At 45.1% G+C, this 72,089-nt stretch overlaps 1 protein-coding gene across 6 annotated transcripts; it reads right to left on the bottom strand.

Moving 5' to 3' along the window:
* Nucleotides 1-32,265: 32,265 nt before the first annotated feature.
* On the bottom strand, nt 32,266-61,115 carry LOC132401298 (zinc finger protein 239-like). Of its 6 annotated transcripts, none has more exons than XR_009514541.1 (4): nt 60,808-61,095; nt 58,915-58,953; nt 47,098-50,568; nt 41,266-43,528 (listed from the first exon to the last, which is right to left on the bottom strand). XR_009514541.1 is itself a non-coding variant. In XM_059983404.1 (2 exons), the coding sequence occupies exon 2, from the start codon at nt 50,202-50,204 to the stop codon at nt 49,149-49,151; it is 1,056 nt and encodes a 351-aa protein (XP_059839387.1). In that variant the 5' UTR covers nt 50,205-50,568; nt 60,808-61,095; the 3' UTR covers nt 46,039-49,148. The 6 variants fall into 6 exon arrangements, 1 of the variants encoding a protein (XP_059839387.1); XR_009514542.1 differs by having other exon boundaries at nt 61,061-61,076; XR_009514540.1 differs by lacking the exons at nt 41,266-43,528; nt 58,915-58,953 and adding an exon at nt 32,266-35,801.
* Between the last annotated feature and the right edge of the window lie 10,974 nt (nt 61,116-72,089).

Below are 72,089 nucleotides of genomic sequence, written 5' to 3'. Positions count from 1 at the left end.
ACTAAAAACACTTTCCTTGTAATGTTGCCAATAGTACTTCAACACAATTTAAACAGAATGATCATTTCTTTGCCCCTCAAATTAATTCTGTATGTTAACATCAACTTCAACCTCAATCATTGTAAGGGCAATTTTCCCATTTCATCTGGTACAGATGAAACGTGGGGCGACCTCACTGCACCACAACACAGTGTTAATGCCTGTGCTTGTATTACATCTGCCTGGCCCACTGAGTTCCTCCAGCAACTTGTGTGTGTTGCTTTGATTTTCAGCAACTGCAGAATTTCCTTTGTTTTGCAAATGGTGGAAATCGTGCCTAGGGACGGGCTGACCCACTGCAATTAGTTTCATTATATAAATTTGAATTTTAACCTTGTGTTGGGAGAGACGTGCAGAACGGCTTCCCGTGACTTCAGGAGATAAAGGTGGTAACTAGTTTCTACGTTTTGCCGAATATATGCTCGATCGGCAGTAAATTCTGTAACAAGTAGTCAGTTGATATAGGAGTGCACACTGCTTTCGGACTGTCCCTAAATCTGAGGTTGTCAGTGGATTCGGGGTGGGCACTGAATTTCGGACGTCAGTGTCTTTTGGGACGCATACTGATTGAAATGTGTCGGTGGATTTTGGGGTGCACGCTGCTTTCTGGTATGTATTCGAATTTGGGCATGTACAGTTGCAGTTGTGCACGGATTTAGATGCTTGTCAACGCATATGGAATGCAGCTGGATTTGGGAGAGCCCATATATTTGGGGATTTCGCAGATTTGGTGGTGTCGGCTGATTTGCTGAGGGGTGGGTGACGAATCTCAAAGTTGTTTCATTTATGCATACTGTAATAATCAAACCATTTTGAAGAATGAGCTTCGTCATGCTACTTACTTTCAGGTGGAGGCATCCATTTTGTGAAGTGTTGGAAATGATTCCTGCTCTTGGCATACGGAACATGCCTGTGGAGCTTTTAGCAGGTTAGGGATGCATACTGATTTGGGGATGTTCACAAATTTAGGACTGTGTTGTCGAGTTTCACACGAATTTCGGAGTGTGCACAGATTTCGGAGTCTTGGCAGATCTGGTGCTGCACATGGATATCGAGGTGTCGATAGATTTGTGGATGTGACGAAACTCTCGGTTGTTTCATTGATAGATATTTTAATAATAAACATTAAATTTCCTGTTGTTTTAATGTGGAGGCAGCTATTTTCTGAATTCTTTGAAATGATTCTTGCTCTGGAATAATCTACTGTTCATGTGTGGGTATCAACGGGGCAGTGTGCAGTGGGTAACAGCCGGGAGAGGCAAGGACAAGAGGCCCTTGCTAGAGAGTACCTCAGTGGCTGTTCCCCTTGTCTATAAGTACTCCAAGAGGTCCTACCTGGTGGAAGCAACAGTGGTCACGTGACTGGCACAGAATCTGGCCTTGTGGCTCAGAAGGGCGGGGAAAGGAAGACAGTGGCAGCAGTGACAGGTGATTCCTTGTCGTGGGCACACAAAGCTCACCAGTATCTACCTTGGTGTCTGACGTGTCTAATTATATATCCAGCTGAACTTTTATATATATCGCAAGTGCTGAACACCAGCTGTCCATCATATGGCTCCGCCTTTCAGTTTCAAAGGCAACTCACAGACTTTCTCTCTCTCCGTTGCTGAAATAGCACTCACGCATTTCGCTCCCTCTAACTCTTTTTAAAGGAACATTCCACTCAGAATAATCCTTCAGATCTCTTCACACCTCCCTCCTTTTGAGAAAAATTTTAATGAAGCAGCAAACTTTTTGTCTTAACTATGGATTAAAATGGGTCACCTTGCACTTTGTACTTGCAAATGGGTGTCAGGGACAACTTTTCCATCAACCGAAGCGTATTTTGTCCCAATTCATTCCGAACACCTGTTTTAATATGCTACTTTGACCTCTTTTTTCTTGAAATATCAAACTGGAACCAACTTTAGTGTAATTAATGAATAACTGCAGTCTGCGGTTGGAATCTCGTCGTCTCTGCATCTCTGAATGTCTAAACAGACTTGCATAACTGAGGCAGCAATTAAATTTTATAAATTCCATTGTCTTATTAAAACTATGCGTCTATTCAATTATTCAGCATATTTCAACATATTAATGACAAGAATTTTGTCTGCTTATGACCCTTTTAGAAGACAATCACAGTCCTTACATGAAGCAATTTTCCAGATCAACTCGAATTCAAAACCAGTGTACTAGAAATCTTGTGCTACATATGTTAACTTTCCATAGAAACGCAGTGTGGAAAGACTACTTATCAAATTGCTTCCGAGTTATACCGATCTGTCTCCAAAATACCACATGTAAACTCCCTATTTAAATGAACACTAATCATTTATTTCCACAGTGGTTAATTCTCTCTGAATTTGGTAAACTCGTATTCAGGAGGGAGAGCTTCACATTCCCAATACGTTGTCTTGGATTTCACCTCGGCAAATGAAACTAAAAAAAAAGAAAAAAAAACAGATTTAAAAGAAATGCGGAAAAGAGTACATGCTCTTCCTTCAGAAAATTTGCAAACAACTGAATATCTTAGAATAATCGTTGCAGCACAGTAACAGATCACTCCTACATAGATGCCAATTTTGCTAGCATCTACTTGCATGTAGAGTTTGATAAATGCCTCTAACGCAACTAGCTCTATCACCGCAGCTAACAGGGTGTACCAAGCACCCAGTACTGTGTAGAAACTGCTTTATTCTGACACCCACTGTTATGCTTACTTCTAATCACCTTAAAATAAAGCCCTCATATACTGGCCATTTTCGCAATTGGAAAAACTATCTGGATATACATTCTATCAATGCTTCTCATCATCTAGTATACCTTTATCTATTCGCACTTCATTCTCCTTTGCACCAAAGAAAAAACATTCTAGGTCGGTTAACTTTCCTTCAAAAGGTATTACTTCAGCTCCAGACAGCATCCTGGTATATCCCCCTGCACACCTCCGAAAGATTCCAAATCCTTCCTTTAATAAATTTCTACCAGTAGTAATAATATCGCCAATGCTTTTTTGTTTGCCCCGGTTTCCCATGCAAACTAAACTAATGATGCAACCTCCGGCGGAAATAATTCGATCCAATGGTCAAGCAGATGTCTTCATGCATTAATATATTTACCTTGCAAAGGGTCAGGAAATATCGTGCTTTCCGCTTACAGCGATGCCCGGAAATACGTCAACACTAGGATTTAACATGCTAAAGAAGAAAGGATTGAAATTATGAAACTAACTAACAGATAGGTACAGAAAAGTAAAACTGAAATGATTAACAGACATTCGTTACTTGGATGGACTAGGTGTATCTGGATGTGGCTGCCAAGCGGGCATGATATTAGCGCGGTTCGGATTCTTGACTATAAAGGCCAGTTGGGTGGAATTCAATTTCTGTAATCCCCGAATCTATGATTCAGTGAATATGCCATGCGTACTAATGTTTCACAATATTTGTTTCTATTCTCTGCCAAAGTGCAGTTTGCATCTCTCGTTCTCCGCACAGCAGCGCACTGAATCTAAATATATACATCATTCCATTCTTAGCTTTGCTCCGCACTCTGCCGGCATTAGCCCATAGGCACACGTGATGGTCCACAAATTATCCTTCGCAACATAAATGCGAGCTGTTGCTTGATAAATGGCGGATGATAGGAGATACTAACTACGGTAGTTGATATTGACTGACTGAGCGAACGACATAATCATTATAACCACAATGGCTGTTCTCTTGGTGCAGTATCATACTCGCAGTGTTTGTCAGGGAACTGCGACAGAGCAATTGAAAGTGAAACCCACTGTAATTCAAATGACACTGTCCCTATATACAACACTCGGTGCAAGAGTCTGAGCGCAAATGTGAATAATCATCAATAAATTAGCATAATAATAGACGTAGTTTGTCTGCATAATCGCAACTAAGACAACTAGCAAGAGATCTCATTTTGCCATTTCTACCTGGTACGGGGTAGATACAAATTCTTTGAGACAGGATAACAATCGCCGTTATATTAATCACAAAGCAATGAAAAGTTATTCCAACAGAGCCAAAACCGAACCGTTTGACTTGCTGAATTGTTGATATTAAAGAGACAGTTGGACCGATATAAAACACAACTTCTAATTTACCGATATAATATTGAGAGATCTGATTGTCCAAAATCCACTGGCAAATTCACCGAAAGAGCTGTCATGTTGATTTTGTTGTAGAGATCTGTTATTTTCTAAAGATACAAGCTGCGATATAGACATTATATACGGTAATCCTTCTTTCGTTTGCGAACATGACTATCGTACACGTGCCTCATGTAGATATAATCTAGGGGTGGGAGTTCCCAAACAAAATATCTGTCAGAAACAGAGTCAAAAATAAAATAACGTGGGACTGGAGACAACAAACCCTGTTCCGAAATGATTTATCAGAGATATAATAAAGGCACGGGACTTCCCAAACGCAGGGAGAGCGCTCGCTTAAATTATTGTTATTTTCTGTGGCGGATACAAACTCATTTGATTTTAATGCAATGTGCCTTAAATGTAGTCAGGAAATTTGCCTTCACACGTTGGACACCCTGGCATGTTAAAATTTGCAAAATAATAAAAGAAAAAATGCAGTGGATAATATATGAAAATAAAACATCTGAAAGAAAAGGCAACAAAATGTCAATGGAGAGAGCGGAAATGGATCCGTATGTTAGTGGGAGAAATATGAGTATTTTGCGTTAGTGCAGTTCTGTGGGGAACAATGGTATTGGATCTATATTTATAGATAGTTCTGTGGATCAGATTTCTTACATTAACTACGGATGACACCTCTACCCCCATATCGGTTTAGAGCTGCAGATGATCTTCGAGATACCGAAATCATCGAATCGTTTACGACGTTGTTTCTCATCCAGGTTGACCACTGTTGTGGCATCAAGCCATTATGACAGCAGAAAGGTGGGAGCATTCCCTTTCTGGGAAATGATTATTGAACTGAAAGAGCAAACTGAACGCCTTCTTTAACCTCAGAAACATCATGGGCTTCGCCTGCTGTTAATATTAATAATTATTCGAGAGTGATAGTCCACGTTGTAACAGTATTGAGACTAAGGATTATTTTACGGGAAACGCCCCAATACTGTGTCATCGAGAAAGAAAGTACAACGTTCTTCTTTGAAGGTACAAATAAACAGAATTAAAGATAATTGTTATTTCGTGTTTCCACCGAGGGAGCGATTTTAATTGCACGATGACGCAATGAACAGAAATGAAAACAAGCCTGAAGTGTTTGTTCAGTGGACTGTCATTGATGTGACTAACCACGTGGTATGATTAATTGACAGAATGCACTTTTTTCTCCTGTATAAGAGCTTGCAAAACAATCAACAGTAGATATCAGGATTATGACTATTTTCAACTGATCATCAGCTGACAAAGAAAATGGGTTACCCAGCAATTTATTGCTTCGCGAGAGTTTACTACCCTGTACTAGCAGCGATTGGCATCCCTGGTAAGTAACTGAAATTGGGTGCCACTGCATGCGTGTGCTCTGTTCTGGCAACATTCGTTCAGGCGGTTTCTCAACTGATGTGTGTTTTAAGGCTGTTCAGGTTTACGAGCACGTATTGTTCTGAATCTGATTCTGCATTAATATAGACAATCAAATCTTCACTAACATGGAAACAAAATCTTTCGCATCGTGCTCTCTGCGAGCTGCCCGGTTTTTCGACATCACAGAGTTTTTTTCTCTCCGCCTTAATGTCACATAAGCGATTTTTCCTTAATTATTTGTGGAAATGTCTTTGAAATTGCCATTGTAACCTGCGAGACCCTTTCCGTTTCACCGTGTCCTTCTTCTTTGGCCAGTTTTAATTTATGTAAGTTTAGATAAAATGAGCCCCATCCCACAGGATGAGGGAGGCGTTTCCGTTGTAATGTAGAATATTAAGATTTATTTGGCACCAGCGCATTGAAACAATCATTTAGCTCTTCCGTTCCTCCAGTCCAAAATCATAACACCTAACAAACAGTCTTCTTGACTCCATTTTATTCCCGCAATATATAAAACGTTCAGCATTTTGAGCTACAATCACAGTTATGTCCTGAAAACCGTATCGGTATGGCGCCCACTGGAAAACCTGCTGTCAACTGGAAATTTGCAGCTCAACTGTTACTCGGGTCCGTCGTTATCCAATCGAAGGAGCCCGTGCACACATTTCCATTCTCCGACTCCATTGCCTGGCTGACCCGGCAAAGGATCAGATATCCGAGACTCGATCCGATTCAACACATTTCTATGTATGCATGTCACGTAAAAATGATCGAGCTTTCTCCGCATGAAACTAAATCTTCTTTACTCCCTTGCAGTTAATTTAATGGCGATTGTGATCCTATCTCTGGGAAAATGCGGACTCTCTAAATGCATCGTCCGTTACCTGATGGGAATGGCAGCAGCCGATTTATTGGTTGTTATTTTTGCTGTTGTACTCGATCAGATCAGTAATATTTATATTTATACACTTCTTTTGATCATTACACCGGTTTGCTCAGTGACGCTTGTCTTGGGGCTCGCAACCATGGACTGTTCTGTCTGGCTCACGGTGGTTTTCACGTTCGATCGCTGCGTTGCAATCTGCAGTCAAAAGCTGCGAGAACGATACTGCACCGAGAGGACAGCGACTATTGTGATAGTGATTGTGGGTTTAGGAAGTTGTGCGAAGAATGTCCCATTATGCTTTGCGATAGAACCTTATGTTATCATTGGTAATATACCCTGGCGATGTATTTTGACAATGGATTTCCTTACTTCACCAGCGTGGAAAGCATACCAGTTGTTTAACACGATCACTACACCTTTATTGCCGATCGGTTTGATTCTGCTTTTTAATGCTTTAACAGTCAGTCATATTATCGCGGCAAACAGAGTTCGCCGGGGGCTCAGGAACAACAGAGAGAAAAAGAATGATGCAGAGGTGGAGAACAGGAGAAAGTCAATAATTTTGTTGTTTGCACTGTCAGCCAATTTCATATTGTTGTGGATGCCCCTTATTGTATATACTATGAACTGGCAAGTTCAGAATTACTCTTACACAAACAGGTATTTGAATACCCCGACTTATATCCTGCAACAGTTTGGGTTCATGTTGCAGTTTCTGTCCACCTGCACCAACACGTGTATCTACACTCTGTCACAGAGGAAATTCAGGAAGGAGCTGAAGGGTGGAGTCAAATATTTGGTTACGTTGAATGGTCGGTTCTGCAAGTAATGCTTAAATCGAATTGTGAGCTTTCATGGGAGTTCAAATGCATTTTATGTCATTTATATTTCTGCTAAATGAGTCTATATTCCTGCAGCCAGGTGAGCTGCAAAAGTAACAGTTAGCAAAATTAATTTCCATTATTTGTGACAACAAACAACAAAAAGGCAGCGATATGATCGCTGCTTTAGAATAAATTGTATTCAAATTGTATTCATCTTGACAGTAGAGGAGGCCATGGATAGACATATCAGAATGTGAATGGGACGTGGAATTAAAATGTGTGGCCACTGGGAGATCCTGCTTTCTCTGGCGGACCGAGCGTAGGTGTTCAGCGAAACGGTCTGCCATTCTGCGTCGGTCTCACCAATATATAAGAGGCCACACCAGGAGCACCGGGCGCAGTATACCACACCAGCCGACTCACAGGTGAAGTATCGGTTCACCTGGAAGGACCGTCTGGGGCCCTGAAAGGTGGTGAGGGAGGAGGTGTAAGGGCAGGTGTAGCACCTGCTGATCCCTCCCCACGCAACTCACTTGTCCACTCGTACCCATCCCCCAGCCCTCCACCGATCTCCCTCCTGGTATTTATCCTTGTAAGCGGAACAAGTGCTACACCTGCCCTTACACTTCCTCCCTCACCACCATTCAAAATGAATGGTGTCAAGATGAAGCCACACTCAGGTTGGAGGAACAACATATATACCGGCTGGGTAGCTTCCAACCTGATGGAATAAACATTGACTTCTCTAACTTCCGATAACGCCCCTCCTCCCCTTCTTACCCCATCCATGACTATATTTAGATGTTAGTTTTTTTTTATTCTCTCTCTCTCTGCCCATCACACTGCCTGTTCTCCATCTCCGTCTGGTGCTCCACCCTCCCCCTTTCTTTCTCCCGAGGCCTCCCGTCCCATGATCCTTTCCCTTCTCCTGCTCTGTATCACTTTCGCCAATCACCTTTCCAGCTCTTAGCTTCACCCCAGCCCCTCCGGTATTCTCATATCATTTCGCATTTCCCACTCTCCCCACTACTTTCAAATCTCTTAGCATCTTTCCTTTCGGTTAGTCCTGACGAAGGGTCTCGGCCTGAAACTTCGACAGCGCTTCTCCATATAAATGCTGCCTGGTCTGCTATGTTCCACCAGCATTTTGTGTGTGTTGTTTGAATTTCCAGCATCTGCAGATTTCTTCGTGGTTGTACTGAATGAATACTTCACCTCAGTATTCACTGCTGAAAAGGATCTTGTTGATTGCAGTGATGTTTTGCAGCAAACTGAAAAGCTTGAGCATGTAGATATTAAGAAAGCGGATGTGCTGAATTGGTGGAGATTGCTGAGCCTCTGCCGATGATCTTTGCATCGTCAGTTCGGACGGAAGAGGTTCTGGAGGATTGCGGGGTTGCCGATGTTGTTCCTTTATTCAAGAAAGGGAATAGAGATAGCCCACAAAATAGTAGACCAGTAAGTCTTATCTCAGTGGTTACTAAACTGATGGGGAAAATCCTGAGAGGCAAGATTTATGAACATTTGGAGAGGTATAATAGGAGGGGTATAATATGAATAGGAATAGTCTGCATCGCATTGTTAAGGGCAGTTCGTGCCTTACGAGACTGTTTGAATTTTTTTGAAGATGTGACTAAACACATTGATGAAGGAAGAGTAGTCGTTGTAGTGTATATGGATTTCAGCAAGGCATTTGATAAGGTGTACCCCATGCAAGGCTTATTGAGAAAGTAAGGAGGCATGGCTTCCAAGGGGACATTGCTTTGTGGATCCAAAGCTGGCTTGCCCACAAGAAGGCAATGAGTGGTTGTAGATGGGTCATATTCTGCATGGAGTTTTGTGCCCAATGGTGTATCCCAGGGATCTGTTCTGGGACCCTTACCCTTCGTGATTTTTGTCAATGACCTGGATGAGGACGGGAGGGATGTGTTGTTAAGTTTGCTGATGACCTAAGTGTTGATGGTGCTGTGGATATTGTGGAGGGGTGTCAGAGGATATAGTGGGTCATTGATAGGATGCAAAACTGTGCTGAGAAGTGGCAGGTGCAGTTAAACCTAGATAAGTGTGAGGTGGTTCATTTTTGAGGGCAAATGTGATGGCAGAATATAGTATTAATGGTAAGACTCTTGGCAGTGTGGAGGATCAGAGGGATTTGAGTTCCGAGACCATTGGCTGATCAAAGCAGCTGCGAAGGATGACTCTGTGGTTAAGATGGTGTACTGTTTATCAGCCTTCTTCAATCGTGAAATTGAATTTAGGACCCGAGAGGTGAAGTTGCACTTATTTATGCCCTGGTCAGGCCACACTTGGAGTACTGTGATCAGTTCTGGTCGCCTCACTATAGGAAAGATATGACAGCCATATAAAGGGTGTAGAGGAGATTTACAAGGATGTTACCTGGATTAGAAAGCATGCTTTATGAAAATAGGTTGAGTAAACTCGGTCTTCTGTCGTTGGAGCGATGGAGGATGAGAGGTGACCTGATGGAGGTGTATATGTTGATGAGAGGCATTGATTATTAGGATAGTCAGAGGTTTTTTCCTAGTACTGAAATGTTTTCCACAAGAGCGCACAGGTTTACGGTGCTGGGGAGTAGGTACAGAGGAGATGTCAGGGGTAAGTCTTTGACTCAAAGAGTGGTGAGTGTCTGGAATTGACTGCCTGCAAAGGTGGTGGAAACGGATAAGATAGATTCTTTTAAGAGTCTTTCAGATAGGTACATGGAGGTTAGTAAACTAGAGGGCTATAGGTAAGCCTAGTAATTTCTAAGGTAGGGACATGTTTAGCAGAACGTTGTGGGCCGTAAGGCCGTTATTGTGCTGTAGATGTTCTATGTCTCTGTGTCTCTTCCTATTTCACCATGTCCTCAGTTCTATCGCCATGCTTCCTCTGCACTGTCGACCTATCTACCCATTTCGTATCATCCAAAAAGTTTGCCACATTTCCATCAAACTCATTATATAAATCATGGACCAGCAACGTGAAAGCTGCGGTCCCAATACTGACCCCGTGATAAACATCACTACTCACTGGCCAGCCACCCAGAAAAGGTCCATTTTGTTCTCAATCGCAGTCTCCTGCCTGTCAGCCATTCTGTTATCCGTACCTGTATCTTTCTTATAACGCTATAGAACTTTATCTTGATAAGTAACCTCATGTGTTGTACCTTATTAAAAGCAGTTTGAAAGTCCAAGTAAAGGACATTCACAGCCTCTCATTTATCCACCCTGTTTGTTACTATCTGGAAGAAATCTAACAGATTCGTCAGGCAAGATTTCCCTTCGCAGAAAACATGCTGACTTTGAGGCATCTTATCATTAGACTACAAGTACCACGAAATACCATCGTTAAGAGTAGGTTCCAACGTTTTCTCAACCAATTTAGAATAACTAGCTGGAAATTTCGTTTCTTTTCAATTCACCCTTCCTAAAGGTTGATTTGATATTTGCAAAATTCCAGCCCTCCGGGAGCATGGCAGTATCCAGTAAATCTTGAAAGATCATTATAAATACATCCACTATTTTTTTAAAAACCCTCTCCCAGGGATCTAAGAAGTAGTACATCTGCTCCCGATGTATAATCCAATTACGGCCTTTGAGTTTGGTTGGCACTTTTCGTTTGTAATGGCAACGACGCTCTTGCCTGTCCCTGGAACACTGACAGTTTGTTTCTACAGCGACAAAATGTAAAGTACTCATTATGCTTATCACCCATTTCCTTGTACCACAGCATAATTTTCCAGTGGTCCAATATCAACTATCATCTCCGTTGTACACTTTATATAACTGTGAAAAAAGTCATTTGGTATCATGCCATATATTATTCAGGAGTCTGCACCATCATATTTCATCTTTTTCCTGCTTAAAACTTTCGTAGTGGATGTTTAAAGCTTTCCAACTTCTCAGTGATTTTTGTTCACTCTATACCCTTTCCTTGACTTCGATGCCGTCCTTAACTTCGTTTGTCAGCCACGGTTGCCTACCCTTAGCTTTTGAGAACTTCTTCCTCTGGGGGCCATATCTATCCCAAGCCTTGTGAACTATTCCAAGAAATTCAGCCATCTTTGATGTGCCATCATTTCAGACAATTTTCCTTTTCATTTCAGCTGCAGTATGAATTAAATCATATTATGATCACTGACTCCAAAGGGTACCTTTGCGTTGAGCTTCCCAATAAGACACCGAATTTACGACAGTCTTTCGGCGAGTAGGCTCAGACTCATGCTACTCCAAGAATCCATTTCTTAGGCGCAACAGATACCCTCTTTCACCAATTCAACCGATTCGACAAATCTCACTAGAACTCCACTCCTCCATTGACCATAGCAATACATTCCCCAGGTTGTAGATTATTGCAGATCAACTTCAAGCACAATGTTGCAACACAGTGGAATAACATATTCAAGAATGTATACCTTGGGTTAAGTATACCTATTGCTATGAAAAAAAGGTTTACAGGAACGGCAGATGAAATCGGAGAATGGATTTCATGGGTTTGAGGTATTCATGCTAGAAACATATTTGATAAAGCAGACGGACCCAGCAGATCAATTTTCCAGGTTAAGAGGTTACAGGCAGGATAGAGTTGGAGATAAGAGAGAAGAAATAGTTGTGTTTTTGATTGGGGAGACCTTCACGATCGTACTTGGAGAGGAAATTCTACAGGACTCGTTCAGTGAGACGCTGTGTGAAGAACGCGGACAAAATATGGGGATGCTCAGTTTGACAGAACCGAATTACAGTGGAAATTTGATGAACAAGTACACGGAACGACAGCAGATAGCTTGAAAATGATAGGTTTGCGAATGTTTGCGGTCACTTCCTTCATATTGAATCCAGCTGCCAACTTCGAGAGGTTATTCGCAGGAAAGGCTGTCTGAAAAATGGGACACTTCGAAAAATAAGAATGTGAAAGATCAGAGGCTTATTCTACGTTATACATCAATGATTTGGATGATGTTACTCGGAGGGGCGGAGCAAAGTCAAATGGCGGAAAACTGCGTTTAATTTGCTTGCAACTTCGTTACAGCTCCTTTTCTGCTTTTGATATATATTTGTTTTTCTCTGTAATGCTCGGGTGAAGACCCTGACAGCAGTTACACTTTGACTTTGGTTCTTTGCAGGAATGGGACCCGCTCCAAGAGCCTCACGACCGGCTGCTTTTGGACATCTCAACAATGCAGCTTTGAAGGCGAGACTGAAGAGTCGCGGGACAACACAGAACATGGGGAGTAACGGGTCAGGTGACGGGGTCAGGTGCTCTTTGTGTGTCTAAGGAGCTGCGCCTTTCTGAAGGCAACTCTCTGAGCTCTGAGATCTTTCACGTCGTCAATCAGCGAGTCGTTTGTTATGTCTCCGCTCTTGGAAACGGAGATACCTCATTTCCCCTTCTTAGGGAGAGAGACAGCCTGTGGTTTGTCGAATTATAGGGTGAACCAGTAGTTTTTTTTGGAGTACTGTAAACCTGTTTCTTTATTGATGCTTGTTGCAGGCTTGAGCGTTCGGTAGAAGGCACTGGTGGTTCGTGCTAATGACGGTGCTGATTGCCGCCGTGCTGCTGCTTTGCCTAGGAGGGGGAGATGGGGGGTGACTTTGGGGTTCTAACGTTTAACCTTCATTTATTCTTTCTTTGAGGCTTTCCTCTGATTTCGTTGAAGTTTGCGAAAATTAAAGAAGTTCGGGATGTATATTGTGTACTTTTCTCTGACATTAAATGCACCTATCGAATCATTTAGAAATGCAGAAAGCATGACATCATCAAATGTAATGAATTAAAGGAAATATATAACGAAGAACTGGAACATATTCACAGCACACAAAGTTACTGCCTGTGTTGAAGCATCTTAAAATAGCTAAACCTCTGGAGTCTAATTATCTGCATCCTGTGACATAAAGGAATGCATGGGAAGACATTGCTGATTCCCAGACACTGATATCTACATCATCTTTCGCCCTGGGGGAGATACTGAAAAATGGCTGAATGGCTAATATAGATTCCTTGTTTAAGAAAGGCTGCAACTACAAATCAGGGAACTACAGGCAAGTCAGCCCAACTTCAGTGGTGGGAAAGAGACTGAATAATATTCTGAGGGGCAGGACCTACCGGTATTTGGATATATATCTCCTTGATATTCAGGACGACTGATTTTGCCCCTTTCTATTTTTTTAGATCTTAATATAGCTACAGAAACTCTTGGGATTCTCATTCAACTTGTCTAGTGCAGCAACCTCTTTTCGCCCTCTTGAACTTGCAGTTTTGTAATTCATTGGATTGGAACAGTGTATACCTACATTGCACATCCTCATTTTTTTCTGTACCAGGTCTGAATATACCTCGATAACAAAAATGCGATGAACTTGTAAGCATTTGCTGCATAAACTACAGGTCCTCTACAAGTAATATTTTACGTTTGTAAGCACCCGCGCACGTAACCACCATCTCTTTGACAGGAACAACCTACCCTAATCCAAGCATACCAGATGCTTCTGAATCCTGAAAAGTTGGCATTAAATTTGCATGGAGTTATGATCACTTAACCCAGCGTGTTCCCCTAAGAACGTCACCTGCCTTGTATCATCCGTTAAGAGCAGCCCCAGTATCTCACTTTCTCTGGATGTGACCTCCAGATGTTGGTTAAGGAAACTTTCTTGAACACTCTTGACAAACTCTATGTTATCAAATCCTTTTAATGGTCAGGAATTTCTGAAAGTAATCGGAAAGTTAGAAATATTTATGTATTTATTGGAACACGCCTGTTGTCTCTCGACAAACGTGTTTCCAAATAGCAGTATTTCAGGACATTAGCCCCACCATGTTCACCAACCTGCTTATTTCTATTTTAGCTTGTAGCCTTGGCATCTTCCACCGTCATAGCCGCTCCAATCGTTAATTTGTCCCTCCAATTGACACCCACCTGCAACCTGTTTAAATAGCCAATCCGAGTAGCCCTAGCAAGGATATTGCTGTCCACTAGATCAGGTGCAAAGAATTCTGTTTGTACAGGCACCACGCCTCCCAGGAGTGCAGCCTAATGACGCCAAAACGCGGAAGCCTTCCGTCCTGCGCTATCTCCTCGGCGATTTGCGAATTGCACTATTTTCCCACTCCTCCCTCCAGCACGTGACGCAGATAATAATCGGAAGCCATCCGTCCTGCCGTGCTGCTAGAAGAATAAGAATTAAATGGACTTCCATTCTGGAAGTTTTGTATTTTAATTTTTCAGTTTAATTCCATGAACTTGCTTTGCAGGACCCGGTCACCCTTCCTGCTTTTGTCATTGATATCAAAGGGGACTACATCTTTTGGCTGCACATGCTTTTCCATAAGACTACGTTCTGAGAAGATTTAAGAAAACATAAGGGCATGTTATTCAAACTTTGCAAACGACACCGTTTCCAGGGAGAACAGAACCCAGTCAGGGATAAGATAAGAGAGACATTACGCTTGAAGCCACAGGAAGTGGGTGAGGAATGAAATAAGTTTGTTACATTTACTTTTTATTCTTCAAGGTGGACAGAAGGGATTCAAGCAGCATTTTTGATTAATGTTAGTAAGGTGAGCATATTGACATTAAGAAAGTGGAGCTGAGTTTCCCACAGTGGAGAAATGTCAAATACAAGCGGACATAGCTATAACTTTAAGGAAACCTGTAGGTCATTTTTTGTTTTAATTAGAGTGGCACGTACCCAGAAAGACCTCCTGGGTGTGGTAGTAGAAGGAGACGTGATAGTGGCTTTTATGTGGCATTTAGACAGGTGTGGCAGTTATTTTGTTACTATCTAGATAGGGATTAAAGGGATTTCTTTTTCTTCACAGCAGCCTTAAACTGCTCCTGCAGGGCTGCTAAATGACTAACAAACCTGAAAAGAAGTAAACCAAGCATAATCGCACGATGCTCTGTTTTTCTTTAGTTATACTCTTATAGTGCTGGTGCGTGGCTAAGTGGTTAAAGCATTCATCTAGTTATCTGAACGTCGCTAGTTCATGCCTTGGCTGAGGCTGCATGTGTATCCTTGAGCAAGGCACTTAACCAGACATTGCTCTGCGACGACACTGGGTCCTAATGCCATTCTTTTGGAGATTGGCTAACTGCCAGTCTTCCAAAAAAAAAATCCTTGCCCAGGCTTGCGCCCCAGAAACCTTCCAAGGTGCAAATCCTGAATGGTCCATCGGGACTAATGGAGGCCTACACACACATATCGTGTAACTGTCATTGCTTCAAGACTGTAGGCAGAAGTAGCACTCGAATAGATAAGGAAATAGTAACAATAGTAATTGTACTCTTTTCCTGTGCTGCGCATCTTGTGACAATAAAGACTTTCTAGACGATTTCCCTTCGTGTCCGAGTAATACCTTTTCCGCAACTATCTGGCGACGAGGTACGGATTCTCCCGGGATATATGTCGAAAGTGTGGGAAGAAGGGGCATTGGGCTGGGGAGTGTCGAAGCATCCCTTATAGAGAACCTACGCATCCCACCGAGTTAAATAAAAGGGAAGGTCCGCCCCTTCACTTATAATCACAATTTTCAGTCAGAATAGGGGGGGGGGGCCTAGGGGAGGTGGTGGTGCAGGGAACGGCTATTAAGCAAAGAGAGGAGGAATGGGCTAAGAATACTATACTTGAATGCGCGTAGTGTCAGAAATAAGACAGATGAGCTTGAAGCTCAGATGAAAATGGGGAACTACGATATTGTTGGGATAACGGAGACATGGCTGCAAGGGGATCAGGCCTGGGAATTGAGTGTACCAGGGTATACGTGCTATCGGAAAGACAGAAATATGGGAAGAGGGGGTGGGGTGGCCCTGTTGGTGAGGAATGAGATTCAGTCCTTAGCAAGAGGTGACTTGGGAACAGGGGAAGTAGAGTCTGTGTGGATTGAGCTGAGGAACAGTAAGGGTAAAAAGACCCTAATGGGTGTTGTGTACAGGCCCCCAAACAGTAGCGTGGATATTGGGTACAAGTTGATTAGGGAGGTAACATTGGCATGTGCTAAAGGTAATGCAGTCGTTATGGGAGATTTGAACATGCAGGTGAACTGGGAGAATCAGGTAGGTGCTGGACCCCAGGATAGGGAGTTGGTGGAGTGTCTAAGGGATGTATTTTTGGAACAGCTTGTGCTTGAGCCAACCAGGAACGAGGCTATTTTGGACTTGGTGATGTGTAATGAAGAGGAATTGATAAGTGATCTTGAAGTAAAGGAGCCATTAGGAAGTAGTGATCATAACATGATAAGTTTTTATCTACAATTTGAGAGGGATAAGGGCAGATCAGAGGTGTCAGTGTTGCAATTAAATAAAGGAGACTACGGAGCCATGGGGGAAGAGCTGGCCAAAGTTAAATGGGCGAATGCCCTGGCAGGAAAGACAGTGAATCAGCAGTGGCAGATATTCTTGGGCATAATACAAAAGATGCAAAAGCAGTTCATTCCAATGAGAAGGAAGGATTCAAAGAGGGGGAAGGGGCCACAGTGGTTGACAAAGGAAGTCAGAGATTGCATAGCATTAAAGAAAAGAAGTATGACAGGGCTAAGATGAGTGGGAATACAGATGATTGGGGAAGTTTTAAGGAACAGCAGATCTTAACTAAAAAAGCAATACGGAGAGAAAAAATCAGGTATGAGCCCAGTCTAGCCAGGAATATAAAAGGGGATAGCAAAAGCTTTTTTAGCTTTGTGAAGAGAAAGAAGATAGTTAAGAACAATGTTGGCCCCTTGAAGAATGAATTGGGAGAAATTGTTATGGGAAACAGGGAAATGGCAACAGAATTTAATGCGTACTTTAGATCTGTCTTCACCAGGGAGGACACAAGCAATCTCCCAGATGTATGGATGGGCCAGGGTCATAAGATATCAGAGGAATTGAGACAGATTGAGACATTAGGAAAGAAACTAGGAAAGATGAGTAGACTGGTGGGACTGTAGGCTAATACATCCCCGGGTCCAGATGGTCTGCATCCGAGGGTTCTAAAAGAGGTAGCTGAGGAAATTGCGGATGCATTGGTAATCATTTTCCAATGTTCCTTAGATTCAGGATCAGTTCCTGAAGATTGGATAGTGGCTAATGTTCTCCCACTTTTCAAGAAGGGAGGGAAGGTGAAAACAGAGAACTATCACCCTGTTAGCCTAACGTCAGTTGTGGGGAAGATGCTTGAGTCCATTATTAAGGACGAAATAGTGGCACATCTAGATGGCAGAAATAGGATTAGGCCGAGCCAGCATGGATTTACCAAGGGCAAATCATGCTTGACTAATCTGTTGGAGTTTTTTGAGGGTGCAACAAGGATGTTAGACGAGGGTAAGCCAGTGGATGTTGTGTACCTAGATTTTCAGAAGGCATTCGATAAGGTGCCACATAGGAGATTGGTGAGTAAAATCAGAGCTCATGGCATTGGGGGCAGAGTTTCAACATGGATAGAAAACTGGTTGGCAGATAGAAAGCAAAGGGTAGCAGTGAATGGGTGTTTCTCGGACTGGCTGGAGGTGACTACTGGGGTACCACAGGGCTCTGCTTTGGGACCACAGCTCTTTACGATTTAAGTCAACGATTTAGATGAGGGCATTGAAAACTATATCAGCAAGTTTGCTGACGATACTAAACTGGGTGGCAGTGTGACATGCGAAGAGGACGTTAGGAGAATACAGGGAGACTTGGATAGGCTGAGTGAGTGGGCAGATACTTGGCAGATGTCATTCAATGTGAATAAATGTGAAGTTATCCACTTTGGAAGCAGGAACAAGAGGGCAGAGTATTGTCTGAACGGTGTAGAGTTAGGTAAGGGGGAAATGCAAAGAGACCTAGGAGTCCTAGTTCACCAGTGAATGAAGGTGAATGAGCAAGTGCAACAGGCAGTGAAGAGGGCAAATGGAATGTTGGCCTTTGTTACAAGGGGAATTGAATACAAGAGCAAAGATGTCCTTTTGCATTTGTACAGGGCCCTGGTGAGACCACACCTGGAATATTGTGTACAGTTTTGGTCTCCAGGTTTAAGGAAGGACATTCTGGCAATTGAGGAAGTGCAGCGTAGATTCACTAGGTTGATTCCTGGGATGGCAGTGCTGTTTAAGGAAAGAGATTGGAGAGATTGGGCTTGTAGACGCTGGAATTGAGGAGATAGAGAGGGGATCTGATTGAGACGTTTAAGATAATTAAAGGATTTGATAGGATTGAGGCAGGAAATATGTTCCAGATGTTGGGAGAGTCCAGTACCAGAGGGCATGGATTGAGAATAAGAGGTCAATTATTTAAAACAGAGTTGAGGAAGAGCTTCTTCTCCCAGAGAGTTGTGGAGGTGTGGAATGCACTGCCTCGGAAGACGGTGGAGGCCAATTCTCTGGATGCTTTCAAGAAGGAGCTGGATAGATATCTGATGGATAGGGGAATCAAGGGATATGGGGACAAGGCAGAGTCTTGGTATTGATAGTGAATAATCAGCCATGATCTCAGAATGGCAGTGCAGACTCGAGGGGCCGAATGGTCTACTTCTGCACCTATTGTCTATTATATCACTTTCCCAAGACTCCGAATTGCAATCCATGGTAGCTCTTAGAAGAGGAGACACTCGTTCGCGAGCCTTGGTGGACACTGGCGCTACACTGTCCTCTGTAAACCCTCCCTGGGACTACCCCTAAGCCAAAACAGAGTAGTAACCGTGGGAGTTGACAATAGACAATAGATAATAGACAATAGGTGCAGAAGTAGATCATTCGGCCCTTCGAGCCTGCACCGCCATTTTGAGCTCATGGCTGATCATCTACTATCAAAACCCGGTTCCTGCCTTGTCCCCATATCCCTTGATTCCCCTATCCATAACATACCTATCTAGCTCCTTCTGGAAAGCATTCAGTGAATTGGGCTCCACTACCTTCCGAGGCAGTGCATTCCACACCCCCACAACTCTCTGGGAGAAGAAGTTTTTCCTTAACTCTGTCCTAAATGACCTGCCCCTTATTCTCAAACCATGCCCTCTGGTACTGGACTCTACCAGTATCTGGAACATATTTCCTGGCTCTATCTTGTCCAATCCCTTAATAATCTTATATGTTTCAATCAGATCCCCTCTCAATCACCTTAATTCCAGCGTGTACAAGCCCAGTCTTTCTAACCTCTCTGCGTAAGACAGTCCAGACATCCCAGAAATTAACCTCGTGAATCTACGCTGCACTTCCTCTACAGCCAGGATGTCCTTCCTTAACCCTGAAGACCAAAACTGTGCAGAATACTCCAGGTGTGGTCTCACCAGGGCTCTGTACAAATGCAAGAGGATTTTCTTGCTCTTGTACTCAATTCCCTTTGTAATAAAGGCCAACATTCCATTAGCCTTCTTCACTGCCTGCTGCACTTGCTCGTTCACCTTCAGTGACTGATGAACAAGGACTCCTAGATCTCTTTTTATTTCTCCCTTACCTAACTTTACACCGTTCAGATAATAATCTGCCTTCCTGTTCTTACTCCCAAAGTGGATAACCTCACACTTATTCACATTAAACGTCATCTGCCAAGTATCTGCACACTCATCCAGCCTATCCAAGTCACCCTGAATTCTGCTAAAATCCTCATCACATGTCACACTGCCACCCAGCTTAGTATCATCAGCAAACTTGCTGATGTTATCCTCAATGCCTGCATCTAAATCCTTGACGTAAATCGTAAACAGCTGTGGTCACAATACCGATCCCTGTGGCACCCCACTAGTCACCACCTGCCATTCCGAGAAACACCCATTCACCGCTCCCCTTTACTTTCTATCTGCCAACCAGTTTTCTATCCATGTCAATGTCTTCCCCCCAATGCCATGAGCTTTTCTTTTATCCACGAATCTCCTATGTGGGACCTTATCAAATACCTTCTGAAAATCGAGGTGCACGACATCCATTGGATCTCCCCTGTCTAACTTCCTGGTTACATCCTCGAAAAACTCCAACAGAGTAGCTGGCGTTCCCCTGTCGGAACCAGAACCCCAATCAAAAAAGGTCGCCTTGTCTCCGGGAGACAGTCGTATAGAAGAAACTCTGATAGTATCCAAATCTACTCCATTTCCCCCGTTGGGACGCCAGGCTCTTTGCAAACTAGGAGCCACTATTTACTGCACTCCTCAGGGCATGTATATGGATGTACCCTCACCCCAGGCACACCAGTTAACGTCCCTGCTCCTTACCTCTGACGCTAAATCCGAGCCAATATTATACTGTAACCCCTATACAGTTAGATACATTTAGGATGTGCGGTTATATCACTTTCCCAAGACCCATGGTAACCCTTAGAATAGGAGCCTTGGTGGAGACTGGTGCTACCCCGCCCTTGGACAAACAGGGCAGTAACTGTGGGTGTAGCTGGCATTCATTCCCCTGTCAGAACCCCTAACAAAGAAGGTCACTTTGTCTCTGGGAGACAATCGTATAGAAGAAACTCTGATAGTATCCAAAACTACTCCATTGCCCCAGGCTCTTCGCAAACTAGCTGCCACTATTTACTGCACCCCTCAGGGCATGTACATGGACATACCCTCACCCCAGGCACACCAGTTAACGTCCCTGCTCCTTACCTCTGACGCTAAATCCGAGCCAATGTTACAGTTAGGATGTGCAGTTAGGAGGCAGCAACTTGACAAACTGGCAGCAGCGGCTGATAGTGAAGATTTGCGGGGCCTATTGCAAGTGGTACAGTATCACGCCGCTTGCACTGTGTGGCGTGGTATACTACGGAAGATAACCCTGAATATCGGAAAACGACGCGCACTCATGAGGGGCAGGAACCTAAAATACACACAATAACTTACCTCTGCTTTGGGAAGGAAGGATTGTGTATCCCGGTACGCCTCTCTGCGGAGCAACAATCCCTGTTCTCCTTTGTCTCAGTGCCTCACTTGACCCTTGCCGTGCGGCCCCCCATCAGGCAAAACAGATGGCCCCTATGCTCAAGCGGTTGCAATCTGCCCTCATTATCGACGGCATTGGGGATTTGGAGTGGAACGGGCCTGAAGAAGGAAGAATATAACTGCCGGGAATTTCCTGTCAGTTGGAAGACCCCCTAACGGAGTTCCAACGACAGCAACCGCCTGAGACGCCAGGTTCTACAGGTCCTTTTGCATTGGAAACAGTAGATGCAGACCTGTAAGCCCTCCACAAGACACACGTAGGCCGAGAGCTCACTGCAAAAGACCACAGCGTCAATCTAAAAAACAGAATGCTGTATCACCATGCGTCAGACAATCCCGACTGGCCCCCCAGGCAGAAGGTATAGCCCTTGTCATGGACTGTCAGCTACAAAAAGGGGTTCTCAGACCTACTGTCAGCCCCTGCAATACACCGACACTGCCTATACCCAGGGTTGGACGGCCTAACTAGTGGCGCTTTGTGCAAGATCTAAGGGCTGTAAACAATATTGTAATTCCCTTAGCCCCGGTGGTACCAGACGTTATCATGGTTCTTTCCTCTATTCCATCTAATGCTATTGTTGTCGACTTGTGTTCCGACTTCTTCCTTATTCCCCTCCACCCGGACAGCCAGTATCTGTTTGCCTTCCTCGAGTACCTGGACTCGGCTGCTCTAGGGATATACTGAAAGTCCAGCCGTGTACACCGCTGCTATTAATCATGACTTGGATGAGTGCCACATGGAGGGAATATTGATACAATATGCCGACGACCTTTTAGTGGCGTTATCTACCCTGACAGACTGTGTAAGAGACTCGCTGGCTCTGCTTCAGTTCTTAGCCGCCCGGGGTCACAAAGCGTCCAGAACTAAGCTACAGTTTTGTCAGCCCCAAGTTCAATATCTTCGGTTTACCCTGGAACTAGAGGGACAGGACCAGACCGGATCCAGGCCATCCTTCGGATACCAACAAGACAAAGAAAGAGGTCCTTTCTTTTCTGGGATGGTCGGCTAGTGTCAACAATAGATATATGAATATCGCCAGTCTGATGCACTGTTGCCACTGCAAAAGAGGCGCCTATGCAGGTAGAATGGACCCCAGAGAGAGAAAACGCATTCCAAGCCTTGAAGGCGGCTGTAACTACCGCCCCGGCTTTGGAACTCCCTAATTGTGCGCACCCCTTTCAATTACATGTTTGTGAGAAACGAGGGTCCGCCACTGGAGACCTTACACAGAATTATGGGAGCGGGAAGAGACCAATAGCCTACTATTCTACAGTCTCAGCCTCTGTGGTCCTGGGAATGCCTGTCTGTCTTCGCGCCACGGCTGCTACAGCAATAATGGTCGAGAGGTCCTCACCACTGGACCTCGGTCACCCTTGCGAGGTAAGAGTACCGCACGCTGCTCTGCTGCTTCTGAATTCAGCGGCAACACAACACGACACCGCCTCCAGACGTACAAGATGTGAAGTAATTCTGCTATTGCACCCCAACGACACCTATCTACGATCGCCGGCAGTCAATCCTGCTACTTTTGTGCCTGAAACCTCTGAGGAAAATGAACATGACTGCATGGTTGTGGTTCAATACTCTACCTCCCCTGAGCAGACCCTCTGTTAATCCGGACCTGATCCCTTTTACTAACCCGAGCCTCTATACTGGCTAAGGGTCAGACGGCCTACATATATACAGACCCTCGCTACTCCTTTGGCGTGGTACATGATTTCTGGCAAATATGGTAAAAAAAACATGGGATTCATTCCATCGGCGGGGAAACCCATCAAACATTCTGAGCTGGTGCTGAATTAGCTGGAAGCTATTCGACCAGCAAAGCAACTAGCGATTATTAAACGTGAATCTCACACCAGAGCCACAGATGAAATTTCCCAGGGAAGTGCTCGTGCTGCTGAAATTGGCAAGAGGGTAGCAGCCAGCCAGAACCCAGTCATACAAGCTTTCCGTACTTCCGGAAACCCCCATCCCTGACTCGGAGCCTCTGAGTTGCAGGCTGCGCAGCAAAACTCCAGCTCACAAGAACATGGGAAAAAGTCAAATGCTACAGTAGGGATGGATTTGATTTCACCCGGTGGACGGGTAGTATGTCCAAGAACCCTGTTTTTGGCCTCGTGTCGCCTATTACGTGCATAGGCAGACATTGGCTAAAGAGGGATGCAGCATGCAATTGGCATGCCCCTGGTATAACCCCAGTCATACAAAAAATTGTGCGATCTTGTCCCGTCTGTCAACAGTACAAGCCGGGAAAGGCGGAGACGACGTATGATCACCTTCCGATGCCTAAATTGCCCTTTTAAAATCTGAAAATTGGTTTCGTGCACATGATCCCGGGCTCGGGATATAAGCATCTACTGGTAATAATGGACATGTTCACCCGATGAGTCGAAGCCTACCCTACTCGAAAAGATGATGCTAGGACGGTGGTGAAAATGTTGTGGAAGGAAATAATACCTCGATACGGAATATCCATGGGGATAAATAGTGTCCGAGGAACCCATTTTACCAGCAGCATAGTAAAGGATTTAGTATAGGCCATGAGGATTCCCCATCAGCCTCAGTCATCGCGGAATAGTGGTAAGGGTGAATGGGGAACTGAAAGATGCCCTGTCCAAAGTGGATCAGGATAATAGCTTGGCATGGCCAGAAGCTCTCCCCAGAGTGTTGTATGCAGTATGAAATAGAAAGAATAGAGCTATAGGAGTGAAGCTCTCATGGGACGCCCAATGACCCCCAGTATGTGCCGAAAAATTGGCTCTGCTATGGAATGATGAGCAAACTCTGGTCTAGGCACAAGCCATAGGTAAAACAGCGGCTGAACTGTGTGAGAGGGTGAGACGGGCACAGGCCCCTGTTGGAGATGCCCCCATACATGCTTTCCATCCAGGAGACCAAGTATATGTAAAACATTTCAACAGAGATTCTCGTTCTCCTAGGTGGAAAGGACCTTACACTGACCCGGACGGTCCTGAAAGTAGACGGAAAAGAAGATCGGGTTCATGCAGCGAGATGCAGAAAACATCACCCGTCCACAGCGGAAAGCGACGGGGCAGTTGAGTCAACTAACAATCAGCGGAGTCAGAAAGGACTGAAGATGCATTGGATGACGGGGTTGATGTACATGAGAGGGCTAATGCAGATTGCAAGTAGTGGTCACTCTAATATCTTTTTATCCTTATGTCATACCTATGCTAAGCAGGTACAGCGGGGAGCCTGCTGGGTATGTGCTGAAGTACCGCAGCATGGGAAAACCATGTCCATGATTCCCCTCACCCAAATTGAGATGGACACTATTCCACGATTTCAGGCGTACAGTAACGGGACAAAATGGGGAGCAAATTGCTCCAAAACAAGAGATCCGAAAAGGGATCACTGCTACCCCTGTTGCTTTGAGGGATGATACACCGGCCAACCCCGAGGGATGTCTCAAAATTGAGTCTTGGAATTAAAATACAGCCGGTGGATGACACTTGCTATTGTAATCATAACCCTAGTGCCCTTTATCAACTGGACAATGGCAACTGTACCCTGTTTACCACTGCCGACCCTCCCCGACCAGTAAATGGCACTAACTGGGTGTGTGGGAGCAGGGCAGACCCCTGGCTCCCGAGAGAGCCAGATGATATTTTAAAATTAAGTTTTAATAAGGAATGGAGTGGCTGCTGCGATTTAGCATACTTAGTGCCTCAATTCGGGGTGATAGCTCATCCCAGGGACCCCCCCCCATTGGACTAGGACAAGAAGGGGTATGTCAGAGGCAGAACGATTCGGACTGATAATGTTTCCTAGTTATGGAGTGGGTCGGACCAGCACAGAAATAATTAAGTTAGCTGCTGCTCTAAAAGAATTAGCTAATAAAACTGCTGACGCTCTGGATGAAACTCAGTACACAGAGATGATCGACATACAGCAAACCATTTTACAAAGTCGAATGGCCCTTGACTTTATATTGGCTGAAAAAGGGGAAACCTGTGCTATGATAGGGAAAGAATGTGCCATAGGGTGGGCGTTGAGAGCGGACCCAAACGCAAGACACAGACACTTTAGCATCAGGATCAGGACTAGGTGTGTTAAGGAAGCAAGGGAAGTGGGGAGGAAACGACGTTGGACAACACACAAGCCCTGGACGAGACTAGGTTACAGGGCCTGGGCGAGGACTAGACGATGAAAGCGGGACCTGGACGAGGAGCTAGGAGCTTGGAACTAGCAACTTGGAACCTGGACATCGACTCCGAGCCAGAGACGGGACAGGGACCCGGAACCTGGGTCTGGACTCGGGCTCGGACTCCGGATCTAGCCGAGGACAAGACGTGGCAAGGCAACAAGACTGGACGTGGGGGCAGGTCGCGGGACTCCTGGGCTGGAAGAGGACATGAAGCTCAGATTAGGACTTGGGAGACAGGGACGCGAAACACAGAGCCGCGACTTCTCCTTAGGAACAGGATGTAGGGCCGGGACTCATACACAGAAAGCTAAACACGACGAGACAGTTCTGAACACGCGGTAGCGGCAAACAGCTTGTCCTACCTAGCGGCGCGGACACAAAGAGACGGTTCTAAGCAATGGAAGACGGTTCCTTATCTGGATACAGCAAGGCTCCGGTTTTGCTCTGGCGGTAGAACTGACGGCGAGGACGCAGGCGAGGCTCAAGGCGAGAGGTCGCAGTAGAGGTTCCAAGCGAAAGGTAGCAGGCGGGGCTCCAGGCGAAAGGTAGCAGGCGGGGCTCCAGGCGAAGGGTAGCAGGCGAGGCTCCAGGCGAAAGCTAGCAGGCGAGGCTCCAGGCGAAAGGTAGCAGGCGGGGCTCCAGGTGAAAGGTAGCAGGCGGGGCTCCAGGCTAAGGGTAGCAAGCGGGGCTCCAGGCGAAAGGTAGTAGGCGAGGCTCCAGGCGAAGAGTAGTAGGCGAGGCTCCAGGCGAAAGGACGCAGGCGGGGCTCCAGGCGAAAGGTAGCAGGCGGGGCTCCAGGCGAAGGGTAGTAGGCGAGGCTCCAGGCGAAAGGACGCAGGCGGGACTCCAGGCGAAAGGTAGCAGGCGGGGCTCCAGTCGAAAGGACGCAGGCTAGGCTCCAGGCAAAAGGTAGCAGGCGGGGTTCCAGGCGAAAGGACGCAGGCGAGGCTCCAGGCGAAGGGTAGCAGGCGGGGCTCCAGGAGAAGGGTAGCAGGCGGGGCTCCAGACGAGAGGTAGCAGGCGAGGCTCCAGGCGAAAAGTAGCAGGCGGGGCTCCAGGCGAAAGGTAGCAGGCGAGGCTTCAGGCGAAAGGTAGCAGGCGGGGTTCCAGTCGAAAGGACGCAGTCGAGGCTCCAGGCGAAAGGTAGCAGGCGGGGCTCCAGGCGAAAGGTAGCAGGCGAGGCTCCAGGCGAAAGGTAGCAGGCGGGGCTCCAGGCGAAAGGTAGCAGGCGAGGCTCCAGGCGAGAGGAAGCAGGCGGGGCACCAGTCGAAAGGACGCAGGCGAGGCTCCAGGCGAAAGGTAGCAGGCGGGGCTCCAGTCGAAAGGACGCAGTCGAGGCTCCAGGCGAAACGTAGCAGGCGGGGCTCCAGGCGAAAGGTAGCAGGCGAGGCTCCAGGCGAGAGGTAGCAGGCGAGGCTTCAGCCAAGGGCTACAGGAGGAAGGGAACAGCCAGCCTCAAGGTAACGGTAAAGACGGTCTGACTTACCACACGGAGGCGGGTACGGGATACTGACGAGACGAACCAGCTCCTACACTCGGAACCAGGTCCATTTATATTTCCGGCCCCAAGACGAGAATCAGGTGCCTAAGATTCAGCCTAACTGAAGCAAGGGACAGCCGGAAAACCCGCAGTCCAGAGTCCACGGCCAGACCCTCAACCGGAACGCCGACTTCACGAACCGGACCATGACAGAATGTTTTACCTATATCCCTGTTGTTTTAGAAAATATAACTGACTTGTACCAGCAGGTAATGGAAAAGGTTGTGGAAATGAGAAAATGGGGAGAACAATTTGAGAACGTTAATAGCGGAAGATACTGGTGCAAAGGGCCATGGGATGGTTTCCCGGATGAGACAAATGGGTCATGCATGGAATTATAATAGGGGCTGTGGTATCTATTTTGAGATGTTCAGTATGTGGGATCTTGAGGATGGGCTGTATTCAGTTGATAAAAGTAAGTTTGACCAGCCCTAAGGTATCAGTGGTGTTATTGATGATGAGCTGCAGACCAACTACAGAGCACAAGTGGGGAAAAAAGTGAAGAAAGGAATCTTTAGATAGCATACACTGTGTCTATATAATGAGAAAAGTCTGTGTACTCAAGAGAGTCTCAAGAACTCTGCTTTAAGAGGTTGAGCTCTCCATGTTGCGCATCATGTTACAATAATGACTTTCTAAGGCGATCTCCCTTCGCTTCCGAGTAATACCTTTTCCGAGTAGGGGGTCCAAGATTAGATCTCTGATGCACACTACTGGTCACCGACTTCCGTGCAGAATATGACCCTCCTACAGCCACTCTTTGCTTTCTGTGGGTAAACCAGTTCCGGATGCACAAAGCCATGTCCTCTTGGATCCCATGCCTCCTTACTTTCTCAATCAGCCTTGCATGGGTACCTTGTTGAAGATCATCTGAAAATCCAAGCAAAGAACATCCACTGCCTCTGCTTTATCTATCTTGCCTCTAATCTACTCAAAGAATTCCACGTGTTATATTAGACACGATTTCCTCTAAAGGAGTCTGCTGACTTTGACCTATTTCATCACGCGTCCCCAAATAGAGTACACTAATAAACTCACTGTTAATACACTCTAACATCTTCCTGATCACTCAGATCAGGCGAACTGTCTTATAATTTTCTTTCTTCTGCCACCCTCTCTTCCTAAAGAGTGCAGTGACATTTGCAGATTTCTAGTCCGCCAGAACCGTTGCAAAATCTGGTGATTCGTGATAGATCATTACACATTACTTAAGAGAAAACTAAGAGGGAACTTCTTCATTCAGAGGCGGGGAGAGTGTGCAAGGGGCGACCAGAGCAAGTGGCAAGAACTATTTTAACCTTGAAGGAAGTTTGCTCAGGTCCATGGGTCAGAAGTACATGGAGGGCCTTGGTCCTGGTGGCAGTTGTCGGAACTCGGCGGACTAATGCTTTGGCACACACTAGATTGGCCGATTGGCGTTCTCCTGTGTTGTTGTGTTCTAATGCCTTCATAAGCTCTTCAGCTACCTCCTTCTGAACCATGGAGTGTTCCGCTACTGGTCTAAAAGTCGTATCTACCTTCATACCTTCAAGGTTCCAAACGACCTTCTGTCTTTGGTAAAGACATGTATCCTCATTTCTGCCCCAGATACTCCTGAATAGTTGGCATTAATAAATTCAATGACATAATTGCAGTAGGTGACTTCAATCTGCAGCGGGATTGGAAATGTCAGATTGGTGTGAGACCGCAAGAGAGGGAATGTATTGAATGCTTATGAAATGGCTTTTTAGAGCAGCTGATGGTTGACCCTAGTGGGGGAACTGCTATCTTAGATTGGGTGTTGTGTAATAACCCAGACTTTTTTTTAAGGAGGTTAATGTAAAGAAACCATCAGAAGGCAGTGGTCATAATGTGGTTGAATTCCTATTGCAATTTGTGAAGGAGAAGCATAGGTCACATGCGTAGTATCGCAATGGAATAAAGAGAATTACAGAGCCACGAGAGAGGTGATTCCCCGGATGGATTGGAGAAGGGTGCTGGTGGGAAAGACGCCAGAGCAGAAATGGCTGACGTTACTGAGAATAGTTCATAATGTACAGGATAGAAGTGGTTCTCAAACAGCGGGGCTAGGCAAAGAAAAAGGAAGTTAAGGACTGTATAAAAGCCAAGAAATGTGCTTATAAGGTAGCAAAAGTGAGTTGGAAGTTAGATAATTGAGTAGCTTTTAAAATCCAACAACAGTCAACTCAAAAAAGCTATATGAAGCGGAAGGATGAAATATGAGGGCAATTTAAATGATATATAAACCATTATAACAATGCGAAAGAGAGGAGAGAGTTGATATTGGACCACTGGAAAATGATGCTCATGAGGTAGAAATGGGGAAGAGATGGTAGATGAAGTTGGTAGGTACTTTGCATCCGTCTTCTCAGTGGAAGACACTCGCAGTGTGCCAGATATCCGTGAAGGCGTGCCGTTGCAGAAGGAACAATAGTGAACTATTATCTGAATAAGGAGAAGGTTCAAAAATCAGAAGTTCGACAGGACATATGAGTTCTCAGGCAAGACTCCCAGAAAGTTATTTTACCGGTTGAGTCTGTGGTAAAGAACGCAAATGTAATACTGGCATTTATTTTAAGTGAAGTAGAATACATAAGCAAGGGGATAATGCTGGCACTTTATAAGACACCACTTAGGCCGCACTTAGGGCATTTGGGACCCATATCTTAGAAAAGGAGTGTTGTCGTTGGAGAGAGTCTAGAGGATGTTCAAGAAGATGATTCCAAGAATGAAGGGGTTAAGATATGAGGAGCATTTGCCAGCCTTGGGCCCGTACGCATGCGCTGACCTATGTTTAATAAATGTGGGTGCTGGAGTGTTCATTCTCACTGAAACCCACCGAATGTGGAATGTTCTAGATAGTGTGGATGAGGAGAGGACTTTTCGTATTGTGGGGGTAGCCATAACAGAGGGCACAACCTCAAAACTGAGAAGCGATCTTTTAGAGTAGTTGAACACGATTTTATTTATTCAGAAAGTTAATCTGTGGAATTCTCTGACAGCCAAGGAATCAATTCTGTGGGTACATTTAAGGCAGAAGCTAATAGTTTGCAGATCAGTCAGGGCATTTCAGCATAGGTGGAGGAGGCAGGTACATGGGGTTGAATGAGAACCGGGAGCAGCCATGATAGAACAGCGGAGCAGACTTGATGGGGATATATCGTCTAATTCTGGTCCTATGTCTTATGTTCTTATTCTGCTGGTGCCTTACACAGTGAAGGTTGACACAAAATGCTTATTACATTCCGCCTCTATTTACTTGCTCTATTAATAACTCAACAGCATCATCTTCCAGCGGTACAATATAATCTGTTGCCTCTCTTTTACTCTTTATAATAATGAACAGATTTTGATACTTGATATTATTGGCTCACTTACCTTAATTTTTCAACTTCTCTCGCCTGTGTATGCGTTTTTTTTTTGTCTCCTGTTGGTTATGCAAAAGCTTTCCAATCCTCTAACTTCCAAATACTTTCTTGGGATATTATATGAACCGCTTTTGCTTTTATCAAAAACAGGAGAAAATCTGTGAATGCTGGAAATCCAAGCAACACATACACAAAATGCTGGAGGAACCTCGGAGGCCAGGCAGCACATATGGGAAATTGTAAACAGTTGACACTGGGGGAAAAAAAGATGAGACGTCAAAGGAAGAAGTGTGGGGGTGAAAGTAGTGGATGAAGGGGTAGATGATAGGTGAAACTGGGAGAGGGAGAGTCGTGAAGGAAAAAAGTTCTTAGGATATAATCTCTTTAAGGATTCTCGTAAGATCATTGTTAATGTCTCCACATCTTTTCAGCCACCTCTTTCGGATCGCTGGGGCGAACACCATCTGGTCCAGGTGTTCTATTTACCCTCAGACCTTTGTGTTTCCCAAGAACCTTTTCCCGAGTAACGTAACTTTACATATTACAACCACTGACATCTGGGAATTCCATATTCCTGGAAGGGTCTTCCACAAATAAGAGTGATGTGCAATACTTATTCAATTCATCTGCCATAATCTTGCACCCCACCCCATTACTACCTCTCCAGCATCATTTCCCAGTGGTGTGCTATCCACTTCCGCCTCTATTTTACACTATATGTACCTGAAGAAACGTTTGGGATCCTCTTTAGATATTACTGACTAGTTCACCTATTTATTTGCATTGTGTTGTTTTTTTTTTAAAAAAAGCTTCCCAATCATCTAACTTCCTAGTAATTTCCACTCTATGCCCTGTCTTTGGTTTTTATGTTGCCTTTGGTTTCTGTTATCATCAACGGTTTTGTTACCTTACCTTTAGAATACCACTTCCTCTTGTGATGTATATATCTTCTGCCTTCTGAATCGCTTGCAGAAATTCCAACCATTGCTGCTCCGACTTCATCCCTGCCCGTGTTTTTTTCAAATCAATTTTGACCAATTTTTCTCTTATGTCTCTCTACTTCCCTTTATTTATCATCTGACTTCAGCTTCTCCTTCTCTAATGTCAGGGTGGATTTGATCATATTAAGATCAGTTGCTCCTCAAGGTTATTTGAAATTAAGTGAGCTAATTGATTCCGGTTCATTACAACACACAATCCAGAATAGCTGATCCCCAAGTGGGCTCAACCACGAGCTGCTCTAAAAAAAAAACATCTTGTAGGCATTCTAGGAATTCCGCCTCTTGAGAACAACACGATCCTGATGTTCCTAATCAGCTGCATGACAATCCCCCATAACTATTGTAACATTGCCCTTTTGGCACACGTTTTCCATCTTCCATTGTAATCTTCGGATTTTTTTCACTTTTGCTGCTCTGTAATTCTACCCACAGATTCTACACCTTCCAACCCTCTGCAACCGCTTTCTAATGATCTTATTTAATATTTTACAAACAGAGCCACACAACCCCACTGCCAGCTAGTTCCTGTCTTGTTCTTTCAAGAAATATATAAGTGTTTGGGAAACAAGAGGACCTGCAGCTTCTAGCAATCTACAGAACTACACACAAAATGCTGGAGGAGCTCAGCATGTCAGACAGCATCTACGGATGGGAATCAACATTTCGGGCAAAAACCCTTCATTGGGACTCTTGATACCCATGTGTCTGGAATATCAACAAGCAACGAAAACAGAAAGTAGTGCGAAAAAGGAAAAACCTTTGACAATATTTAGTTCAAGTCTTAAAATAAACCCGCCAAACAGAGCTCAATAGTTAACAAACAGAACAAAGGCAATAAACGCTTTCATCAATACCGACATTGACTAATTCTTTTAATATAAGAATATCTTGGCCCCATTCCAATCAGTCAAATTTGGAATGGTAAATAAGAATTTTAGTAATCTTTAGAAAAGGCTATTTATACTCAACTCCACTGAGATTAACACTACTTTGGACAGGAGGAGGAAGAGAAATAACACACATGAAAAATAAAATCACACAACAATCAGATAAAAGTTTTCAGTGTATATTTCAATCAAAAATGAACAGGATTCAAAACTCCGTGTGTGTATATGCAATAGTAATACGAAATACAGAGCAGAAATCTTAAATGAGAGGCCAATTCAGAAAAATTGAATCATCACTCTGGAAGAAATTATTAACTAGTGGAATGAGTATGACCCTCCATGGGAGACATCCCAACGATCTGAGCAGACTAGATGTTGACAAGGAATCAACGAGCACCTGACTGTGATTTGGAGACCTCTCCCAGAAACAGAGGGGTTCCTTGCAGAAATGATGAGAGAAACCTGACACAATCCAACACATTCCAGGATCCTGCAGCAGTTTAACTCAATCTGAATACTTACACAGGTACAATCAAGTGGCAGGTATCATTCACCAACATCTTGCTTTAAAATAGAAACTCATGAATGCCCTCCATCACTTCATAAAGGGACCATAAGTTCAAGGCTGATCCAGTTTTAGAGTCAAAATTTTACAAATTATATGATAATCAATGCATATTTCAAATAGGATAATCCATAATAACCAATCAGGTTTCCTATTACAAGATAAAGAAGCAGGAACAACTCCCTCAATAGAGAAAACCATTCCCAACACACACATATTCTTCGACCAGTGGAGCACCTCACCACAGGTAATGATTGTATCATCAGTCAGAAAACCGAAACATTTTCTCTGTCAATCATCTTCCAAATGTTGCTACTCTGTCATTCGTTGCGACGCCCCGCTGCTGATTCCCTTCTCCTCATCATCCGTTCTTACCCCGACCATTGTTCAGAGCCCCAAACTCTGACCTGTGTGGACCCGCCTGTGGTTTCTGACCCTGCTCCATTGAACATCCAACAAATGGTTTCCCATTCTGCTTTCAGTCTTTAGAGGACAGGGGTATTTTCTAACAACACTTTAGAAGCAGGGAAAGTGACCCACAATGTGGAAATGAGTCGTAATTAGGGAGGTTAACTACCAATCTCATTCTTCCTCAGCCCAGAAATTAGAGGGGCGAAGAACATCTCAGACAGAACTGCAGTCAGCTCAACTTCTTCAGTCTGCAGAGAATTCAAGGGAAACCTCTTCACCCACAGAGTGGTGACTGTTTGGAACACGTCACCAAAGGGAGTGCGCGAGGCGAACAACAGAGGAGGATTTAAAAAGACTGTCATGGAACTGAATCACTGGCAAGGTCCAGCTGGCCTGAGCTGACTCTTCGCTTTACACTAGGTGTGTTATAAATTCACTAAGTACCAGAGACAGAGTTTGAAATAGAACTCAAACACGAGGAAATCTGCAGATGCTGGAAATTCAAGCAACACACACAAAATGATGGTTCAACACAACAGACCAGGCAGCATTTATAGGGAGAAGCACTGTCGACGTTTCGGGCCATTTCAGGACCCTGACGAAAGGTCTCAGCCGAAAAGTCGACAGTGCTTCTCCCTATAAATGCTGCCTGGCCTGCTGTTTTCCACCAGCATTTTGAAAAAGAACTGAAGTATTTGTCTCAGATCCAGAATATTAAACTCCAATCCCATTAAAGGTGAAGGTGCAGCAGAAGAAACTCCTCCCATGCCCAGTGACCAGGGTGCAGAACTGGGTGTGGTGAGCAGCAGCAATAACTGCAGAGTTAAGCACCGACAGTCACTCTAGAAATTGCATTCAGCAACGGTGATGGACAAATATCCAGAATGCAACTTATTGAAACCTTCTCCCCGGTGTGAACCCGGTAGTGTGTCATAAGTATAACACGCTGTACGGTTTCACTGATCATGTAATGTCCTCTCTGTTATGTTTCATTGCTGAGCTAATGCTTTCTCTAAAGCAGCAATGTTTAGGTTACGACCAGAGATAACAGGGTTTTGCAGTTTGGGGCTATCCAATGAGAGAAATATACTCTCTTGTAAGTCTGGAAGAGAGATATTCGTGGTCTTTTGCTGGGGAGAGATGAGAAGATGCGAAAAGAGAGAGTGAGCCCTTTTGTTTTTTTTTATTACTTCATAAACCCTATATTCAAAGTAAGAAATATAAAGCTCAGTCGTTTTATCACGTATTGCATACTGTTTGTTATTACGTGGTACTGATTTGTAACAGGGGACACATCACACAGCATCCACCCAAACGAGATTTCTTAAGTTTGGCCGGGCTCGGGGGCTATCACCCTCTATATTAAGCTGCTAGCCAAAGCTGGAGTTACATAAGGTTAGATGACGGAGTCAATCGCTTCCCACATTCAGAACAGGTGAGCAACCTCTCCCCAGTGTGAACCTGGTAGTGGGTCATAAGGATAGATAACTTAATGAATCCTTTACCACATTCACAGCATGTGAACGGCACTCCCCAGTATTGACTCAATGATGCACATTTGGTTGATTTGGCTGAGAGAATCTCTTTCCAAAGTCTGAGCAAGTGAGTGACCTCTCCCCAGTGTGAACTGGCTGATGTACCTTCATTTGAGATGAATGAGTGAATTCCTTCCCACAGACTAAGTAGGCGAACGGTTATTTCCCTGTGTGGGATGACTGGTGTTTCTGTAGACGATATGACGAAGTGAATCCCTTCCCACAGAATTAGCAAATGGACGGCCCTTTCCCTGTGTGGGCTGACTGGTCTCTCAGCAGGTGAGAATCCCTTCACACAGTCTGAGCAGGTGAACAGCCACTTCCCAGTGTGAACTGACTGGTGTCTCTGCAGGGAGGATGATTCAGTGAATCCCTTCCCACAGACTGAGCAGATGAACGACCTCTCCCCCATGTGAACTCACTGATATACCTTCAGTTCAGATAACTGAGCGAATCCCCTCCCACAGACTGTGCAGATGAACCGCCATTTCCCTGTGTGGACTCTTCAGTGTGAACTGACTGGTATCTCAGTAACTGAGGTGACGAAGTGAATCCCTGCCCACAGTCTGAGCAGGTGAGCGGCCGTTCCCTGCTGGGAACTCGCTAGTGAGACATTAGGTCCGATGACTGAGTGAATCCTTCCCCACAAATTCAGCAGATGACCTGTCTCTGACTGGTGTGTCCACAGGTGGGAAGACCAGCAGCATCCTCCCTGCTGAATGGCCTTTTCTGGTGTGAACTTGCTGATGTACCTTCACGAGATGACCTTGAATCCTCATAGACTGAAAAAGGTGAACGGCCTCTCCCCGTGTAAACTGAGTGGTGTGCCAGTCGGTTAGATGATCGAGTGAGGTTCAACCCAAAGTGGAGAGAGTCATCATCTTCTAACTGGGCACATGCTGGCATCTGGAATAACCATGAAACTCTCTGATGCTCTTCCTGTCTCTCCAAGAATGAGGCATTTCTCCAGTCTCCAACCTGTGCTCAGATTGACTCTCTCCATTGGTATTATTCCCTGTCCCCACTGAGCTGCATGGGTTCCTGGCCCCATAGTAACTGAAACACTCTCACACAAATAGCCTTTGTTGATTTGCAGCTGGGATTTTCTTTTAACTACTGTCAATTTAAAGTGAGACAGTTTTAAAGCAACGTGAACATTTCCTGCCCAGATGAATCGCTGGTCCGCACAGCTGTTAAAAGAGATGAGATTAATATTAGTTTTATTTCATGTTCTTGTCACAGAGGCATAGACTTTTAACACAGAAACAGGCCCTTTGGCCCATCTAGTTTGTGTTGAACAAACTGTCTGCTCCCGTCCCTCTAACATACAGGTACCTATACAAACTTCTCTAAGTGTTGAAAATGAGCTCGCACGCACCAGTTGGGCTGGCTGCTCATTCCACACCCGGATGACCGTCTGTGTGAAGAAGTTTCCCCTCATGCCCCTCTTAATATTTCACCTTCCCCCCTTAATCCATGGCCTGTGGTTGCAGTCCTACCCAATCTCAGTGAAGAAAATCCAGCCTGCATTTACCCCATCTATAACCCAGAGCTGAAATGCTTGCCACGAGAGGACACAGGTATAATGTGCCGGGGAGTAGGTACAGAGGAGATGTCAGGGGTAAGTGCTTTTACTCAGAGAGTGGTGAGTGCGTGGAATGGTCTGCTGGCAACGGTGGTGGAGGCGGATACGATAGGGTCTTTTAAGAGATTTTTGGATAGGTACATGGAGCTTAGAAAATTAGAGGGCTATAGGTAATCCTAGTAATTTCTAAGGTAGGGACATGGTCGGCACAAATATGTGGGCAGCATGGCCTGTATTGTGCTCTAGGTTTTCTATGCTTCTATATTTCTCCCTCCATCAGATTTCCACTCAGTTGTCCATATTCCAATGTATAAATCCCACACCTGTTCAATCTCTCCTTATAAGCGAAACAGCATCCTTGTGAATTTTCTCTGAACTTTTGCAACCTCCTTTACATCTTCCTGTAAGTTGGTGACCAAAACCGCACACAATACTCCAAATTATGTCTCACCAATGTCTTGTAGAAAGTCAACTTAAGTCCTGTTCCCAATACTTTGGTTTATGAAGGCCAATGTGCCAAAATCTTTCTTTCCATCCCTATCGAACTGTGACACCACTTTCAGTGAAATGAAGACCTGTATTCCCAGATCCCTTTCTTCTACAAATCTCCCCAGTGCCCGACCAGTCACTGTGTAAGACCCACCCTGGTAGATCCTACCAAAGTGCAAAACCTCATTTCTCAAATCATTTTTTCTAGCGGGCCCAGATCGCGCTGCAAGCCATGATAGTTTTCCTCGCTGTTCACTACACCCCCAATCTTCGTGTCATCCACAAATGTGCTGATCCAATTAAGCACACTATCATCCAGATGACTGATATAGATGATAATCAGCAACAGATCCATCACTGATCCCTGAGGCACGCCACTAGTCACAGGCTTTCAGTCAGAGAGACAACTATCTGCTACCACACTCTGTTGTTGAAGTTTTAAGGGTATTAGGGGACGTAAGAAATGATTCTTGGACTCTTGGAAGTAACGGTTTAAAATTAAGTGAGAACTTATGTGTGCTCTGTTCAGGATAGTGTGCAAATTTCTGTTCCGTTCTTCACTGAGGAATCTGCTTGCAGCTTGTTTAGATTAACGACTCAGAGCTGTCTTTGGGAACCGATTCTGGAAATAACTCGGCGAGGTCAAATGTACAAAAGAACATTTCACAGTGAAGACAAAGGTGAGAAAAACAATTGCTGATATATAAAACATTGAGGTGGTGGAATACAGGGTGGACCGAGGTTGACCCAGATTGTTGATGTATATCACTAAAGCGGTGGGGGTGGGGGGTGATGGTTAGGAGACAGGACAGAGGTTGTACAAGATGGGCAGAGATGAGCAGATGGAACCAGGTGGAAGAAGAGATCAAGGACAATCACTGATGGCCTTCAAACAATACACACATACTGAATGAATAGTACATATTACTGTCTAAAAGATTCTAAAATGACAAAGTTAGAACAAACAATAAGAGCTTTGCCATATATACTTTGTCCCTCACCAACACGCCATAGAAAGTTTCCCATCAAGTCACTTCACGCTTTGCATGGTAACTACTCTGCCCGTGACTGCGAGGAACTGCAGAGACTTTTGGATACAGATCAGCACATCACAGAAACCATTCTCCCCCCTAGACTTCCTAGTCCCTAGGTAAAGCAGGCAGTGAAATCAAAGATCCCCACAACTTGGGACGTTCTCCTTTCTCAGCCACTCCAATCCGTGGGAGGACACAACAACCTTAAACCTCCAGGACAAAAGCGATGAGCCTCAGGAAGTGAGGAGAGTTGGGGAAGTTAACGGGACTCAGTGCCCAACATCAGATTTCCCCAACGCAACATGGAAGAAGCATCACCACCCATCCGGGGACTGTTGACAAAACACGTGATCTTGCATCACACAGCGGAGGGCAGGGCAGATCTGCGGCAAACAGCCTCACGTGACCTGCCGGCGGGACTTAGATTTCAATTCTGCGTAAATAGACAGTCTACGGTCCAGGTTTGGATCGTTCCATGCAGATGCAGTGAAGTCGACACATTTTTGACGAGCCCAGATAACTGGAAAATAAATGAGCAATTAGCCATCAGTTGGGGGCTCCCGGGCAACATCGGATCTCCCCGTTCGGGATCGTTATCAATACTCACCGATGGGAAAGTGATATCTTCGGCCCACAGACAGTGATACCGACCCCCGGCTCCCCAAATACCCTATTGTATTCGCCTCTACCACTGTCGCTGACCTTACCTCTGACAACTCCCTTGTAACTACTGCAAGCACCTTAAAACTTTGCCTCCTCGCGTCAGCCATTTCTGTCCTGGGAACAAGCCTGTGGTTGTCCACACGATAAATGTCCCTCATCACCCTATACACCTGCATAAATACCCTGCCTGATTTTCTCCAGACTGAATAAGACGATGTGGTTTTGACGTTCACGTGGGCTCCGGACTCAGGACTCCTTCTCCCCCGCTCTTTTCGACGTTTTGTGTCATTTTCACTAATTTCAAAGGACTGTGCCTCGGACAGCTGGGTTGTTACAATGCACCCTAAAGACTGACGGCAGACTAGCGAGTGAATCTTTGAAGGAGCAGAGTCAGAATCCAGAGGGTTGCTAGCCTGAGTCAGGGATTTGGGGCTCCAGTGAGAGATGGGGCCTCGAGTTTACGAGGGTGAGTAGGAAGATCTGCCAGATCAGCAGATGTGGCTACAAGTGAATGATCAGAAACATTTGGAAACAGGTTGATTGAAAAACTGTGGTAAATTTCTGCAAAGTACTGGTGGAAATCAACAGATCAGGCAACAAACGTGGAGAGGAATAAACAACAACGTTCAGGCCGAGCCCCCGCAGCATGCCGAGACTGTGTACTCCTCTGCGTAGTCGCTGCCCGAACTTCACAGTTCCTCCTGCATTTTGTGTGTGTGCGTCTACATTTCCAGAATCTGCGGAAACTTTTGTGCTTCTTATCTGCATTTGTAAGAAGATTCTTCTTTGGCACTAGACACGCGGAAAGTTTGCGGATATTAAGTGTATTGTTTATGGGAGCTGCTGAGTTTTGTGCAGAAAAAAAAAATCCCTGAGGTATGGACATGGAACTGGTAGTTGCAGAAACTTTTAATGACATCGTGAAGACCTAGAAAGCTCAGCATAAATACTTTCTCTGTTGTTGAAGCTGCGAACGAATGCGCTGGCGTCAGGGATGCAAACGTTCATGAATATCGCGCATGCGCACAGACCACAAACATTTCAGGGATCAATTAAATGAATGTAGAGGATCTCAACACCGACTGAGGAACATTTGCTGTGAATTCCGTACTTCGCGGCCCGAAATCCCGGGAGAGTCCTGGTATCCCCCGTCTCTCTCAGCCGTACGGTCCGTACACGAGCCCCGTTAACACCAAGGGATCTCTCAGACAGAGCTGAGCTCAAGCTACCTAAATGCAAGGATTCGGAAATCGGAGAAAGGGGACAACATACTTTTACATCAGCTGTTAAGAAGATCACCTTTGATCTACCTCCAATCACAAACAAGATTTGAAGATGTTGAAAATCCAAGCAACTCACACAAAATGCTGGAGGAACTCAGCATTAATATTCATTTCCATAGACGCTGCCTGGCCTGCTGCGTTCTCCAGCATTTTGTGTTTGGTGCTTATTCTACCTCCTCTTGTTCTGGACCTTTCTACCCATGAGTACATGTTTTAACCCATTCTCTCTGGGTACATAATGATATGAAACACCTTTGCCCTGGGCAACAAGTAGCTTTCACATCACAAATGTGCCAGACTCCAATGAGACAGACTGCTGTCCTTCCCTTCATATTCGTTGGCATTGTCATCACTGAGTTCGCCACTGTCAGTCACTGGGGGAGGGTTCAGGGGAAATATTTACGTACAATACAGAAACTGGTGTTACCTGTGTGTATTGCGGCGATGCAAACGTTGCTGGAGAATTTGCAAGTGGGAAGAAGTAGAGTGATATTTGGAAATCTGACTTTTTAAGCGTCATTTAGCAAGCAAATGAGATATGAATGAGAAAATCCTCATCACCCACTACAGGCCTGCTACATGGGTAGTGTGAGAGTGACAATAGACAATAGGTGCAGGAGTAGGCCATTCTGCCCTTCGAGCCAGCACCGCCATTCAATGTGATCATGGCTGATCATCCACAATAAGTACCCCGTTCCTACCTTCTCCCCATATCCCTTGACTCCGCTATCTTTAAGAGCTCTATCTTGAAAGCATCCAGAGAATTGGCCACCACTGCCTTCTGAGGCAGAGCATTTCATTGATCCACAACTCTCTGGGTGAAAACGTTTTCCCTCAATTCTGTTCTAAATGGCTTACCCCTTATTCTTAAACTGTGGCCTCTGGACGTGCCGATGAATTTGATCAAACCCAGAGGATATTAAAGTTCTTATTGACAGTGATTTGCTAGCTGTTAAAATAAATACCTCTCTATTTAAAATTCAGTATGCACATGTTGTTGTCACTGGTTAAGAATTGCACAGCACAAGATTTCTGTACACCGATCATTACAAATTAGACGGGATATTGCTGGGAAAGCAGGGAGACTTCCAGTGTCCTTGATGCCCTCATGTACAGGATGTGCATCCAGTTGCAGCTTGTAACCCTGCACATTAGGGAGTTGGTGGTGGAAATGGATGAATTACAGATCATCTGGGAGTTGAAATGGGTGATAGATATGACATGAAGAGAGATGATTTGCACCAAGAGTCAGGAAGGGGAACGAGGTTGAATAGTCACTTGTGGCCATCCCATATAACAACAGGCAGAGCATTTTAGAAACTGTTGGGGGGGGGCATTACTTAGTAGAGGAAAGTCAAGTGGGTGATAGGAATTTGTAAGTTAGGGAGGTAAACTAACAAAGGTCTAATATCCTGGTTTTAAGGCTTCCTAGTACAGTGTGATGGTTAGTACAGGGGGGCGGTTAAAGTAAAGTTGCAGAGGGGTTTGGTTCAGAACGCCAGAACAGATAGTAGAGACGGTGAACTGAAATGACTTATATCATTCATATACATGAGAAATAGAAATATTTACATTACTTGTCCATCTAAATGTGCAATGCGCAATTTATAGTAATTTATAATAAATAGTACAAACAACAGAACAGCCATTATAACACAGACATACGATTGTATCAGCATGAATTAATCAGTATGATGACCTGGTGGAAGGAGCTGTCCAGGAACCTGTTGGATCTGAGTTTTATGCTGTGGAACCGTTTCCTAGATGGTAAGCTGGAACAGTTTGAGGTTGTGTTGTCTCGGGTCCCCAGTGATCCTTCGGGACTTCTTACGCAGCTGTCTTTGTAAATGTCCTGAACATTGGAAAGTTCACATCTACAGATGCACTGAGCTATCCGCACCACTCTCTGCAGAGAGTGATGCAGCTAGTCAGGATGCTCTCTTTTGTGCTCCTGTAGAAAGTTCTTAAGATTTAGGACCCCATCCCAAACTTCTTCAACCGTCTGATGTGAAAGAGGCGCACAGCCACATACCACATAGCCAGAGTGCACAGGCCACATGAGGTCCTCGGCGATATTGATGCCGAGGAACTTAAATCTGCTTACTCTCTCAACCCCAGATCCATTCATGTCAATAGGGGTTAGCCTGTCTCCATTCCTTCTGTAGTCCTCAACCAGTTCCCTTGTTTTTGTGACATTGAGGGAGAGGTTGCTTTCCTGACACCCAGACAGATGTTGATCAGACCTCAGATAGAGTCAGCAATCAAATGGTTGAGCATGGTGCGATGAACGTGCGGAGCTGTGTAGATCACAATGAAGAAGCATCACAGGAAAGCCAGATGAGCTCAGGGCATGGAATAATCATATTGTAGCCATTACTGGGAGTTCGTTGCATCCAACAGTCTGCGAAATTTAGAGGAAGAAATTTGTGGAGAGATTGCAGATTATTCCAAAAAACAAATGTGGATATAGTAAGTGATTTTAACGTCCCAAACATTGATTGGGTGTCCCATACTGTAAAACGACTAGCTGGGGTAGAGTTTGTCAAATGTGTCCTTAATCAGCATGTAAAATTCCCAAAGTAGAAGTGTGCAATAACCTATTAGGAAATGATCCAGGACGAGTGACATTAGTGTATAGAAACACTTTGAATCTGGTGATCATAATGCCATGAGATTCCATGTAAATATGGAAAAAGAGAGGTTTGGAACACAGTCTGAGATTCTAACTTCGAGAGAGATCAATTTTGATGGTATCAGAAAGGATTTATTTGTCCTCTCTTTGCTTATTTTATGTTGGCTTTGGCTTCTCATTTCAGCCACGGTTGTGTCCTCCTGCCCCTCCAATGCTTCCAGTTCTTTGGGATGTGTCGATCACTCACCTCACAAAATGCTCTCAGAAACTCCAGCCATTGCTGCTCCAATGTCCTCTTGGATCCCAAGCCGGCTTGCTTTCTCAAGAAGCCGTGCATAGGGTACCTTGTTAAAGATCATATGAAAATCCAAGCAAACAACATCCACTGCCTCTGCTTTACCTCTCTTGCCTATTATTTCCTCAAAGTATTCCAAGATACTTGGCAGACACGATTTCCTCTAAAGGAATCCTGTTGACTTTGGCCTACTTCATCACGTCTCCCCAATCACAGTACCCAAAAAACTCACCCTTAATACACTTGAACATATTCCTGACCACTGAGGTCAGGAATACTTACAATTACAATTTTTTTTCGAAACTGTTGATACCGAGGATTTTCTGGGGTTTATGATAGCCTGCTTGAAGATGAAGACAAATATAATTTCCGTGTACCTGTATTACGTAGGAATGTGGAGAAATAACAAACTAACTTTTATTGAATATGATGTGTTTAATTGCATCATGGTGCTGATGCTTTGCAATTGCACAATTAAGTTGAAATATTTTGTTAATGATTTTATTTTGTGCTCGGTGTCTGAGACTTCTCGCTTAAGTGTCCAACAATAATTCACCAGTATTGGTGCATTCCATTTGCCCTGGCATCTTTTCCCCATGCCCGCAATGTCCTGGTGAAACCTTTCACAATGCTCATCGCTAACAGCACCAACGTTTGCAGGGATGAAGTCTAAATGGGAAAGTAGAAAATTATTCTTCAGTGAATGTTGCATTTCATGGTTTTACAGGCTTGAACCATGCTTTCAACCAGCTGCATGTAGTTTGGTGCTCTGTGGATGCCAAGAAAAATTTCAAAAACTTCCTTGAATGCCTTCCATGTGATTTTCTCCGGTCCCACTTGAAAGTTTTCAAATTGCCTGTCATTGATGAACTGCTTGATTTGTAGATGAACAAAAATGCTCTCCTTCATATTGGCATCAGATATTCTGGGAAGCATCTGTCTCAAATATCAAAATCGTTCATAGAAATTTTAGTGCCTGGTGATAGCAAATTCCATCCTTACAGTCCTGAACCCAATAATTATTACTCAAACCTGTCCTGCCATGCAGCAGCTGTGCCACCAAAGCATGCACAAACATGCCTAGACAGGATAGGAAACTTTCCAGCTTAAATTATATGCAACATTTTAATTAATTTGAATTATGATTTGAAATAATAAACATAAGTGATTTCAAAAAAATGGTGCGTGATAGGGATGGTGATTTTCATGATCAGTAGACCAAAATTCATAATATACACCTAAAGGTATTCAAGAAGCAAAACTTTTGTTGTCCAGTGTTTCCTTTCTTCTACCACCCTTTCTTCTTAAAGAGTGGAGTGACACTTGCAACTTTCTGGTCTGCCAGAACCGTTCCAAATTCCAGTGATTCGTAACATATCATTACTCGTTACGTTAAGAGAAAACTAAGGGGGAACTTCTTCATTCAAAGACGGGGAGAGTGTGAAAAGAGCTGCTAGGGCAAGAGGCAGGGAGATCTCAATCTTTAAGAGAAGTTTGCTTCTATCCAAGGATAAGAAGGATATGGAGGGCTGTGGTCCAGGTGGAACTCGGCAGATTAATACTTCGGCACAGACTAGATAAGCCGAATGGCATTTTCCTGTGTTACAGTGCTTTATGACTCCAATGGCTTCACAATCTCTTCGGCTACCTCATTCTGAACACTCGGATGCTCACCTTCTGGTCCAGCAGTCTTATCTACCATCAGGCTTTTCAACTTCCAAAACACCTTCTCTCCTTGGTGAAAGCATATGTCCTCAATTCTGCCCCTGAATGTTTGGCATTTGTGTAGGCCTCCGCTGGTTTCCTAGTTGCTGAAGAGATTGCAGATCCATTGGTCATGACCCATCAAGAATCACTTGATTGTGGCACGGTCCCAGATGACAGGGTGATTACAAATGTCACTCCACTTTTTAAGAAGGGATGAAGGCAAAAACAAGCAAATTATTGTCCAGTTAGCCTAACCTCAGAGGCTGGGAATGTGTTTGAGTCCGTTATTACAGATGAGGATTTGGGGTACTAGAAGACTAACGATAAAATCAGTCAAAGCCAGCATAGCTGCTGTACAGGGAAATCTTGCCTGACATATCTGTTGGAGTTCTTCAAGGAAGTCATAAGCAGGATGGACAAAAGCAGCTGATAAGGTGTCACACATGAGACTACTTAACAGGATAAAAATCAGAAGAGATACTGGCATGGATAGAAGAATGACTGACAGCCAAGAGGCAGCGAGTGGGAATAAAAAGAGCCTTTTCTGGTTGTCTGGCAGTGACTCGTGGTCTTCAGGGGTCAGTATTTGGTCCGTTACTTTTCACATTGTTTGTCAATGATCTAGATAATGGAACCAATGGCTTTGTGGAAAGGTTTGCGGATGATACAAAGATAGGTGGAGGCGTTGGTATTGCTGAGGAAGCAATGCGATTGCAGCAGGACAGACAACAGACAGTTGGGGTAGGCCATTCGGCCCTTCTAGTCAGCACCGCCATTCACTGTGATCATGGCTGATCATACACAATCAGTACCCCGTTCCTGCCCTCTCCCCATATCCCTTGACCCCGCTATCCATCAGAGCTCTATCTAACTCTCTCTTGAATGCATCCAGACATTTGGCCTCCACTGCTTTCTGGGGCAGAGTATTCCACATATCCACCACTCTCTGGGTGAAAAAAAAAATGAAGAATGGGCAAAAATGTTGCTGATGGAATACAATATTGGGAAATGTTCCATAATGCATTTTGGTAAATGGAACAAGAGTGAACTATTATCTGATTGGGGAGAAGGTTCAAACAACAGAACCACAGAAGGAAATATAAGTCCTCGGGCAAGACTCCCAGCAGGTTAATTTACAGGTTGAGTCTGTGGTAAAGAAGGCAAATGCAATGCTGGCATTTATTTCAAGTGAAGTAGAATATATAAGCAAGGAGATAATGCTGATAAGACACTACTTAGGCAGGCACTTAAGAACATAAGAAATAGGAGCAGGAGTAGGCAATCCGGCCCATCGAGCCTGCCCCGCCATTCGATAAGATCATGGTTGATCTGTCTGTAAACTCAGCTCCATCTACCTGCCTTTTCCCCATAACTCTTTATTCCCTTACTATGTAAAAACCTATCTAACTGCATCTTAAACATGCTTTGTGAGGAACCCTTAACTACTTCCATGGGCAGAGAATTCTACAGATTCACCACTCTCTGGGAAATGCAGTTTCACATCATCTCCGTCCTTAATCTTCTCTCCTGAATACTGAGGGAATGTCCTTAGTTCTAGGCTCACCTACCATTGGAAACAACTTTCCTACTTCTATTAAATACAAAGTACAAAATGCTGTGGTCAAATCAACACGTACAAAAGCTGGATGAGCTCAGCAGGTCGGGCAGCATCCGTTGAAATCAGCAGTCAACGTTTCGGGCCGAGACGCTGACCGCTCATTTCAACGGATGCTGCCCAATCTGCTCAGCTCATCCAGCTTTAGTACGTGTTGATTTCCTACTTCTATCTTATCTATCCCTTTCGAAATTTTTTATATTTCTATACGTCCCCTCTCATGCTTCTGAATTCAAGAAAGTATAGTCCCAGGCGACTCAATCTCTCATCATAGGTTAACCTCTTCATCCCTGGAATGAAACTGGTGCACCTTCTCTGCACTGCCTCCAAAGCCAGTATATCCTTCCTCAAGTATGGTGACCAGAAGTGTACACAGTACCCCAGGTGCGGCCTCACCAGTACCCTGTATATTTGCAGCATGACTGCCAACATTCCATTACAGCTGCAGTATGTGGGACCCATATCTCAGAGAATGTGTGTTGTCATTGGAGAGTCCAGAGGATGTTCAAGATTATTCTGGGAATGAAGGGGTTAAGATATGAGGACCATTTGCCAGCCTTGGGCCTGTACTCCTGCACTGACCTATGTTTAATAAATGTGGGTCGGCAGGTGTTAAATCTCACTGAAAGCCACCAAATGTGGGAAGGTCTAGATAATGTGGATGAGGAGAGGGCTTTTTGTATGGCGGGTGTAGCCTAAGAGGGCACAGCCTCAAAACTGAGCAGTGACCTTTCAAAGTAGTTAAGGAGGATTTTATTTAGTCAGAGAGCAGTGATTCTGTGGAATTCTCTGACACAGACGTCAGGAGTGGGGGGTCAAGTCTGTAGGTACATTTAAGGCAGAAGCTAATAGTTTGCTGATCAGTCAGGGCATTACAGGATATACCGAGGCGGTGGGTGCCTGGGGTTGAGTGAGAACTGGGATCAGCCATGATAGAACGGCAGAGCAGACTCAATGGGCTGAATGGCCTAATTTTGCTCCTATATCTTATGGTCTTATACTGCTAGTGTCTTACACAGTGAAGATTGACACAAAATACTTAATTACATTTGGCCGCTATTTCTTTGCTCTATTAATAACTCACCAACATCATCTTCCAGTGGTATAATATCACCTTACCTCTTTCTTTCACTCTTTATAATTCTGAACAGCTTTTCATACTTGATATTATTGGTTCACTTACCTTAATTTTTCATCTTGTCTCGCCTGTGTGTATTTTTTTCAGATGTCCCCTGTTGGTTATGTAAAAGCTTTCCAATCCTCTAACCTCCCACCAATGTGCATTTCATGCCTATGTTTAACCCAATCTTTTGGGCATAGGAGATTCCCAAACATTGACAAACTGAAGTCAGCAGCTTCGCAGTCTCGCTCTCCCCTAACTGAAGGTCTCTCTCTCTATAAAAATCAGAAGTGAGCTGCTCCAGCCTGTGACTGACGTCATCGTCCCACCTCACTGAGGCGCTGAAAGCGACAGTCCACAGTAAACGAAACACAATCGAGTGGCAAATATCATTCACTAAAATCTTGCTTTAAAATACAAACTCATGAATAACCACCGTAACTTCATTAAGGTACCTGAAATTCAAGCCTGATCCAGTTAGGGGCAGAATTTCACAATTTATATGATAATCAATATATTATTATAGATAGGATAATCTAAACATCCGAAAATAATATTACAGGATGAAGAAGCAAGAACAAATCCCTCAGTAGATAAAACCATTCCCAACACACACATGTTCCTCGACCAGTGGAGCAGCTCACCACAGGTATTGTTTGTGTCATAAGTCAGACAAATGAAAGACTGTGTCTGTCAATCAGCTTCCAAATGTTGCTACCCTGACAGTCATTGCCACGCCCCGCTGCTGATTCCCTTCTCCTCATCATACGTTCTTACCCCGACCATCGTCCAGAGCCCCAAACTCTGCCCTGTGCAGACCCGCCTCTGGTTTCTGACTCTGCTCCGTTGAACATCCAACTGCTGGTTTCCCATTCTGTTTTCAGTCTTTAGAGGACAGGGGTGTTTTGTAACAACTGTTTAGAAGCAGAGAAAATGACCCAGAAAATGGAAATGAGCCCTGAATAAGGAGGTTAACTCCCAGTGTCATTCTTCCTCAGCCCAGAGATTTGAGGGGTGAAGAACATCTCAGACAGAACAGGAGTCAACTTGACTTCTTCAGTCTTCAGAAAATTCTAAGGAAACCTCTTCACCCACAGAGTGCTGACTGTTTGGAACCCATCACCACAGGGAGAGCGAGAGGGGAACAATGGAGGAGGATTTAAAAGGACCGTCATGGAACAGATTCACTGGCAGGGTCCAGCCGGCCTGAGTTGACTCTCTACTGTACACTAGGTGTGTTATAAATTCACTAAGTACCAGAGACAGAGTTTGAAATAAAACTGATTTATCTGTCTCAGATGCAGAATATTGAACTCCAGTCCCATTAAAGGTGAATGTACAGCAGAAGAAACTCCTCCCGTGCCCAGTGACCAGGGTGCAGAACTGTGTGTGGTGAGCAGCACCAATAATTGCAGAGTTCAGCACCGACAGTCACTCTTGAAACAGTATTCAGCAACGGTGATGAACAAATATCCAGCTGATTGAAACTTTCTCCCCAGTGTGAACCCGGTAGTGTGTCACAACTGAGGTAATGGTTTCTCTTTAGCAGCAAGTTTTAGGTTACGACCAGAGATAACAGGGTTTTGGAGTGCGGGACTATCCAATGAGAGAAATGTTCTTCCTTGTGAGTCTGGAAGAGAGATTTTCATGGTCTTTTGCTGGTGAGAGATGAGAAAATGTCAACGGATAGAGTGAGCCCTTTTTGTTTGTTTTCTTTACTAACCCTGCAATCAAAGTAAGAATTACAAATCTCCATCGTTTAATCAGATATTGCATACTGTTTTTTATTTTGGGGTACTGAATTGTAACAGGGGACACATCGCGCAGCATCTACCCAAATGAAATTTCTTAAGTTTGATTGGGCTTGGGGTGGGGGGCTATCACCCCTTATATTCAGCTGTTAACCGAAGTGAGAGTTACATATGGTTAAATAACTGAGTGAATCTTCCCACATTCACAGCAGGTGAATATGCTCTCCCAAGTGTGAACACAATGATGTACATTTGGCTGAGAGAATCTCTTATCAAAGTCTGAGCAGATGTTCAGCCTCTCCCCTGTGTGAACTTGTTGATGAACCTTCAGTTTAGATGAGCAAGTACTTCCCTTCCCACAGACTAAGCAGGTGATTGCCTCTCCCCAGTGTGAACTCGCTGGTGTACCTTCAGTTTAGATGACGATGTGAATCCCTTCCCACAGTCTGAGCAGTTGAATGGCCTCTCTCCGGTGTGAACTGACTGGTGTCTCAGTAAATCAGATGACAAAATGAATCCCTTCCCACAATCCGAGCAGATGAATGGCCTCTCACCGGTGTGAACTCGCTGATGTACCTTCAGTGGAGTTGACGAAGTGAATCCCTTCCCACAGACTGAGCAGGTGAACGGCCTCTCTCCAGTGTGAACTCGCTGATGTTCCTTCAGATGAGATGACAGAGTGAATCCCTTCCCACAGTCTGAGCAGGTGAACGGCCTCTCCCCAGTGTGAACTCGCTGATGTATCTTCAGTTGAGATGACCAAGTGAATCCCTTCCCACAGTCCGAGCAGGAGAACGGCCAATCTCCAGTGTGAATTCGCTGGTGTACCATTAGGTAAGATGACCGAGTGAATCCCTTCCCACAGACTGAGCAGATGAACGGCCTCTCTCCGGTGTGAACTGACTGGTGTCTCAGTAAATCAGATGACAAAGTGAATCCCTTTCCACAGTCTGAGCAGGTGAATGGCCTCTCCCCAGTGTGAACTCGCTGATGTACCTTCAGGTGAGATGAGCAAGTGAATCCCTTCCCACAGTCCGAGCAAGTGAATGGCCGCTCCCCGGTGTGAACTCGCTGGTGAGCCATTAGGTCAGATGACCGAGTGAATCCCTTCCCACAGACTGAGCAGGTGAATGGCCTCTCCCCAGTGTGAACGCGCTGATGTACCTTCAGTTTAGATGAGCAAGTGAATCCCTTCCCACAGTCCGAGCAGGTGAATGGTCGCTCCCCAGTGTGAACTCGCTGGTGAGCCATTAGGTCAGATGACCAAGTGAATCCCTTCCCACAGACCGAGCAGGTGAATGGCCTCTCCCCAGTGTGAACTTGCTGATGTATCTTCAGTTTAGATGAAAAAGTGAATCCCTTCCCACAGTCCGAACAGGTGAACAGCCGCTTCCCGGTGTGAACTCGCTGGTGAGCCATTAGGTCAGATGACTGAGTGAATCCTTCCCCACAAATTCAGCAGATGACCAGCCCCTGCCCAGTGTGAACTGACTGGTGTGTCCACAAGTGGGAAGATCAACTGAAACCCTTCTCACACACAGAACAGGTGAATGGCCTTGTCCCAATGTGAACTTGCTGATGTACCTTCAGTTGAGATGACCGAGTGAATCCATTCCCACTGTCTGAGCAGGTGAATGGTCCTCCCTGTGCAAAATGACGGCCGTGCCAGTTAGTCAGATGATCGTGAATCCCTTGCTCCACTTCTTAAATATGTGGACAGAGACAGCAAATCTGGTGTGTTGTGTTCAAGATTCCCGTAAACAAATTCCTTGTCATTTGAAACCTGTAAAAAGATTTACAAAATCCATCAATGGGTGTAGGACAACATTTCAGATGAGATCACTTGAGTTGTCAAGGTGTGATCTGGCATCAAACTGTTACAGTGAAGTTCAAACCAAGTTGGAGAGAGAAATCATCTTCTAACTGGGCACAATGCTGGTATCTGGAATGACCATCAAACTCTCTGAGGCTCTTCCTGCCTCTATAAGAATGGGGCATTTCTGCCGTCTCCAATCTGTGACTTGGCTCAGTTTGACTCTCTCCATTGGTATTATTCCCTGTTCCCACTGAGCTGCATGGGTTCCTGGCCCCACAGTAACTGAAAACCTCTCACACAAATAGCCAGCAGTGCATTCCACGCACCCACCACTCCCTGTGTAAAATTCTTACCCCTGACGTACCCTCGGTATCAATTTCCAAGCACCTTAAAACTATGCCCCCTCATGTTAGTCATTTCAGCCCTGGGAAAAAAATCTCTTGTCTATCCACACGATCAATGCCCCTCATTATCTTATACACCTAAGAAAGGCTGTAAACAAGGAAGTTGCTGCTCTGAGGATTTGTTAGAAGTATACAGAATTATAGGATACAGATAGGGTAAATGCAAGCAGTTTTTTCCGGTGAGTTTGGGTGGGATGACAACCAGAGGTCATGGGTAAGTGGTGAAGTAAAAATTTAACGGGAACATTTGGAAAAGCCCTTTACTGAAATGGTCATGAGAGAGTGGGAATGAGCTCGGTTTCACCACTTAAAGGAAGTTTGGATGGGAGCCTGGATGTTTGAGGTATGGAGAGCGATGGTCCTGGTGCAGATAGTTGCATTAGACAGCTTAATTGTTTTTTCACCATTGACTAGATGCGCCAAATAGCCTGTTCCTGTACTGAAATTCTCCATGTTTGGATATTGCTGGTGGGGACAACCTACCAGGGACAAGTTGTAGTGGTCGCACCTCTGTCACCGAGACTGGACCCTCAGCTCAGAAGGGAAGGAGGGGAAAGAGGAGAGCAGTAGTGATAGGGGATTTGATAGTTAGGTGGACAGATAAGAGGTTCTGTGGGAAAGATCAAGAATCCCGGATGGTCTGTTGCCTCCCTGGTGCCAGGGTCTGCGATATCTCAGATCCAGTTCTTGGTATTCTCAGGAGAAAGGATAAGCAGTCAGTTGTCGTGGTGAAGGTGGGGACCAATAACATAGATAGGAGTAGGGATGAAGTCCTGAAGAAGGAATATAGGGAGATAGGAAAGAGGTTAAAAAGCAGGACCTCAAGGGTGGTAACCTCGGGATTGCTGCCTGTGCCACGAGACAGAGAGGGTAGGAACAGGAAGTTATGGCAGATGAATGCGTCTGAAGAAATGATGCAGGGGGCAGGGGTTCAGATTTCTGGATCATTGGGATCTCTTCTGGGGAAGGTCTGACCTGTACAAAAAGGACGGGCTGTACCTGAACTGGAAAGGGACCAATACCTGGCAAGCAGGTTTGCTAGAGCTGTTGGGGAGGGTTTAAACTAGTTTGGCAGGGGGGTGGGAATCAGAATGTGAGTGCAGAGATTAGGGTAGAAGGACAAGGGCATGATGCTATGTGTTCTGAGTTGGTGAGGAATGAAAGACAGGGGACATAACATAAATTTAGCCAGTTAAGAGTATTCTAACTTCAACGCTAAGAGTATTAGGAATAAAGGGATGAACTTAGAGCATCCCTCTAAGTTCATCTAAGTTCTACGATGTTGTGGCCATAACTGAAACTTGGTTGGAGGAAGGGCAGGATTGGATGACGCAGGTCCCGGGGTTCAGGTGTTTGAAAAGGAATAGGATGGGAGGTAGAAAAGTGGGGGCGGAGTAGCATTGCTGGTCATGGATAGTATCACGGCTATAGAAAGGGAGGACATTGCAGAAGGAGTGTCCACGGAGTCAGTCTAGGTGGAAGTCAGAAATGGGAAGAGATCCATCACTGTGCTGAGAGTAGCCTATAGGCTCCCAAATAGCCCTTGGGACACCAAGGAGCAGATAAGTAGGCTGATTTTGGAATGGTGTAGGAAATACAGGGCTGTAGTTATCGGTGATTTCAACTTCCCTCATACTGACTGCAAGGGGGATAGATGGGGCTGAATTTGTCAGGTGTGTTCAAGAAGGATTCCTGACACAGTATGTGGACTGGCCGACGAGAGGAGAGGCTATACTGGATCTAGTTCTGGGTAATGAACCTGGTCAGGTGGCAGACCTCTTGGTGGGGGAGCATTTCAGTGAGAGTGACCACAACTTCCTTAGCTTCAGCATTGCTATGGAAAAGGATAAAAACAGACAAAATGGGAAAGTGCTTAACTGGGGAAGGGCTAACCTATGAAGGATGAGAAAGGAACGAGCAAGAGCAAATTGGAAACAATGTCCAAAGGGGAAAGCACAGAAGTAATGTGGAGGAAGTTTAGGGACAACTTGTGCTGGGCTCAGGATAGGTTTGTCCCACTGAGGCAAGGAAAAAATGGTAGGAAAAGGGAACTGTGGCTGACGAAACACGTGAGGCAACTCGTCAAGAGGAAAAAGGAAGCATCTGTTAAGATACAAGAAGCAGGAAACAGGATGGGTTCATTGGAAATATAGGGTACCCAGGAAGGAGCTTTAGAAAGGACTCAGGAGATCTTGAAGGGGGCATGAGAAGGCCTTGGTATGTAGGATTAAGGAGAACCCCAAGGTGTTCTATGCGTATGTGAAGAGCAGAAGGATGACAAGGATGAAGGTGGGGCTGCTAAAGGATAAAGAGGGCAACATGTGCCTGGAGGCGGAGAAGGTTAGGGATGTTGTAAATGAACACTTTTCTTCAGTATTCACAAGTGAAAAGGATCTTGATCAGGGTGAGGTAGAAATAGAGCAGGCCTGTGAGCTGGAGAATGTGGAGATTAAGGAAGAAGAAGTGTTGGATCTTCTTAGAAACATCAAGATTGATAAATCCCCAGGGCCAGACGTGATAAACCCTAGGTTGTTCTGGGAAGTGAGAGAAGAAATAGCTGAAGCAGTAGCTATGATCTTTGAATCCTCTTTGGCTGCAGGGGAAGTACTGTAGGATTGGGGAAAGGTAAATGAAGTTCCCTTGTTTAAAAAAGGTAACAGAGAGAAACCTGGGAACTATAGACCGGTGAGTCTTATGTCGATGGTCTGCAAACTATAGGAAAGGATTCTTAAGGATAGGACCTACGAGCATTTGGAGAAGTACAATGTACTCAAGGATAGTCAACATGGCTTTGTGAAGGGAAGGTCGTGTCTCATGAGCCTAATTGTGTTTTTTGAAGAGGTAACAAAAGAAATTGATGACGGTAGGTCGGTGGATGTGGTCTATATGGATTTTAGCAAAGCATTCGACAAGGTCCCTCACAAGAGACTCATCCAGAAAGTCACGAGACATGGGATAAATGGAACCTTGGCTGTTTGGATAAAAAATTGGCTTAAAGGAAGAAAGCAGGGAGTAGTAGTGGAAGCAAAGTACTCTGCCTGGAGTTCGGTGACTAGTGGTGTGCCACAGGGATCTGTCCTGGGACCCCTGTTCTTTGTGATTTCTACAAATGACCTGGATGAAGAGGCGGAAGGATGGATGACTAAGTTTGTGGATAACACGAAGATTGGAGGAGTTGTATTTGGAGTTGCAGGTTGTCGAAGATTACAAGCGTATATAGACAGGATGCAGAGTTGGGCAGGAAAGTGGCGATGGAGTTCAATCCGGACAAGTGTGAGGTGATGCATTTTGGAAGGACAAACCGGAAGTCTGAGTACAGGGTTAATGGTCGGTTACGTAATATTGCAGATGAACAAAGGGACCTTGGTGTTCAAATCCATACATCCCTGAAGGTCGCTGCACAGGTTGAAAGGGTATTGATGCTAGGCTTCATTAATAGGAGGATTGAGTTGAAGATTAGGGGGATCATGTTGTAACTCTACAAATCTCTGGTGAGACCTCATTAGAGTATTGTGTTCAATTCTGGTCACCTCATTACAGGAAGGATGTGGAAGCTATGGAGAGGGTGCAGAGGAGATTTACCAGGATGTTGCCTGGATTGGAGAACAAGTCTTATGAGGCAAGGTTAGCAGAGCTGGGACTTTTCTCTTTGGAGTGTAGAAGAATGAGAGGGGACCTGATAGAGGTCTACAGCAGTGGTCCCCAACCACCGGACCACGGACTGGTACAGGGGCGCAAAGCATGTGCTACCGGGTCGCAAGGAAACAATATGATTTGGCGAAATGAAACAATATGAATCAGCTGCACCTTTCCTCATTCCCTGTGACACCGACTATTGAACTTCAATGCACATGAGGTCATTATGCATGTGCAGTCATTACCACGTGAGGTCATCAGTCACCTAAATGCGGTGATATCCTCGCGCCAGGGATCACTGGTTGGCATCGGGTTACCGGCCGCTTCATGTGGCTGGTGAGAAGAGCCGTTGCTGGCCTGGAGTGCGGACAGATGGGCACTGCCTCTAAACCTCACTGCGATCTGCTAAATGTCATCCCTGGAGCCAAACTTTCATTGGCCAATAGATCCAACCTACCTACAAGGAGGCAGGCAAGCGCTCTGTTGCTCTATCCAAACCGCGACAGCCGCGGCCCCGGCATGGTGACCTCTGGCCCTTACCCAGAGGACCTCTGGTCCTCTCACCCCACCCATGACCAGCCACACCTGGGCCAAGGCGTCTGGCTTGAGTTCGGGCCCAGAGGCTGACAAATGAGGCAATGAAGCCCTCAAAACTGCTTCGCACCTTGTGAGTCCAAGCACTCTGCACTTAACGACAAACCTGCTGAGTTCCTTGAGCAGAGAAAAATGTCAGCAAGCGGGACAGAAGCAAGTGCTAAGAGCCACAAACACTAAATTGAGGAATTGACTGGACATAAAGAACCCCCTTCGAGTATCGCTGTCTCTCATCACCCCTTGATGGGACCGTCTTGTTGCACTGATTCAGCGATATTGGTGTGTTGCAATGATTTTATATGTTCATATGAGGGTTATGGGATAGTGTGGGTTTAGTACATTTTTTTAAGGAATATATGGGTTAGCACAACATCGAGGGCTGAAGGGCCTGTACTGTGCTGTAGTGTTCTAGTGTCTAAAGGAGAGCAAGTGTGGAGAGAGAAACAGAGAGGGTGTGTACACTTACTGTCTCTCAAGAAAAGTAATTGCTTGAACGTACTTGCTGCAAAGCTACGAGTGCACCCTGTACCCTGTGCCCTGTACACTCTTAATGTCATTGATAGTAAACAAATTATCGATACAGATGACAAGTAGCAATGAGCGTAACCCTGGGGAGCACAACTAGGCATGGGCCTCGAGTCCAAGAAGCAGCATTCCACAATCACTCTTTGTTTCCTATCATCAAGTCAACTGAGCACCCTGTTAGCCGGCTCTCCCTGGATCCCAGCTGAACTAACTTTCCACAGAAAACTACCATGTTGGACAACATCAGAGGCCTCACTGTAGTGCATACCGTACATAATCCTGGAACAGAGGTGTCAAAGATCGGAGGGCATATATTTGAGTGGAGGACAAAATAGTTTAGAGGGATCTGAGAAACAGATCTTTCACTTGGAGGGTATTTGAAATCAGGAACATACTGCCTGAGGCAGTGGTGGAGGAAGGTCTCTTCACAACAGTTACAAAGTGGGTGAGCATTGAAACTGCCGAGATACAGTCGGCTGTGAACCAAGTGCTGATGGGTGGGTCCAGTGTAGACCGTGAGTGGATGGTCAGAACAGGTATGGCCGGCCAAAGGCCTGTTCCCGTGCTGTGTGACCCACCACTCTGGACATGCTAAATTAACGATGGTGGCACCACAAGGCATTGATTTCAAAACCACACCCCTCTCCAACCTGAAATAAACCAGACCACACCCCATGTCACCACTGTGAATATCTGATTCTGTCAGGTAACATACAGATTGATCACTTCTGCTAACAACTGGCAATTGATGAAGCTCTTCTGTCTTCTTCCATCACTGTTGTTCCCTTACAGGAAAACTAACCCTCTCAGTGTGTCAGAATCAATGATTAGATCACTGTGCTTTCATCCCTGTGCATTGTAACTGGAACCATCTCCCTGAGGGTCTGATGGAGACCCTACTCCTGTCCTCTGCACATGTGATCACATCTCCTGACATTTCAAATAAACTCAGGATTGTTTTCTGATTCAGACTGAAGGTGAAGGTACATTCAGCTTATTATCAGACCTGACAAACCATGTCTTCCCACAGCTGGTTCCGTATGTTGGTGCGTCCTCTTTCTCCAGCTCCAGGGAAGCTGCATCTTCACACAAAATCCTCACTGGAGGAGACTGCTCATCACCCTGAGACAGGGAGCCACATCACTGTTGCTCTCCTGATACCGGGTCTGACTTGCTCACTTACAGATATCCTCCAGGCCCAGTCTCCTCCCCAGTCACTGGTCTATTATGTACGCCTTCACCCCTGACCATGCTTCCTCAGTTAAATCTCTCTCTCCGCAGCCCTTTCTGAAGATTTGAGAGATGTGTTCCTTAACACAGAGATTGGTTGGAGCCTGGAATGAGCGCTTGGGTGGTGGCTGAGGCAGAGGGATCCTGGACCCTTCAGAGACCCTCAGACAGACACGTGAATGTGAAGAGACTGGAGGGGTATGGACGTTATGTGGACAGAGATTAGTTCAGTTGGCTAATTGGTTCCTAATTTAATTCGTACAGCACAATATTGTGGACCGAAAGGCCTGTTTCTGTAACATTGTTCCGTCTACAATGTCTCAATGTGATTTTTAGTTCAATGTGTTGTTTTACCGTACCATAGAACATTACAGCACAGAAACAGGCCTTTTGCCTAGTCCCACTGATCTGCACCTGGACCATATCCCTCCATACGCCTCTCATCCATGTACCTGTCCAAGTTTTTATTAAACGTTAAAAGTGAGCCCGCATTTACCACTTCATCTGGCAGCTCATTCCACACTCCCACCACTCTCTGTGTGAAGAAGCCCCCCATCATGTTCTCTTTAAACTTTTCCCCCTTCACCCTTAACCCATGTTCTCTGTTTTTTTTTTCTCTCCTGGCCAGGGTGGAAAAAGCCTGCTTGCATTCACTCTATCTATACCCATCATAATTTTATAAACCTCTATCAAATCTCCCGTCATTCTTCTACGCTCCAAGGAATAAAGTCCTAACCTATTCAACCTTTCTCTGTAACTCAGTTCCTCAAGTCCCGGCAACATCATTGTAAACCTTCTCTGCACTCTTTCAAACTTATTAATATCCTTCCTGTAATTAGGTGACCAAAACTGCACACAATACTCCAAATTCGGTCTCACCAATGTCTTATACAACCTCGCCATAACATTCCAACTCCTCTACTCCAAACATTGAATTATAAAGGGCAAAGTGCCAAAACCTCTCTTTAAACCCTAACTACTTGTGACGCCACTTTCACGGAATTATGTATCTGTATTCCCAGATCCCTCTGTCCTACTGCACTCCTCAGTGCCCTACCATTTACCTTGTATGTTCTACCTTTGGTTCATCCTTCCAAAGTGCAATACTGAGGGTTCAGTCATTATCAGCAAAGCTCTGCCCCGTTTGAACCCACACCCACCACTTCTGATGGCAGCTCGTTTCACATTTTCAGCAGTTGCTCCCAAGGTTGCTGTAAAATATTTCAGCTTTAAGCTATGGCCACTAGCATGTGAGGGAGAAGATGGGGTGGAGAGCGAAGGTGGGTGGAAAGAGGGGTAGGTGCGGGAGGATAGAGATGGCGATGTGTGGAGGAGACAGTTGGGAGAGAAACAGAGGGGATAGATTGTACTTACTACCTTTCAAAAAGAGTAACTGTTTGAAGTTGCTGGAAACTTACTAACCATACCCTGTACCTTCACAATCAAAGTACTGACATGCATGACCATATAACCATATAACAATTACATCACGGAAACAGGCCATCTCGGCCCTTCTAGTCCATGCCACACGCTTACTCTCACCTAGTCCCACTGACCCGCACTCAGCCCATAACCCTCCATTCCTTTCCTGTCCGTATACCTATCCAATTTTTTTTTTAAGATGACAAAATCAAACCTGCCTCTACCACTTCTACTGGAAGCTCGTTCCACACAGCTACCACTCTCAGACTGAAGAAGTTCCCCCTTGTGCTTCCCCTCAACTTTTGCCCCTTAACTCTTAACTCATGTCCTCTTTGAATCTCCCCTATGACAAGTAGCAATAGGTGTGACCCTGGGAAACATGACAAGGCCCAGTGCTCGAGTCCAATAAACAGCCTCCCACCATCACTCTCGCTTCCTACCATCATGATAACTGGAAACCACATGACTGTTGCTCTCCTGTTACCGTGTCTGACCTGCTCACCTCCGGGTATCACTCTCCTCCTCAAGAAGCCTCTTCTCTCTGTCACCGCCATTGAAATCACAAAAAAAACAACAAAAATGATCTATCAGACAGCTCCTGTACTCTTCCACCACCTGACCATGCTTCTCCAGTAAAAACTCCCTCTCCTCACCCCCCCCTCCCTATTCCCTTTATCAACTCCAGAAATGCCAGCAGATCTGAATCCACTGTAAGGAGATTCATATCTCACAAGACTCTGTACAAACCCGTGTCCTTCTGTGATGGAGAGGTCACTGACTTCCCCCCCACCGTCCCCAATCTGCACACAGCCCACGATGGTGACGGCTGCTCCCAGACTCTGGGGCTCTGTTGTACCAAACACAATGATAACAGCAAGATCAGACATTAATTCATATAAAGATAGAATTGTTGCTTCCTGAAAGGACATGTATGCCGTCTGATCCAATGGACCAGAACCTCCCTAGGTACAACTTAATTTAACCCAGGACCCATCCACCCCGGGTCACGAAGTGATCCCCCCACTACCCTTACACCCCTCCCACACTTACCACAGCCACACATCCATCCATAACTTCTTCCTGCTCACAGACAGATCCCCTTCACCACAAACCTGTTCCCAGCATGAGGACCGTAATCTACCCGATCCCACAAACAAGAGAAAACCTGCAGATGCTGGAAATCTGAGCAACACTCACAAAATGCTGGAGGAACTCAGCAGGCCAGGCAATATCTAAGAAAAACAGTACAGTCAACATTTACTGACCAACCTCCACCTGGCCCTCAAATTTACCTGGTCCATTTCTGACACCTCGCTCCCATTTCTCAATCTCACTGTCTCTACCGCCGGAGACAGCTATTCACTGATGCCTTTTACAAACCCACAGATCTCACAGCTACGCAGACTATACCTCTTCCCACCCTGTTTCTTGAAAAGATGCCATCCCTTTCTCTCAATTCCTCCGTCTCCGCCGCATCTGCTCTCCGGATGAGGCTTGTCATTCTAGAATGAAGAGGCTGCCCTGTTTCAGAGAAAGGGGCTTCACTTCCATTTCACCCATCCTCCCACCAGCCTAACAGGGATAGGGTTCCCTTGTCCTCACCTCCCACTCCACCAGCCTCTGTGTGCAGCACAGAAATCTCAGAAACTTCTTCCACCTCCAACGGGACCCAAACACCAAATACATCTTTCACACCGTGCCCCAATTTCCACAGGGACCTCTCCCTAATTAACTCCCTCATCCATTTGTCCCTCCCCACTGATCTCCCTCCAGGCACTTACCCTTGCAAGATGAACAAGTGCTACACATGCCCCTACACTTCCTCCCTCACTACCATTCAGGATCCTAACCTGTCCTTCCAGGTGAGGCGACCCTTCACCCTTGAGTCTATTGGGGTCATCTGCTGTGCCCGGTGCTCCTGGTGTGGTCTCCTGTATATCGTTGAGACCCAACGTGGATTGAAGGACCGTTTTGCCAAGCACCAACGCGCCATCTGCCAGAATACGCTGGATCTCCCAGTGGCCACCAATTTTTATTCCACTTCCCATTCCCATCTGTCCAGTTTTGGCCTCATCCACTGTCGTGATTACGTCGTACTTAGGCTGGAGGATCAGCAACTCATATTCCATTTGGGTAGCCTCCAAACTGATGGCAGGAACATTGATTTCTCTAACCTCCAGCAATGCCTCCCACACCATCCTGTCCTTCACAATTTCCCACCCCCTTTTCCGCCTCTCACCCTGACCGCCCATCGCCTCGCCCGGTGCTCCTTTCCCGTTTAATTCTTCCATGGCTGTCTGCCTCTTTCACAAATCAACCTCCCAGCTCTTTACTTCGTTCCTTCCCCTTTCAAGTTTCCCCTATCACCTTGTGTTTCCCTCTCCCCTCACCTCACCTTTTAAATCCACTGGTCAGTTATTTTTCTCAAGTCTTGCCGAATGATTCCGTCCGAAATGTGGTTTGACCTCTGTTCCGTTGATGCTGCTTGGCCTACTGAGTTCCTCCAGCGTGTAACTAATCCCACGGGCCGGGCTCGGATAAAAAAAAAGTAAAATCAGGCTGCCCGAAGCCTCCAGCCGTCCGGCAGAACTTAGATCGAGCCCTTTCCCGCTGCAACCGGCTCCCGATTAACAAAAACCCATACGTACCCCTTTCTCACCGCCACCGGAATGGGAGTACAAGGGTCCGCAATGCGCCTGCGCGTCACCGTTCCTTTCAGCAGAACGCGAGCCGTCGGAGTTCCCTACAGCGCCACCAGCGGTCGGAGGTACCAACATTGCAACCTTCCTTTCAGGGTCACAACAACGTCACGTCATCGGAGGACAAAGCACCGCCACCAGTGATTGGAGGCCGGTGGTTCAACGCGCTGCGTTCGCCCTTCTGCCTCTTTCACTGAAACACGCTTGACCTCCACATCAAGTAGAGGCGTTTGCATGTGCAAACCTTGATGGCCAACAAAACCTGATTCAACTCAGCGTCAGCTGTTTAAATGATCCACTGAAAGTCAGTCTCTAGTATCAGTGTCACTGATGAGACCAGGAGGCAAAGACTCGAGAGACTAGAGGTCTTCTGTTGACCCCCAGGCAATTCTGGTTGATATTATTAAAACCGTAGTTTATCAAGCTTCAAAACATCAAGAAAGTGCACTGACAGAATTCAGCCCAAATTAGCTCTCCTCCAGAGAGTCCTCCCCCAAAAGATCTGTGGTTCTATCATCCCATTCGAGGTAAACACCACACTGCCCATTCTACCAACAACCGGCACAGCCGGGCACATAGCAGGGTCTCGGCATCACACAACATAAGATTCAGTGATGAAACCTGTGTTTTTTTTTTCTGTTTGTCCCACTGAAATCTTAAGAAACGTCCTTTGAGGTGTTTCAAATACACGAGCTCCCACAGACGTGACGTCACACTGGAGAACCCCACGAGACCGACGTCAGACATGGGCTCCCCACGCGCTCACCTGGCTACACCACATCCTTGTTTGTATTCATTTACCTCCCGCCGGCCACCACTCCTCACTCCCCGCCTTTCTCTTATCCTGTCTTCAATTCCCCACCCCCAACCGGTGCCTTCCCTTTGCAATCCTGATGAGGATCTGGACCCAAACATTGACTATTCATTTCTTTCCGTAGATGCATCCCGGTCTACTGAATTCCTCCAGCATTTTATGTGTGAGTCTGGATTCCAGAATCAGAAAAACCTCTCATGTTTTTTATTCAATACTCTTTTTCTCGATCATGTAACAGCTCCAGTCTAGAATCCACATGAGAACCAAAGTGCGGTGCCTGTTGGTGAGCCTTGTCACCCTTGTCATAATGTCCTCCTACTGACCTGAACAACAGGTAGAGGGGTGGTGACATAAAGTCACTCAAGGCAGATAAAGATCATTCAGCCCATCCTGTTTATGTCAGCGACAAGTTATCTATCTCTACTAATATCATTCCCGGCTTTCTGTAGCTTGTTGATGTAGTGTGCATCTAAATTCTTAAATATCCGAAGATTATCTCCCTTAACCGCCTTCTCAGCCACAGCGTACACCTCAATCCATCTTCATTAAAGATTTGATTGAGTTCAGGGCAGGAGTCAAAGACTTGGTGTTAATAACTTGCTTCCGCGCTTGAAAGCATCTCTAATAGGGAGCGTGGTTACGTAAACGTTCCACCCATACAGGAAAAGGTAAGGAAGGATTTAATCTCTCCGGTGTCTTGATTCTTTGGAATTGTTGATTTGGTACCGTTAATCCATAATTTCCTGGTGTAGACGGAGACTGGCAGGTCACTGAATGATTTGGGCGAAAGTCAGGAGATCCAGCGGTAAAGTGAGGTGAACATTTCGCCATATTGAGTTATCGGGAAATTACTTCTATTGAAATTATTGGATTCACAGTTATTAGTATGTAAGTTGTTAAATGCCGTCCCGTGGATGACAACCGAAGTGTGATTATATTGACTGGAAGGTGCAATTTATTCCTGCAGTCTTCCAGAACATTCCATTATCCTGTACTGGGAAGCGCTGACGGACTTGTGGAAGTAGTTGAAGTTAATTTATTTTTTGTCCTTATACATTTCACACCAATTTCCAGAAAACAAATCCAATTCATGTTTTGTATGTATATGCCGTACATTTACTAGTGTTGAATAAAATGAGTTTTTATCGTGACAGGAATGGTGTGATGACCGGAACTGATGAAGAATAAAGCAAATGGCAAGAACGCTCTGTTCTCAGCGTAGGATGCAGAACTACGCTAAGAAGTGGCAGATGGACGTCAACCCGGGTAAGTGTGAAGTGATTTCGGTAGGTCAAATTTGAAGACGGAATCTAATATTAATGGCAAGACTCTTGGCAGTGTGGAGGATCAGAGAGATCTTGAGATCCGTGGCCATAGTACACTTAAAGATACTACGCAAGTTGACAGAGTTGTTAAGAGGGTGTATGGTGTGTCGGTATTCATCAACCGTGGGCTTGAGTTCAGGAGCCGTACGGGAAGGTTACAGCTGTATAAAACCTCCGTCAAGTCCCCACTTGGAGTACAGTGTTCAGTTATGATCACTTCACTACAGCAAGAATGTGGATTCTATAGAGAGAAAGTGCAGAAGAAACTGACAGTGATGCTAGCGGGACTGGAGGGCTAGCCTTATCAGAATAGTTGAGTGAATTTGACCTTTTCTCCTTGAAGCGTCGGAGGATGAGCGGTGACCTCATAGAGCTGTATAAAATGATGAGGGGCATTGACCGTGTGGATAGTCAGAGGACTTTTCCCAGGGTTGAAATGGTTAACAGTAGGGGCATTGTTTTAAGGTGCTTGGAAATAGATAAGAAGGGGATGTCAGGGATAAGACTTTCACACAGAGTGGTGGGTGCGTGGAATGCACTGCCAGCGGCGGTGGTAGTAGCGAATACAATCGGATCTTTTAAGAGTAGACAGCATGGAGTTTAGAAAAATAGACAGCTATGCGGAAGGGAAATTCCAGGCAGTTTTTAGAGCAGATACCACGTCGAATCATTGAGGGCCGAAGGCCCTGTAATGTGTTGCGGATCTCTACGTTCTATGCTTATTTCACAATTCCACTCATAACGCCTCACTAAACGTGTTCTCCAGATTGTCCAGACTGAACACTGCCGCACCACCCCTCCTCATTTAATCCCTCCAGCTCTGTCACGTGTAAATCAGCTGATCCCCAGAAGACTGAGCTGTCAGCAGCTGCACCTCCATTAACCGTCTCCCCAATGGCTACAACGTCATCAATCCAAAGTGGATCCATTCTTCCAGGATGTCATGCGGTATCTCTATGGACCTCCTCCCATTTTTCTCACAGTCTGTCGTAGGCAGAACTATATATTGTGCGGTGTGTGCTAAGTTTGCAACAGAGTAGATGATGAATTGGCAAAACAATGTGTTGCTTTCAAAATCAACAATGCAATGATCTTTTGCTTTCGGCAGCTCCTGCCTCGACTCTGATTAAGCCCAGAAACTCTCGATGATTCAGTCCATGAATAACAGAGACGATGCTTTCGGAACTCGGCATGTAGACAGCATCTGTGGGGGAAGATGGGCAGTTGATCGTTCGGGGGGAGACTCCTTATCTTGACCCTTTATGCAATCCATGACCCACGGATCCTCGCGAGCGGATCAGTGTGCATATTAAACTATTTAACTCTCATGCACACACAAAGGGGTTCGACAATTTGTGTACAATGCTCTCTGATATATCATGAATCCAGGTTCACTGGCTCTCAGATATTTCAGCAGGTGCATTATCAGGCAATTGGACAGCCAAAACCTCAGTTATTGATAGTGGTTTCAGAATGGTGCCTATTTACTCAGAAATACGTGACTGCTCTATGGGTTCTCTGTTACCGGGATCACCATCACAATCCTGCTCAGAGAAGCAGTTACTGTTATCGCAGGGACAAATAGAACCCATTCGATTGAGCAGGCACTGCAATTAATTTCCCCAAACCACTGCTCATATTCGGAAAGAACTTCTAACATGCTGGCCAAACACTCGATTGGGCATGTCGTTATCTGTTCCTAAAAAAAAAGTCAAATTTGCTTTATTCCCCTCTGTTCGCGTATTTTGTCTCGGTCTACCACACTAAGGCATTTCTCAGGTGCGTCCATTGGCGACTTCTCTGACCGCGAACATTTATGAACTCTTCGTACTCAGAAGGACCCTTTCACTTTATCTTGGGGGGGGGGGGCAATGAACTAATTTGCTCAATTTTTCCACAATTTCCCTGCACCCCTGCAGCTTAAACAGACGTGACAGTAGTTTCGCCTTCTCCGTCTTGATTGTCGCTAATCTCACTAGGGTCAAAGGTCCAATTTTTCAAGCTTATTCTCCCCTTGGGTATGATACCGATTTGCTTCTAACACATCTTCTGTGCGTAAATTTTCCGTCACTATGAATCTGTTCCTCGTGTTATTGATGCAGTTGCGAAACCGATTCTTTCCAGCAACAGTGAATCGATCAAGATTTCTTCTATTGCTCTCAGATCTCTCCGCTGCCTCATTTATTCCAAGCAAAGGAGAAATAGCACAACTTCTACGGCCGAAACTTTTTTTTTAATATTCTCATTCCTTCGTCAGCATCTTTCATTGGACATTAAAATTCTTCCTCATGAATGGTATCTCAATTTGCAGAATGTTCCTGTTACGATCTGAGGTTTCATGAAATTTCAAGAGCCCATCGCCCCACTCCTCCCCGCTTCCGCATATTTCTCTGTCCAATCACGAACAGCATGTGTCAGCAGTGGCTCACTTTCTATATCCGGATGCTTTGCGGTGCACACACCAGTCCCCATAGAGGGATCAGAAGTGGTAAGAGTGAACAATTCCAAGTTCCTTGGTGTCAGTATCCATGAAATCCGAACCCGCACCTCACATATTGAGGCCGCTAATAGAAGGTAAGCCAGGGGTTGTATTTCGTTCAGAGTTTGAGGATGTTTAGTATGTCATCATAGCACTCGGACATTTCTTCTGATCTACCATGGAGCGCGTTCTAACTACCGCATCATCCTCTTCTAATGGGTGGGGAGGGCGCTTCTGCACAGGATCGAAATGATCTGCAGAGAGTTGTAGGCTTAGTCAGATCCAGCATGAGCGCCAGCGCTCGTAGTATCGAGGACATCCTCAATGACCGATGCCTGAAAAAGGCCGCGTCCATCGTTAACGATTCCCAACACCGCGGCCATGCCATGCTGTCAGTGCTTCCATCGGAAAGGAGGGACCAAAGTGTGAAGGCACAGACTCTAATTTTCAGGAACAGCTTCTTCTCCAGCCATAAGATTGCTGAATGGATATTGAACCGATGAACACTGCCTCACTATTTTTTTAAATTTCCAGTTTTCATTTTCGCACGAGTATTGAGTTTACTGACACCCACATATATGTTGTCTGTAATTCACTGTCTTGTTTTCCTTATATTGTGTATTGAATTGTACCGCTGCCGCAAAGCCAACACATCTCACGAAAAAAGCCCGGGATATTGAACCTAATTCTGATTCTGATTCATGTTTATCAATGTCCCACTGCGCAGTACCTGTCTGGTTAGTAACTTAATAAGCACTCCATCTCCTTCACTGAATCAATTACCTTCTAAAATCCAGCTCATGTCGTCTGTTGACTTGGTGACGTATTTCATATTATTACCAACGATTGCTTTCCCTTGAATCCCACGGTGATACAGTGCTTTCTTTTTTTTCGCTGTCAGCGGAAGTGGAGGAAAGAGTCTGTAATGCAGGGGTCTGTGTTGTATCTCCCGCTGCATATTTGCTAACATCTGTGTATCCGGCATGCTTCAGTAGTAGTGCAAATATTAAGGGTTTGCATCAGTAACGTCAATGTTAGTAGATAGATAGAGGGATACTTTATACATCCAAAGTAAATTACAGTGTCATCGTAGTAATACCAGTGTAGAAATAGAGGGAATTTAAAAAAAAAAGTTACTTTAAACAGTCTAACTGGAAGAAGTTATCACGTACCCGGCGCTCAGTTAACTTATTATAGAGCTTAATTACAGAGGGTAAAAATACCTCATAAAGTGCTCTTTGGAGCGGCGCAGTTGTCTTAATCTGTTACTAAAAGTGCTCATCTGTTTAGCCAAGGTGGCAAGCAGAGTGTGAGAAATATTGTCCAGAATTGCTTGGATTTTCCGTAGGGTCCCTTGTTCTACCAATCCCTCCAGTTTGACTCCTGCAACATACCAGAAAACATCACCGGAACAACGGAATTGAGAGTCATATTCAAGCTGCGTCATCAGAGCGAAACAACAAGGCAGCGTTGACTTTATTGTTTAATGAATGCTCCTATAGTTTGTGCTGGGGCAGAGACTCGACTCGCAATGTTAGAGTGGAATCAGCTTTGATGAGGTGGACATATCACAGGATTACAGACGACTGTCGCCAACAACGATACTCAAATGAAATCCTGTCATTACACGGAGTATATCGACAACGTCGTCATTGGTAGTCCCAGCACCAGCCGTCTCTGGCGGCTCCTGAAGGGTCTCGACCCGAAACGTTGACCGCTCCTTTCAACGTATGCTACCCGACCTGCTGAGTTCATCCAGCTTTTTTGTACATCTGGAGGCTTCTTGGCCGGTGCTGCGTGTTATAAACTAAAACGCGTTATTTCACCATTGCCGCTCCGGTTAGCTAAAGCAGAAAATAATTGCTATTTACAGTAAATATCACCTGTCACTGTTCAGGTTGCTTTCGTTATGGGTAACCGATTATTCTGTAAAATAATGTCAATCTGTGCTTCAACTACATTAAGGACGGAATCATACAGGCGCGGTGGTCTCAACGTCGGATCGCGAAATTATTTTACCCAGTAGACGCAGAGGAAATTTGATAAATCAGCTTTGTTTAACCTTACCTAACCGCTCCGTCTTTTATGAAAAGTAGTAAATTTTAGCAGCACGAGTTTCAATTGGAACTGCCCGGGATTAACGATGTTGGACAAACGGATTATTTGTTACACAGTGATTGGAATTATCGGTGTCCCGGGTAAGTATCTTTCTGTTACCTGCACGGAGACAAGGCATCAAGCTGTTCTCAGCATCAGCTGATGCGATTTTAATTCATGTTAATTAAAATACTCACATTCTACGTTAGAATCGTAGCGTACGCAAACGGGGCTGTTCGCAAATCAGCTGATTCCTTGAAACAATTAGCGGAACCAGAGCTTACTGATAACCTGGTCTATCAGAATTCGCTTTCAGACCTTCAGCTCCTATTCCCGTCACTCCTTAAAATGTTGTCTGTTCCTCTCAATCTTCTGTCCAGTATTAACCGCAGAGGATAGTTTAACCTGGGTGATGCAAACTTGTCACTGGAACTGATTATATTCTTTTCATTCGTGACGTGAGACATCAAACTGTGCAGAAACAACACACAATTCCTTTCAAGCTCCCTGGTGTTAGCACTGTTCCCTCTAACCTGGGTGTACTCAAATTCCGCTCACATAGTCCATCTTGACACTCAGCTGGAAATTAATATTCATATTTATAAAATATGAATGTATTTTTGAAATTATGCAAGTATAATTTTGAAATCCCTGTTAATATTATTGTAACATACCCTGAAATTAATTATGTGGCAATGACTATAACGAATATCTTTTTCCAAATAATAAACATGCCACAGCCTTTATTTTGCAACATGTCGTGTCAACATATTTCAGGTCACAACACTGTTACAAACAGAATCGATACCATAAAAGAAGGTGGTACCTCATTACTAATGAATGCTGAAGCCGTGTAGTCAGAACAGTTTATTTTCGACATCGTGCCTGTCAGTTGTTTGAACAGCCTGTCATCTTTTACTGGTGTTGTGAGTTATGGTTTGCGTTTCGTTTGCATATTACAAAAATGCAATGGCGCACCGTTTTCAGACCGCGTAATGCTTTCCTGCTCAGGGTAATGGTTGGTCCGCACAGCTGTGAAAAACGAAAGAGGAAACTTTGCTGCTCTGTGATACGGTGGTTTCAGAATCTGACCTTGCAATCGAATAACAACCAGAGCTTTTGGAAAGAAGCGCAAATGGGCGGGTTTCGGGTTGATGACAAAGATATCCTGATACTTCCTCCAAAGAATCTCTGGCTCTTCGCTTGTTGATGCCGCCTTTGTAGAAATCTCCGTCCACACGTTAATTACACTACCACAGTCTTTGGAGATGCTGCACTGTGACTGTTGTGCACAGTTTTGGTCGCCCCGTTTGGCAAAGGTAAGAGTACGCGGAAAGCAGTGCGGACAGTATTTACATCGATGCTGCATGGACTCCAGTGTCTCAGTTATAGGGAGTAGTTCGGCCACGTAGAGTTTTATTCCGTAAGGTAGGTATTTGGAGGATGACTTTCTTGAGGTGTGTAAAATAATGAGGATGGAAAGATACAATGTGCAGAGTCGTTTTTATTTTCTCCATACGGTCGCAGAAACGTGAACTAGGGGTTTGGATAAATTTCAGAAGGCAGAGATGCAGTTTGATCCGAGAGACATTTTGTCACACAAAATATCGCCACGGAACAGCTTGGCAAAGGGACATGGTGAGACAAGGTCATTAAAAGGCACCTGAGATAGTTTCGTGAATGTGAAAGATTTGGAGAGATGACATCTACCGCAGACAAACGGGACCAGTTCAGGTAGCCATGAAAGTCGTTAAGTAGATATTGGGCCGAAGGACCGCTTCTGCGCTCCATCATTCTCAGAGCTGCTGGGTTCCATTAATGTGAAGACCCAGTGTGAAATTATTCGACTGTAAAGCGCTTCATGCTGTGGTCAGATATTCACATAAACCGCATAAATGTAGGTATTTTACCACTCCCATTGATGGCCTCCATCAGATTTCAACCATGGAATTTATTTCAAGAAACAAATAATGAGTGTATTCCTACATAATACGCGGTTCGTGTTTTTTTTTTAATTCTTGCTTTTTTTTCCTTATGTGTTTCGCTGCAGTTAACCTTGTGGCAATCATCATTCTCTGCTGAAGAAACTGTGGTCTTCCCAAATGTGTCGTGCGTTACCTGGTGGCAATGGCTGTGGCCAATCTAACGGTGGTGATTTTTGAAGTCCTGTTCTACCAGATGGGTCAAGCATACGAACTTCACAGTGTCCTGGACACCGCGCCGTTCTGCCTTGTCCACTACGTCCTGTGTCACGTGGCCGTTGACTGTTCCGTGTTGTTTACTGTCACCTTCACCTTCGATCGCTTTGTGGCCATTGAAATTTAAAACAAAATACTGCATCCCCAAAGTTGCGCATTTGGTGATTGGTACAGTATCAATTGGTTTCTGTTTTAAAAACATCCGATGTAATATGTCGATATAATATTTTCTCTGACAAGCAATGCAACACCTCCCTCTCTTGTCTCTCCGATTCTATCACACCTGAAGCAACGAAATCCAGGAATATTTAGTTGCCAATCACACCCCTGCTGCAACCATGTTTGTCTAATAGCTACAACATCATATTTCCAGGTATAACCCATGCTCTAAGCTCATCCACCTTTCTTACAATGCTTCTACCATTAAAATAAATGCATTTAAGAAATTCTCTACCTCCTTCTCTCTGTTAGAGATAAACAGAGAGGAAGAGGTAGAGAATTTCCTAAATGCATTCATTTTAATACGGTGCAAACGACTTTACTATCATCTTTTTCTTCCTTCTCCCATACCTCTGTTCCTACACTCTGGTCCCCCCCCGCGCCCCCCGTATCTAGTTTAAATCCACTGCAGCCTCTCTAGCAAACCTACCTCCAAGAATATTTGTCCCCCTCCAGTTCAGATGTAAACCATCTCGCCGAAACAGGTTCCACCTTCTCTGGAAAACTGTCCAATTATCTGTAAATCTGAAGCCCTCCCTCCTGCACCATGTCTTCAGCCACGTGTTGATCTGCGCTATCTTACTATTTCTAAACCCACCTGCACGTGGCACTGGTAGCAATCCTGAGATTGCTATCCTGGAGGTCCTGTCCTTTAACTTGGCGCCTAACTCCCTAAACTTACCTTTCAGGACCTCCTCACTCTTCCTACACACGTCATTGGTCGCTACATGGACCACGACATCCGGCTGCTCACCCTCCCTCTTGAGAATACTGAGAACTCGATCCGAGATATCGCGGCCTCTGGCACCAGGGAGGCAACAGACCATCTGGGATTCTTGATCTCTTCCACAGAACCTTCTATCTGTCCCCGTAACTATCGAATCCCCTATCACTACTGCTCTCCTCTTTTCCCTCTTTCCCTTCTCAACTGAGGGTCCAGTCCCGGTGCCAGAGACACAACCACAGCAACTTGTCCCTGGCAGGTCGTGCCCACCAACAGTATCCAAAACGGTATACTTATTGATGATGGGAACGGCCACAGGGGTGCTCTGCTCTTCGGGTCTATTCCCCTTCCCTCTCCTGATAGTCACCCAGCTACCTGTCTCCTGACTCCTGGGGGTGACTATCTCCCTGAAACTCCTGTCTATTTCTGCCTCTGCCTCCCGAATGCCTCCCGAAGTTCATCCAGCTCCAGCTCCAGTTCCCTAACACGGTTTGTCTGAAGCTGCAGCTGGATGCACCTTTTGCAGGTGTAGTCATCAGGGACAGTTGTGCTCGCCCTGACTTCCCACATACTGCAAACGGAGCACTCAACTGCCCTAACTACTGCCTCCATTACCTACCTCTAAGGTAATTAGATTAATTAAAGGAGCTTTCACGGCCTTACCTCACCTGGAGTGAAGCTCGTACTCGGCCTCTGCTCGCTTTTTAAATTCCCCCGCTGCCTCACGGGCTGACTTTTACGCGCTTGCGCAGTCGTGCCCCGTCAAACCTCGCCTTTGCCTTCTCTCGCCAAAGCCGTCCCCCTCTGCCTCAGTCCATTCCGACATTGGCCGCTGTATATGGCGGTCTTTAAACCTACGTCCCGCGCCTGCGCAGTCTAGCCTCGTTTCCCCGATCAGTGAAAGAAAGATTCTCTCCGAGATAACTTTACTTCTTCGCTCTTCGCCTCTTGCTTCGATTTAAAAAAAATCGTCTCCTATTGCATCATGAATCCTTTTCTTTCCAGCTATTACTCCATGTTCTCCCAACTCTTCTTGTTTAATTCTCTCTCTCATTCTGCTGTGTATATTTCTTGTTTCTGCAACATGGTCCTGCGATTGTTTCAGTGTCACTTTTATTTTTT

The sequence above is a fragment of the Hypanus sabinus genome, chromosome 10 (assembly GCF_030144855.1).
Source record: "Hypanus sabinus isolate sHypSab1 chromosome 10, sHypSab1.hap1, whole genome shotgun sequence".
Taxonomy (NCBI): Eukaryota; Metazoa; Chordata; class Chondrichthyes; order Myliobatiformes; family Dasyatidae; genus Hypanus; species Hypanus sabinus.
Note: the sequence above shows the minus strand (reverse complement) of the source record. Positions and strands in the feature narration are given on the sequence as shown.

Coding starts and splice junctions, on each gene's coding strand:
- LOC132401298 (XM_059983404.1), bottom strand. CDS start 50,204: ATGGCTCACCAGCGAGTTCACACCGGGAAGCGGCTGTTCACCTGTTCG.